General features: G+C 40.5%; 1 protein-coding gene across 1 annotated transcript; it reads left to right on the top strand.

Annotated features, from left to right (window-relative positions):
• Positions 1-4,992: 4,992 nt before the first annotated feature.
• PTGFR (prostaglandin F receptor) lies at positions 4,993-56,132 on the top strand (the record flags this gene model as incomplete). The annotated part of the gene is made up of 6 exons (XM_080691449.1): positions 4,993-5,790; positions 33,935-33,988; positions 36,956-37,243; positions 41,170-41,389; positions 49,040-49,115; positions 55,976-56,132. 6 exons carry the CDS (start codon positions 4,993-4,995, stop codon positions 56,130-56,132), a joined length of 1,593 nt encoding a protein of 530 aa, XP_080547575.1.
• Positions 56,133-72,089: the final 15,957 nt, after the last annotated feature.

Raw genomic sequence — 72,089 nt, forward strand, 5'->3', positions numbered from 1 at the left:
TGAGTTAAGATCAGGTCTCTAAGTGTTGAAGGCTGTGTGAAGATGGTGATACAGAGAATGGCAGGTGAAAGTGAAGGTAGACATTGGCCTCTCCTAAGGCTACCAGCAAGTCACCAGACACAGGCAAATGGACTTGAACAGAGTCTCTTCCTTCAGTGCTCAGAAGAAACCAACCCAGCTGATACCTTCATCTTGGACTTCTAGCTTCCAAACGTGTAATATAATAAATTTCTGCTGCTTATGCCATTCTATTTGTGATACAGCAGCCCTAGGAAATTAATAAAGTCTTTAATTGGGTAGTAGGTTCGTGGGCTTATTTTATTTGTATAATTCACTACTTGCAAATATGTGGCATATATTACTTTTTATGTATCAAATAGTTGTATACTAAAAATGAAAAGACAGAAAGTTGTTTTTATCATTATGAAACGGGGGCATGCTTCCATTATTAATCTTGATGGCAAATTCCAAGAAAGCTTTGGTAGACAGTTTTATTAAAACTACAAAAATCAATTTCCAGTATTCCCCTTGATTTTTATGAAGTTTTATTTTAACTTCAGGGTCGCTAGTTTCTTGTTTCTCTGACTTTAATCACAGTGTGCACATCTGAGCAAAGTGCCCGGCATTCAGTCCTGAAAGATGATTGCCAAGCGCACACTATTGTAAATTATGTCCTTGCAGACAGGTGATCATTTTTTTTGTCTTCATTGAACACAAATGTAGCTCTGGATAGCTAAAATCACACTGGGGTTTGGGCAGAGCAGGAACTTGTGTGCTTTGTCACACAGTAGCCTCCAAGAAACAGTACTGGCACAAAGCTAAGTTCTCAGAATGGACGTGCTGGAGTGTCCACTTCTCAGAAGCAGCAGTAAAACGGCTCCCTTCCTACTTCTTTTTGGTCTGTTAGTTTTCCTCATTTTCAGATTCACCAGTTCTCTAGGGCTATCTATGGGGACTAAGAATAAGGATCAGATTTGGGCAGCATGAGGCTAGATATAGCGTGTGTGTGTGTGTGTGTGTGTGTGTGTGTGTGTGTGTAGGGCACTAAGATTTGAATCCAGGGTATCTTACCTCTTAGGTATACCCCAGCTTTATTTTATTTTTTATTTTGAAACAGGATCTCACTAAGTTGCCAAGGGCCTGACAAGGTTCCTGAGGCTGGTCTCGAACATGTAACCCTCCTATTTCAGCCTCCTATGTATTTTATTTTTAAGGTGTGAATTGTATATTTTTCTTTACAAACTGGCAGCTTTCTCCACTAATAGTATTGCATTCTATCTTGAGGAAAAAAGTATAGATGTTTAGAATATTTTATTAATACTCAGGTGAAATAATCTTGGTTAGATGACAGATTCTGAAAGAGGAGTTTCAATAACAGATGCAAAGTAGATTTTAGCATGGTGTGGTGGTGCATACTTGTAATCCCCGCGCTTGGGAGGCGGAGACTGGAGGATCGTGCAGGTTTGAAGCCAGCCTTGCTGGCTTAAGAGACCCTGTTTCCAAATAAAAAATATAAAATAGGTCTAGGAGTGTAGCCCGGAGGTAGAAGGGTTTCCAGGAACCCCAGTACCACACACAAAAAAGTAGATTTTAAAATGTAATGTGATTTATGTAGTACTTTAAAAAAGAGAGTAATATTGTTTTGAATAGATTACATAGTTAATGTTATGAGTTGACACTGAATTAATGAGAACTTTCTTTTATTAGCTAGAGCAACTGATATTGGTAAGGTGCTCCAGAGAAAGCCAGTGCGTTTCAAGACGCAGAACTGTAATACTAGAAACACTCTCGGTAGCATTTATTAATTCAAATAACATATGGTGAGGGTGGAGAGTTGAACAAGACCTCTGTAGGAAGTCGTTTTAGCAGGAGAGACATAAGAAAGACATTAATTGCAATGGAATGTAATTAAGTGTTATTAATCATTAAAGGAAAGAACAGAACTCTGTGTCACACATTTTTAGTGTGGCTTATTTCATCATTGTTCTTTGAGTACTGGCCATCCAGGTATAATATTTATCTTTACTAACCAAATATATGATTAATCAAAACATTTGACTCTCTGGCCATACCTGTATAACAGTTTATTTTGCAAGTTATGATAATATCAATTAAAAAATCTCACCACCATGGGGGAAAACCATATTCATTCTTTTCTACAGTTAATGGCTAATTTATTTTATCTCACATTTGTGCTTTATGAACCTTTCCAGTTTCCAGGAATTCAGAGGTTCCTTCTGACTCTAGAATGGAGAAATGGAGTTTTTGTCCATTCAACACTGGTTTTTTATGTAGAGGGTGCCAACATTTTACTAAAGTCAAAAGAAAAAAGTTAGTAATAGATTTACATGAGAATTTAGCTCGAAAAAAATGGAACAACACCAATAAGTACGGATCAATGTGAGATTGGCAAAAACCAATTACGATTATAATTGGCTTGAATGATATTTTTAATGAAAAATAAATATCTCCTTATTTCATTTTAAACTCCTCCCCACAAATTTTTATCAGATGTTCATCTTTTGGGGTATTCTCTCATCAGTGAGTTTCACTTTTTTTTTTGTGGTACTGGGGATTGAACCTAGGGATAATCTACTTTTGAGCCACACCCTCAGTCCTATTTCATTTTTTAGTTTAAGCAGGGGCACACTAAGTTGCTGAGGCGGGCTTCGAACCTGCGATCCTCCTGTCTCAGCCTCCCACGTACTGGAATTACAAACCTGTGCCACTGCGCCCAGCTACCAGTGAGTTTTAATTAATCTCTAAAAGGTTACTAGTTTCTTATCTACGGGGTGCTCTTCAAAAATGTATCCCATCCATTTCCCCCCTCATTCCTTACACAACTGGCGAGAGCCCAGCACTCTGTGCAAGGGTGGACCCCCGTTCTGTGTCTCCATTTACAGCACGTGGCTGGAATACCCGTTCTTTATTCCGGGAGTAATAAAGTTCTCCCGCAAACACGAAGCCTCTTCCTACCTGCTTCCTTTACTCTTTAGGGGCTGGACTCAGAACGAGTTGTCTTTTAGCTACATCTAACAGCTCCAGACATGGTCCCTAGACTTTTCCTCAGCTCTCTGGTTTCCTAGCTGGAATCCTTAAAAATGGCCCCTTTCGCTTCAAAATGAGTTTCAAATAAAACTTTCCCGTAGCTGGTGTGGCTGCGGACAGGGCAGCCGGCTGCTGATGGGGTGGCCGCTGCATCCCGGTGCGCGCCTCGCCCCGGGCCCTTTCCGGGCTGGTGAGAAAGGGGCGGAGAGGAGAGGAAGGGGCGGAGGTCGCCGCGCTCCCCATCCATCCAGGCTGTCAGCGCCGCCGGGTGCCTTGGGATTGGAAGGGCCGCGCGGCCAGCAGGTTGGGCTTTAGGGATCCAGCGCGGAGGGGCGGGTGTAGCAGCCGAGGGACCGCGGCTCTCCGTGGGACCAGCGGGGCGGCTGCGCGGGGCTGGACGCGCCATGGAGCACCCAGAGGCGCGCTCAGCGGCTCCGCCGACAGCCCAGCCAGCGGCCGGGGACCACCAGGTAACCACCTCTCCAGTGTCTGGCGCCCCACGGGTGAGCCTCGGGATGGTCAGCCCCATCCAGGTTTAACCAACCCGTCCCCGGAGATGCCCTTGAGGGCATCTTAGGGTTGCGGTCTGGCAACAAGTTTGGACCAGATTCCCTAGGCTGCTGAGACCCGGTGGAGAGAGAAAGGTACTCCCTCGGGTACTGATTGGTCCCGATTGTGAGCTTGGGAGGATAGGGATAGGCGAAGGGGGGTCTCGAAGGAGGCAAAGGGAGAGGTTATTTCTCTCCCCCTGCCTGGAACCGGGTAAAGACCAGGCTGGAGCAAGCTTTTGGCGCCCCCCAGGGTGGGAAGAAAAACAACCTTGTGGTGTCTGAGTAACTGCAGAAAGTTTCAGCAAGTTAATAGGTTTGGGGAAGAAGTTACCAAAAGAGGACTGGAGGCTGCGGGGTTAGTAACCGGCTAAAGTCAAAATTGTAAGACTTAGAGGAGGCAGCTGCCCTCTGCCAGGCGGGTCCCATGAAAGGCTGCTTCGGAATTCCCTGCCTCCCAGAAAGTTGCTTTGGGAAATGACAATCAAATTAGTGCCAGGTAGGGTGGCTGTGTTCTTTGGTCCTCTGTGTCTGGTGTTTGTGATTTAGCTCTCAACCCTCCTAGGGAAAGAACAACCATTAAGTACTTTGCATTGGATGTTGCTATTTTGAAGCTGTAGTTTAAAAGCATTAAAGCAGATGATCCCAGAGTGAGCACAGACCACCCCCCTTTCCAGGAGAAACCAGGATTTCTGCGCAGTTGGTAACCAGAGCAGAAAAACCTCCCGGAGACTCACTACTCTGTCCCTCCTCCTGGGGTCAACACATGTGTGGTTTGCTGTTATATGACTTAGCTTTTAGAAACACATTGAGAAACGCTCCATTTAACCTCAGTGAGCTTGCTAGTCCCCCTCCTAAGGTTTAGAGAAGATTAGTATGTGTGCCTGACAAACAGTGGTTCCCCTGGGGAATAATTTGCAGTTTAGGGGAAAAGCCCACGAAAGAAAAGAACAGTAATTGGAAGATCATTTAGCTTTAAGAATAGGTTGTTACGCTTTTAAAAACTTGATTGGATTTAAATCTAATCTTGCTAGTATTTTGTGAACCTTGAACGTTTTAAGGTGTCTGTGAACTGTCCGGAGGATATGTAGGAGGTGCCTATATGCAGAGGAAAGTGAACCAAGAGGTCTTGATTTTGACAGCTTCTTTACCTTGAAAAGAAAAAAGAACCACAGGCAGATGGAAGCTGCTTTCAGTATGATGCAACCTTGCTCATGATAGGTCAGACAAATCGGATCCCACTGCAGGGTGCTGGGGACTTTGCTTTTAAATGTCAGCTGATCAGTGATTTGGTCTTTATGATTCTTCTCTCTTTATGCTACAGATGTCTGGATTGCAAGCCTGCACACTTCTGAGAGGGAGATGACTTGAGTGGCCAGCTTTTATCTCCACGACAATGTCCATGAACAATTCCAAACAGCCAGTGTCTCCTGCAACTGGGCTCCTTTCAAATGCAACCTGCCAGACAGAAAACCGGCTTTCAGTATTTTTTTCAATAATCTTCATGACAGTGGGAATCTTGTCAAATAGTCTTGCCATTGCCATTCTCATGAAGGCATATCAGAGATTTAGACAGAAGTCCAAGGCGTCATTTCTGCTTCTGGCTAGTGGCCTGGTAATTATAGACTTCTTTGGCCACCTCATCAATGGAACTATAGCAGTTTTTGTATATGCATCCGATAAAGACTGGATCCGCTTTGATCAATCAAATGTCCTTTGCAGTATTTTTGGTATCTGCATGGTATTCTCTGGCTTGTGCCCACTTTTTCTAGGCAGTGTGATGGCCATTGAGCGGTGTATCGGAGTCACCAAACCAATATTTCATTCTACGAAAATTACATCCAAACATGTGAAAATGATGTTGAGTGGTGTGTGCTTATTTGCTGTTTTTATAGCTCTGCTGCCTATCCTTGGGCATCGAGACTATAAAATTCAAGCAACGAGGACCTGGTGTTTCTACAACACTGAACACATCGAAGACTGGGAAGACAGATTTCATCTTCTACTCTTTTCCTTTCTGGGCCTCTTAGCCCTTGGTGTTTCTTTCTTGTGCAACGCCATCACAGGAATTACACTTTTGAGAGTGAAATTTAGAAGTCATCAGCACAGACAAGGCAGGTCTCATCATTTTGAAATGGTCATCCAGCTCCTGGCCATAATGTGTGTCTCCTGCATCTGTTGGAGTCCATTTCTGGTAAGAGCCTCAAGTTATGACAATTTCTGTTTTCTTAGTGTTTATCCATGTTCAGGGTTGGCTGTCTTTCTGAAAGGTGTTGGTCTAATATGGCCATCTTTTAAATGTGGGCATTTTCTCTTACTCAAAATGATTTCAGCCCTTGAGTCTGGCTTAGACTTAAGCTGTGTATGACATACTTGGTCATTTTTCTATGGGCTCTGAACTGAAAAAAATGTGTAGCTAAACCGTTCTAACCATAGTGTTACCTGCTTGCATGCACTACAGAGTAAAGTAGTTTTCACAGATGTAACATTTTTAATATATGGAACACGGTTAGTTTCTAAATTGTAAAAACAAATGACTAATAATACAACATAGAATCAGGAGCCAGTAAGTTTTGTCAGAAAGTGATATAGACTTTTGAGTCTATATTTGTAGATAAAGCATAGTACTACTTGGCTCTTTTAACCATGTAGTAACTAGGTTTCAAGTGCAAAATGTGGTGATAAGGTGAGATTGTTGGATAGTTCAGGTGGGATACATGGATAATTGAAGTGAAAAAAAAATCACTAGTTCACTGACCCTGGGAATCATTAACAATGCTGATTGTGCAGGGCAAGTATGGTTGGCAGGAGGGCCAGAGATGCTTCTCTTTTTCTCTTATTCCTAAAGAAAATAGCCATCAGCTGTATGTAATAGTTTGCTATTTTAATTTGAAAAGGAAGGCTACAATTAAGGAATCAGCAACAAGCGCAAATCATATCCAGAAAGAAGACAAAAATCATATTCATGAGAGATGACCTTAATTTCTCCCAATATTTTAGTTTATGATGGAAAAAATGACTCCATGGCACCAAAGACAAAAAGGATCCTTCTGTAGGGACCAAATGATGACAAAGATTGTTGTCAGTACTTCCAGAGATTAGAAAACAGGCAGAAGTGAGGCAGAGGAGAGGTGAGATAAAGGTGGAGGCAAGACAAAGGCTGTGGTCCTGTGGCCCTACAAAGGTGCTCCTCAGTAACATGCTTTTCCTAGATCCACACAGGCCTATTGTCCAAGAAATGCTGGCAGTGCAGGCTTGATAAATGATCCAGATGATTTCGATACACCATAAAAGCTTATAAGGCTGCAGACAGATCCTAGAATAGAGTTGATTTCATTATATAAAAAAGGGGTCTACTTTTCTGACATATCTTTATAGCTAATCATTTTCTTGCTTTGCGATTTAAGTTTAGGGTTTTGAATTGTTAAATTATTATAAAACCTTTTCATGTTATTCCAGAGTTGGTCAGACTGTAAGGACCCACTCAAGAGACTGAGTCCAAGAGACTGAGACCATCTGAGGCCTGTTCATCATCAACTTAGGGAGTCTTAGGGCAATCAAGGCAAGGGTCTGATCTGTGCTGATAGTGGACTTGTTGGACATGAACGAGAGACCCCTTCTAAAATTTGGAACTTACATCCATGCTCATTTTTGAGGAGCTTCATCTATGCCACTTGAATTTTCTTTTTTTTCTAAGTTAAGTTTTATAATAAAATATCTTTTCAAATATAAAAAAGTGAGTTTAAGTGAATAGAAATTAATTTGGGATGTGTGAAGGAAATGTGAAAAATGTAAGAAAAGAAGTGGCCAAAAAGAAACTTTTAAAGAATGGTCACAGCTGGGAGTGGTGGCAAATGCTTTTAATCCCAGGACTTGAGAGGCTGAGACAAGAGGATTGCAGAGTTCTGGCCAGCCTCAGCTACTTAGTGAGACCCTGTTTCAAAATAAAGAATAAAAACTAGTGCTGGGGGTTAGCTCAGAGGTAGAATGCCCCTGGGTTCAATACCCAGTACTGGAAGGAAAAAAAAAAAAAGGTCACAGCATTGGAGGACACCTTGGAACAGGGAGGTAATGCATTAAATGAGAGACAAATAAACACTCTGGATAATTGAAGTAAAACCTTGTGCTTCATAGTATTTGTTCTGAGGCATCTTAAGCATTCTGTTTAGGTGTGGCTTTTAACTTTGAGAAATAAGAGTGATAGGCCAGAGTAGCAAAGTTTCAGACTCTTGCCATGGCTATTTGAATTTATATTATTTCTCTGATTTCCCCTGAATTTTTTATTTTTTACTGTTGTATAGATATTATAGTTTGATTCATGGTTTGAAAATATTTTCTGGTGGAAATAATCTCTCATGGAATGTTTTCTGAGCTCTGCTCACTCTTTGACTATGAGCTATTGCTATATCTATGACATCACTGTATCAATGCTTCTAAAATGCTCTTAAGTTTGAAAATTATTTCTGTGTTAGATGCACAGTAGGTGCACTACAAATAGTTCTGAATGGCTTGATGTTTTGAGTTGTTTCTTGAATTATTTGCATTTCTCACTCCTTTTGTGGTAAGTTGGGTCTTCATGGCAGTTATTGACCAAAAGATTAATATCTTTTGTATTTGGACACATTTTCTTTGGAAGTTCAGTGAAGATCATCAGACAGGAATAACTATTGCTGTAGTTAAAAATAAACAAATAAACAACAACAATAATAACAACAACAAAAACCCCTGAGGCTTAAAGATACAAAAATAATATCAACCATAAATATCTTAGTTGAAGCGCATTTTTTCTTTTTCCTCAAATATCTATGAGGATTTGCATTGATGTCAGTGACTAAGACATCATTCTCCTGGCCATCTTGTATTTTAAAAGCCTCTTGCTAGATGTACTATAATGGTCCTATAATGGTGACAGCTTCCAGTCCAATGAGCCATTGAAAGGCTCATGAAAAGGCTCACATCCTGTGCCTTTCCTCTATGATTGCTAAGTATGAATGATTTGATTTGTAATTTGAATCAACATCTGCCTAAATCTTTTCCCAGTGTTCATTGTCATTTTTAAGCCTCAGACTGAAAAGAATTTAGCAGTGCATCTGCTAAAAGCAGGATGCAAGGTGCAGGTGTTGTTTTTTGTGCCTCACCAGGTATATGTGTCAAAATTTATCAAGACTGGCATAATTTCTAGACCTATTTAAATTTATAACTGGATATTAATTTTGCAGGTTGAGGTGAGTTTTAACTAATACAAAGGTAAAATGATTGTGATGATTGGATTTTTTTTCTCTTTATAATAGGCTTTAATTTTTTTACTGGCTTATAGAAAAACCATGGGGAGCAGAGTTAACCTATGACCTCTCCTCCCAACCCAATTACCTTTACTATTAGCATTTTGTGCTGGTGGGACACATTTGATACAATTGGTGAGTCAAGTCTGCTACATCATTATTAACTAGTTTACCTTAAAGTTCTCTATGGGTTTTGACAAATGTATTTGGTCATCTGTCCACCATTGCATATAACATATTGCATATAACATCTGTCCACCATTGCATAAAACATATTTTCACTGGCTTCAAGAACCTCCTATGGCTTAAAAAATGTAATGTTTTATTTTCTTTCTTAATGGGGAAACTGTATTCCCCCCAGAAATTGAAATGTAATACAAACATTGAATTTGCTTAAAATATAACTCATTAATGACTCTTAAAAATTATAGTGTCTAGGTTTTATAGTTGTAAACTTGGTTAATTCCTATAAATTCATTTAGCTATAATCTCAACTGAAAAATGCAAGAAACTTTAATAGGCATTTACCTTATAGTTCCATTTAGAAGTAAGTTAAATTTAAAATTTAAAAATTTTTAAATTCTTTTAGAGTCAAGCAACAATTATAAAATTATCTGTATAGTTCCTAGGTAAATTACTTTTTCTTAATAAATGATTTTTTAAAAATATACTTTTATGGATAGATTGTAATCATACTACATAATGAACTTCATATGTGTTCTGATAGAGTCATACATGCACACAGTACTTGGAGAGTGACTACTGACCCCACCCTACACCCTCCTCTTCTCCAGACACAATACTGGGATTGGCATTAATAATTTTGTATGTATACACAGCATCATTTGAAGTGTTTCCTTCAACAAGTCTCCTCACCACCACCTTCCACCTCTAGACTACTTTCATGGCTCCACTGGGGTTTATCTTCCATTATTGGCAGTCCTTCTTGTATCCTGAGTTCTCCCTAGTCTCCACATATGAGAGAAAACATATCACTGTTCACTTTCTGTGACAGACTATTCTTGCTTAACATAAAATTCTCTAGTTCCATCTATTTTTCTGTAAATGAAATAATTTTGTGTTAATAAATCTTCTTGAAGACATTCTTTCAATGTTTCAATTGTGCCACGTGTATGGGGCATTTACCAGCACTTTCAAGGAACATTTTCTTAACATTCTTTGCTTCTGACTTTATATGTGTAATGATTCTTTTAAATGCTCCCTTTCTAGGATGAAAAACTCTAAAAGGAATTTATTATTATTGCCATGTGTATTTTACCAGTTTGGTAGAGCAATAAATACTTGTTGACTGACTGACTGTAACTTAAGGGTTATGAATGTCAAGAGATTGGAAATGATTGACCAGGAAATGAATTCTGCATTTTTTAGGTGAGAGTTAAGCACATACCGAAGCCAAAAGGCAAATTTTGAACTGATTCCTGTCAGCAACTCTAAACTTATGAACTATTAAACTTCAGCTGTCTTTTACTAGAAGGCCATTTGTCATTTGTTTGTTTTGTCATCTCTTTAGGAATAGAGGGTCATTTTGTATGTGGGGAAAAGTAAGGTATAATAAATAAATGATTTCTTAGGTAGTTGAGTTGACCCAAGAAATGGATTCTCTTGCATATGTAGAGTCTGAGTTTGATTTTTCAAAGGTAGTTAGTCTTATATAATATTTCTAATCAGTGTAGTTGAAGATCATTTGATTGCTAGGATGATTATCAGATACAGATCAAAGAAGTAGATAATAAGTTGAACTTTGACTGAAATTTCCATAGGTACTGGCATCCTAATGACCAGGTCTTAAAGACCTAATGACAATGGAGCAACATGCCACCATAGAACATTCCACTATCAGGTGGAGATTGTTCTTTTTGGAAGCTCGTTCTTGTCATTACATTTATTTATTTATTTATTTATTTATTTATTTATTTATTTTTGGTGGTACTGGGGTCCCTGGAAGCCCTTCTACCTCCGGGCTACACTCCCAAACCTATTTTCGCATTTTATATTTGGAAACAGGGTCTCCTAAGCCAGCGCCCGCGGCTGGCTTCGAACCTGCGCGATCCTCCTGTCTCCGCCTCCCAAGCGCGGGGATTACAAGCGTGCGCCACCACGCCCGGCTTGTCATTACATTTAAAAGTAATGTGATAGAAATCTGCATATGTATCTGTGTACTTACCTCAGCATCAAAAAGGTGGTGAATAGATGTACATCTCTATTTTAAGTGAAAAAAATGTGCAAAATCAATAAAAATTTACATAGATATGTATGCATTTATGAGTGTATTGTGTTTGTATATATAATTAATATGTACATACATTGTATGCACTTATGTACACACACAAGTGTATGCTTATATACACTTATGCACATACACAGTCATTAATTTGTTTTCCAAATTGGAAAAATGAGTTAATTAGTCCACTATTGGATATGATTACACCAAAAAAAAAAAAAAAAAGAGTTTCTAATGTGTTGCATTCTAATAGAAACAAAATGGACTCTTAGTAATTTTATATCAGGTCATGGAAAGGGGGTCTTTTTGGTTTGTTGCTGGGTTTCTGCTGAGTTTACAGGTAATGGTATGGCTGGTTTCCTTTGTGAAGCAGGAGCACCCTTTTATTTGGAATATGGAAGTAGCAATAATGTTACGTGGATACAGGACCAGATGGCTCCTGGCTTCCACTTCTCGGATGTTGTTTTTAAACAACTCAGACGCATACACATCAAAGCGCTTAGCAGAAGGAAAGGCATGTTTAAGGGGTACTGTTAATGCAGTGCAAGTTGTGGGAATTCCGGCTGCTTTTCCACATTTGGGTGTTCGTGCAGTAAGAGGCTTGGAGTCAATGACAGTAGCTGGCAAAGGAGACAGTAGCTGGCTGTGGGAGACTTGGGGGCACATTCCCACTCTGAGCCTTGGCGCTCTCTTGCCTGGCAGATTCTCCTTCTGACATGCCTGTGGTTTTCTCCCTCTTCTGGTCATTCAAACATCACCCCTCTACTTAGGCTATCCTTAAAAGTACCCTTTCCCTCATCTCTTCCCTTCCTCTGCTTTATTTCCCTTAAAGTACTTAGCAATATCTGGTAACACTGTCTACATTTCTTGTCTCATCTGGTTGTCATCTGGCTTTTGCTCTAGAATGTAAACTCCTTCTGGCAGGAGACCTTGTTGATTCTTTATCTGTTTCTAGACCAATTCTGAAAACAAAGACAGGCTTCATAGACATTTGTTAAATAAACCTCATGTGATGGAGGACTCATTCAGTGACTAAACGGGTTTCCATGTTGGGTCTGTTCCGTGGATGAGATCAAGTCCTGGTTGTTAGGCTTCAGATATATTTTTGGTATTTTCAATTTATGACTGGGATTGGAGAGGTCTGAAATGGGGAAAGTCTCTGTTCAGAGCTTCTCTGAGCAAATCAATAGAAAACAGAGTCAAAGAGAATCTAGAGCTAGGATTTAGGATTTTGTCAGTAGTTACTTTTCACAGAGAGAATAGACTTAGATTTTTTTTTAAAAAAATTTATGATATTCCATTAATTTTTTTCATGTGTCATCTCCTCTTTTGTCTCAAGGCCGTTGGTGGTGAGGTTCTAGGATATTTTTGTTTCTAAAGATAGTGGTCCATTAATCAGTGTTTGTTGAACCAATAAATGAACAAACCAAGTGCTGAATGGGAATTATTGAGGTAAAGGAAAATATTAGGCAAGAGAAATTGAGACTGATTTTGCCCCATGTTTCCCAGCACTGACCTTTTCTCTATAGCCACACATTTTCATAATGTATTTATTTTTATTGGTGTTTATCTCTGAGGGGATATTATCAGGGGACAAGAGGATACAATTACTTTGAATAAAGACTTCCAGATGTTGCGTGTTCATCGTCATAAAATAAAATCTCTGCACTAAATGTTGAAATTTGCCTAAACCATGGGCTTGCTAACATAGTGTCCTTAGCAATTGATTAAATTAATATATATACATATAGCAACATACATATATACATATAGCAACAATTTGTATTATTAAAGGGACTAAAACATTAGGTAGTTTTATATTCACAAATAATTAGAAAAATCTGAGGTGCTTTCCAGTTGGCATTGTGGTATCTCACCCACATTCCCCTTTTGGGGAATTTCTTTAAGCTCGCAGGAGCTGGCTTGCTCATGACGATTAGTGACAGGTGAATATGAGGATACAAAGTGTTTGCCCTTGGCCTCTTTGGGGGTGTTTTACCTCTGGGCTACACCTCAGCCCTTTTTATTTTTTATTTTGAAGCAGAGCCTTGCTAAGTTTCTGAGGGTCTCCTCACATTGCTGAGGCTGACCTCGAGGCTGTGATCCTCCTGTGTTAGACTCCCAAGAGCTGTGGTTACGACATTGTGCCTGGTATACCAGGATCCTTTGGGGCATTTCTAAAGGGTCATTCATGCTGCAGAGCTCTCCTGACGGTTTTCCTTGTGTCAGTTTGGCACCTTCATTTCAGTCTGATCCTGCTACTCACAGTTCTTCCCACTCTCAGGAAAGCTTCCTCCAGGTCCAGACCCATTTAAATGTCTTATTTCCTACAGTGTCTGCCTTAGGGCAGTGAGTCAGAAGTCCACTTGTCCATGTCTGATCTACATATAAAGTATATCACACATAAATTTTAAGTGTGATTATATAAATATGTTTAGCTCTGCATATGGAATTGAACTCATTTGATTAGATTATTAGCTCTCTCTGTAGAAATGTACTGTGTAAAATTGATGCAGCAAAGGTCAACAATGAAAAAAAGACACTGCTAGGTTGAGATATTACATGAAAATCCCTTCTTAAAATGAGCATGGTGGTCTGAAATATGTTGTTATTTTAAGTTTATTTACTCATAGCAAGACATGACTTCCTGTTTTTAAGGATAAAAACTTATAAAAATGCCCAAAGATGTCATAGACATGAAGACAACACTTACAAAACATCAGTTAAATGATTTAAGTGTAAATGAATCAGAAACATGTGGACTAAATTTATATCCTCATGGGCATAAGAACAAATCTTCTGGTTTAATGCGTTTGGGATTTTTTTTTATTAAGGCCCAGTACATTTGAGAAACAACTTTAGATGCTAATGTGCACCAAATCCCTGTGGGTTACCAGTTTTAATTTTATTTGCTTTGCCTGATCCTTACAGGAGGCATATGGAATTCACTCTATTTATTATAGGCTTTGGAAGGTTTACATAGCTGCATCAATTTGACCTGATAAAATCACTTATCAATGTCACTATATTCAGAGGGAACTTCATGAAATGGGAGGAATTCAACTTTTGATCTTTGTAAATATGTCTTTTAAAGCTTGTGTCAACTTGTCATTCTGTCTGTCTCCTGTCCTGGGCAGGAGGTGTTCATGCTGTAGAGGAGAGGGTACAGCTGTGGTTCAGACAGACAGGGTTGTGATTTTCCTCATTCCCCTCAGCTATCGAATCCCCAGACAAAACAAGACTGTGGAATGCTGAAGTGGAGTGTGGCTGTGGGGTGATGGGGAAGGAGACAGAGACAATTGGATTATATGAACGGAATTATTTTAGCTTTATGTGTACTGTCCCAAATCAAGCTTCCCCATGAGAATTGATGCAGCTATTCTGAGGACAGGCTGGGAACATGAATCTCAGCCTCGCTGCTGCTCAGCCATGACTTTGGAGTTACTCTAGGCTCATTTCTATAGCATATCATCAAGTAGTAGAAATTGTAAAAACCAAGGGGGAAAGAGATAACAATTCCTAGAGATAGAAAAGTCTACAGTATTTGGGCAAGCTTTGATGAGGTTAGGATAAAGCAAGTTGTAATTAATTAACATTAAAAACAAAAAAAACGATTTTTCAAGTAATGGAACACGAGTCGTAGACAAAATAAATCAGGTAGTAAATATTTAATAATCAAATTATTATTTTATATGAGTGTGTGTGTGTGTGTGTGTGTGTGTGTGTGTGTGTTTAATACTGGATCTGAACCCAGGGCATTCTAATTCTAAGCTATAACCCCAGCCCTTTTTGCTTATTTGTTTTTGAAAGAGAGTCTCACTAGGTTGCTGAAAGTCTAAATTGTTAAGGTTGTCCTCGAACCTGCGATCCTCTTGTCTCAGCTTATCAAGTACTGGGATTATAGGCATGTGTGTATACTGTCTTCTGATAAGTGAAGTGACTCAGGATATAAAAGAGAAATAAATTGTTGATGAAATGCAGCATTCTGCAAGCCACCGACCCTTTCTAAGAATGTAGGTTAGGCAAGTTTTAGAAAAGGCTAAAAATAGAAACAAATTCAATTGCTGCAAGCTGCCAATTTTAATAATAGAAATTATGTTTTCATTTAACGATCAATTTATTCATTGATCTGTTCTTTCCGTGAACTCTGCCAAGGAAAAGGCAGGTGGAGGGTAGAGGTGAAGCAGAAAGGATGGAGCCAGGACCTGGGACAGCATTTCTAGACACATTCTAATTCCTTTTTCTTCCCCCTTGACCTTTGCACTCTCTTCTCCAATCTCTGTTTGCATCTTTTCTCTCCTTCTCTTTCCATTTTTACTATGGGGTAAATATAATAATTTGTAATTTCCTGGCCCAGCTTGGGAGCAGGTGAGGGGCTAATTGCCCAGTGATAGTGAGAGCGCTCAGGAGGAGCACAAAGGTTTGAGGATAAGACCTAGTTGTAGCGCTGTGGCAGCAGCAGTAGCAACAGTGGTTGTCCTCGTTATCATTACCTTTTCCTTCATTCTGCTTCTTGCAAAATGGTAGAGGACCAGAAAACAGAAAATAAAAGTCACGTGATGTCTGAGAGACAGAACGCAAGAGTGGTGGTGAGTGGGTGAGGAGGGACGGGCAACGGAGGCCATAGAGAGCTGGCAGGTCCTTGTGGAGGAATATTAATTTCATGAATTGTATTTCCTCTACTACTTAAAACACAAAACACAAAAATTTAAAATTTAGCTAGAAAATTTCATTGTAGAAAACATAGAAAACTACATAGCCAGGTGCCGGGGTGCACCTCTGTAATTTCACTACTTGGGAGAATGAGATAGGAGGATTGCAGGTTTGAGGCCAACCTCACAGCTTAGCGAGACTGTGTTTCAGAGTAAAAAATAGTAAGAGTTGGGGTTGTAGCTTGGAGGTAGAATGCCTGAGCTCAATCCCCAGCACACCCTCAACAAACAAACAAACAAACAAACAAACAACAAACAGACAACAAACAGAAAACCCAAACAAGCAAACAAAAACCCCAAAGCTAAATTAAACAAAAATAATATAACAAACTATAAATTAAATTAAAAACAAATCTTCCAAATTCCCGTCTCCAGAGATTACCACTGTTAGTATTCTGGGTATCTTCTTTTACTCATCTAATAATGGAAATACATTATTAAATTCTTTGATTAACAGAGTAAGCCATTTTTCTCTCATGTTTTTTGGGTATCGCCTTCTTTCTTTGTGAATATGTGGGTGAAGAACTCTTTGGATAGCACAAAGCAGGTAATTCCAGTATTGTAAAATTAGTTACAAAATTAATTGTAAAAGTAATGGTTTTTCAAGTTTTCTTGTTTGCTTTTATTATTTTTATATTTTTGGTACTGGGGATTGAACCCAGGGGTGTTATACAGCTGAGCTACACACCCAGCCCTTTTTTATTTTTTATTTATTTATTTTTGTTTTCAAACATAGTCTCAGGAAAGTTGCTGAGGCTGGCCTTGAACTTATGATCCTCCTACCTTAGCCTTCCTGCTGGAGTAACAGATGTGGGCCACCACAACCATCCTGCCTTTTAATTGAATGCTTTCATTTATAGGTAGAAAATTAGTCGATATTTCATTTGTGGTTACTGTTTTGTTTAACGTTTAAGAAATGCTCTTCTCAAGTACGATGTCTCTCAGTTTTCTTCCAGTACTTCTGCTCTTTTACATATATAAATAAAAGACCCATTTCTGGATCTCTTATTTCCCAGAGAATTCTGTCTTCTGGTTCTTTTTTATGTATATATGATTTTAATACAATTTGCTGGGCGTGGTGGCACACGCTTGTAATCCCAAGCACTTGGGAGGCTGAGACAGGAGGAACATGGTTCACAGACAGCTTCGGCTACTTAGTGAGGCCATTTGGAACTCAGTAAAATTCTGTTTCAAAATAGAGAATGGAAAATAGGGAGGGCTGGGAGTAGAGCTTAAAGGCAGAATGTCCCTGGGTTCTATCCGCAGTACCATAAATAAATAAATAAATAAATAAATAAATAAATAAATAAATAAAATTAAAAATACATTTATAGTTTATTTATTATGGCTTAATTTGAAAGTTACTCATCTGAAATTGTTTTAAATAGTAGCCAGTTGTCTTGAACCAGAATTATTTATTTAGTGGTCTACCCCCAACTCTTAACTTTATACCTTTATTATATGTGAAATTCTCATGTAAGTGCTTGGACCTTTCTGGACCTTCCCTCCCATACTATTTATCTGTCTTTAGCTTTGTGTACAATTATCATCTTCACGTTTTATTTGAATGTGTAGTGGATTCCCTTTCTGGATCTCTTATTTCCCAGAGGATTCTGTCTTCTGGTTCTTCAGACTGGAAAGACTGAGTTTGGTATCAGAGTTTTATCCACAGACGAGGCCATCCTCCAGGCTAATCGCTATGAAGTGGGAAACGTTCCTTTTGTCTAAATATTGAATCCCCCACCCCAGAAGTTGGCTGTTTTTGGTTGCTCTCTAGTGGCTTCATGTGATTTTTCTTTTCTTTCCTGGAATTTGTAGCCATTATCTGAGTAAAATTTGGTTCCATAGGAATTTTTCTAGCCACACTGGAATGAAACATCCTCTTTGTATTTGGATTCAGATTGTTATTTTTATTTTATTTTTTGTGCTATTGAGGATCAAAAACCAGGGTGCTATACCACTGAGCTACATCCCCAGGCCTTTATATGTTTAATTTTAAAATAGGATCTTGTTAAATTGCCCAGGCTAGCCTTGAACCTATGGTCCTTCTGCTTCAGGCTCCTGAGTCACTGGGATTACAGGCATGTGCTACTGCACCTGGCCAGATTGCTGTTTTTATTAAAACCATGCCTTTCCATTTTCTAAAACTATTTCTGACATTTTCAGAAATTCCATGAGGATATGGTCTATGTCCAGCCTCCTAATCATTGTGATGAGATAAAATTTGTTATATGTTAAATTAAATATGTCATGACCATACTGTACTCAATGAATAATTATTTTGTTCTATTGGTTTGTTATTTCTGGATTTCTCTTTGATCATATTTTTCTCATTCTACTGTTTATTATTTTTATTGACTTCTAAATTTGCTGGTATATAAAGTTAGACTTTTAATGTGAAAAATAAAGAGAGGGCATGCTTTCAAAATTGTGAATTTGAAAATGTATTTTGGTCAAAAGTGTTTTTTTGGGTTATTGAATACTTGCATCAAAATTGTTTTCCCTTAAAGACTTTGTCAACCTTTCTCAACTTTGTGTTCTTCATGTAGCTTTATAAAGAAGTCTGAAATCAATTGAACTTTTTTCATTCCTGAATGGCTCCTTGTAGGATTATTCTTGAGATTTATTTCAGTGAGGGGACATTTTTTTGTTACTTTTTGCTTGTACTCAGGGTATTCTTTTAATCTAACTCAGTTTTTTTTTTTGCCTCAGATCACTTTTCTTTTGCTGTTTGTGCTTCTGCCTACTTTGTTCTCTCTTTATGAAATACTCATTTCAAGAATATCAGAGCTTCTTGTCTTATTATTCCTAAAGACAATCTGTCCATGCAGCATTCTGCCATTTTGGTTATTGCATCCTTTTATTCTTTTTTACAAAACATTTTAAATAATGGCCTAGAGAAATTCAGTATTGTTTTTATTGTATTCCTCATATTTTGAAATTTGACAATAGTTTTTTTCCAGTCCGTGGCTAGATACTTCATGGTTTTGCTAAGTAGACTCTTTCCATACGTACTGTCTCAGCCCAGAGTTACCAGGTGGCCCTCCCTAGGAGGAGTAATAGTCTGACTTCTTTTATTTGACCAAATACAGCCTGGTATGAGTCACTGGCCCCCACAATGCCAACTCCCACTCTACGCTCAGAGAACTTCATTGGTTCAATGTTCCCTTTTTTCCCCTATCTCTGACCTTCTCTCTATGCCCTTTCTTTGCCAAAGTTGACAGACATACATGGTGCTTCCAATCTGGTCATTCCCTTGAATTTGAATTGCTATTCAGATGTGAATCCTTTTTTTTTTTTTTTTTTGGCAGTACTTGGGATAGAACCCAGGGGCATTCTACCTCCAAGCTACACCCCAAGCCCTATTTTTTTAATTCTTTACTTTGAAACAGGGTGTTGCTGAGTTGCAAAGGGCCTCACTAAGTTACTGAGGCTGTCCTTGAACAACGATCCTCCGGTCTCAGCCTCCCAAATGCTGGGATTACAAGTGTGCACCCAGATAATGTGAGCACATGCACATTTTAATCTTAAATGTGCCACCTTCCTCTTGGACTTCTTGGTTCATTTTACTTGCTAAAAATAAATTCTTTCACAACTGAGAGATCATCTGCTTGACAGTATAAAGCAGAAGAGCAGCCATCAATTAGAAATCATGCTTGCAGGGATTTCTGAAGGATGCCTTGTGTTTTCAGGTTCTGACGAAATCCTAGAACCCAAGTCCTAAAGGATGTTTTTTATACCCCCCCACCCCCATCCCAGAAGGCCAAATCACTCTTCATGTGTTTCAGCTTTATGAATGAAAGTTTCACTTTTGCAATTATCCTCACTTTTCCTGTCCACTGAAGGCCACTGGGATCTGTGGGAAATAGATGTGTGGTGTGAGAGGGAGAAAGCCAGCTGTGAGCTCCCTTACTCAATGACAGATCCAGCCTGAAGAGAGTTAACATATTATCATGACTTTAAGAATAAGTAAATATTTCTTACTAAATAATGCATTTATAATTAAAATCAGAACATGCATCTATGAATGCTAAGTTACTAAACAGTTTTTCACCCAAAACAGCTTAAATTTTTCTTAAATCAAGTGCCAGAATTGCACGGCTTAACATGAACTGTGGTCTAATGTGTATGTGGTGTAGTCTAATGTGTATGTGGCTGGTGGCTAAAAAAAATCATCCTTTTAAGAAAAACATGTTATTGTAGCATATTGTACTGATTTAGATTTGTTCTTTTTTATTTAGAGGAACTATAATTCTGAAATTCTTGATATGGCTTTATCTACATTTGGTGTATTGTCCATGAAACCTGCTCAGATTATTCTAGGCTACATTTTTATTTCTTTCTGTGGGTGAAATAAAGCACTAGTTCTGTCTACTCAGAGATTGTACTGTTTGTTCGGTGACTGTCTCGTGTCTCGAGTGAATAGGGCGTGCCTTAGTGACAGAGCCACTGTCATATGTTTCTATTCTGTTTTCTGCACTGCCTAGTACACTGCTTGGAAAGGCTCAAGGAAAGTACAGCTCATCCTGTAGAATCCTTTAATCACAAAGGAAATTAGTGAATGAAACAATATGGTTGTGGTTATTAAATGCATATGAACGTCAAGGATTTTATTTTTTAAATGTTATTTTTAAAAAAGGTGTAAAAAGTTTAATATAATTATAAAACTGTAATTGTTACTATTTTAAATTTAAAGTTCCTTTTTAGTTTTGTGGTGTAAGAATTCATTAATTAACTCCCCCACATGTATATCTCTTACTGTTTTCAGATAGGACTCAAAGTGCTTTATAGACACCAGCCCACTGAAGCCTTATAGCATGTTTTTTGTATATGTCCTCAGACCCAGAAAATATTTATGATTACATATTATCAGGGCTTTGTTTACCCAAAGGATATAGTCATATAGCACTTTGATCTTGACATTATTTGCATTTAGCATTATTACAAATTGCACATTAGGCCGGGCGTGGTGGCTCACTCTTGTATTCCTCATGCTTGGGAGGCTGAGACAGGAGGATTGTGCAGGTTTGAAGCTAGCCTCTGCTGGCTTAAGAGACCCTGTTTCCAAATAAAAAATATAAAATAGGTCTGGGAGTGTAGCCCAGAGGTAGAAGACCTCTGGGTTCCATCCCTAGTACCACCAAAAAAAAAAAAAAAAAGAAATTGTACATTATAGACCATATATTTTTCTGAAATTTTAAAGTTAAAATATCTTCATCTATAAGCCACAATTCTTCTAACCTGATATTAAGCTGGCTGTGATTTATGAAAAAGACAAACATGAGTAAAAGAAGATTGTTTTGTACTCTGTTGTTATGCTTATAGTTGCCCCCTTGAGGGTAAATTTTTTTTTTGTGTGTGTGTGGGTCTGGGGATGGAACCCAGGAGCATTCGACCTCTGAGCTATACCTCCAGCCCTATTTTTTTTTTTTGTGTGTGTGTGGTACTGGGAGTGGAACCCAGGGGCATGCAATGTCTGAGCTACACCCCCTGCCCTATTTTTTATTCTTTATTTTGAAACAGTGTCTCACTAAGTAGCTGAGGCTGTCCTTGAACCAAGATCCTCTGGTCTCAGCCTACCAAATGCTGGGATTATAAGTGTGCGCCACCATGCCCTGCTCTTGATGGTAATGTTTGAACAAATTTGCTAAAAAGGCTGTCTTCAATGATTTTTAGACAACATAGTTTTTGCATTTTCTCCAGAGCATTGTCAGTTTCCTTGGTTCTTCCTTTCCCTGTTCCCAACCTAAATTTGTCCTAATTTATCTGGGTAAATGGAAAGCTTCAAAACATTAGGCAGCTTTTGTTGGTTGTCAGTGAGTATTAAAATTAAACTATTGAGTTTATTGCACAGAATTTTCTTTACCCGTTGAGAAGTGTTTGAATACATCTTTTCTGTCACTAGGAGGGTAAAGCCACACCCAGAGGAGAGAAGCCATTGCCAAGTGTTTTGAGAGAAGTCCAGACAGACTTTGATTAATGCCAGAATGTGCCATGATTATAGCAAAGCAAACTTTTGTCTCAAAAATGTGTTCCTCTTTTACTAAACAGCCTGTTTATTATCCCAAGTGTCTTGCAAAATCTGGTGGTTTTGATATCAGAAATGATATGGTTTTGACTACTGTTTGCAATCTTATCAAGCCATAATTGTGCCTGGAGATCACCCTTTTTCTTGATTTTAAAAACAAGGCCCTGCACTGTCTTATAAGTACCGCGCGCTAACCGATTGCGCCAGATAATGGAGGGGAAATGTCAGCAAAGTTTGAATGGAAAGATAGGAGAGGAGGAAGGCTGATCTTGATTAATGAGGGTCTACATCTGAATATGTGTAAAATTATGAGTATTACATGGTTACCCTGGACAACCATTGGTGGGAGGGGGGAAGAGAAAACGGGGGTGGGGGGGGAGGACACCAAATATAGTTTAAATGTATACCATTTATGTTCAATAAAAAATTTGTTAAAATAATAAAAATAAAAAATGAAAACAAGCCAAAGATATAGTCTTAGAATTAACTATAAAAGATAACTAAAGCACATGCAAAAATATATTATGTTTAGTCATTCATTCATTCAGCAAATATTTTTCTTAGTGCGTTCCATGTGTCAGCCAGTGCTCAAGGTGCCAGAACTGTGGTCCTGGACAAGGCAGGTGATATCCTTGCCTAGTGGTGGTTACATTCCTCTGCAGGAGGTGGCTAAAAAGTTCTGAGAGGATAGTTAATAACACATTAAATGAACAAGTTAACAGGATTTCAAAGAAGGGTAAGAGTGGGGATGAGACTATTTAAAATGGAATATCAAAGGCAGCCTCATGATGTGCTTAGCTCTGCATGTCCAAAAGGAGAAAGCCATGAGAAGATACTGGGGCAGGATGGCTGGGCAGAGGGCAGAACCAGCACACAACTCAAGGACAGGGATGAGCTTCCTGCAATGAGGGGCAAAGCAAAGGCCATTTAGTGAAGCAAGGAGATGCTGGTGAAGGTGGTAGGATTTAATGGTCCAGAGGAAGGTAGGAGTCATGTGTTTAGACCTTGCAAGCCATAGTGAGTATGGATTAATTGTTTGGAAGCCATTGAAGAGTTTCTTAAGAAGGGATAGCTGTGATCTGATGCATGATTAAAAAGATCACTTTGATTGCCAATAGAGAATGGATTCTAACAGAGACGGGTATAGCAGGAAGTTATTTTGCTGTTTTGTTTTCTCTTGCTGGAAATCTCATTTGATGCATGAGTAGTAAATAATTTTTCTAGAACCTATATTGGGAAATAAGGCAAATAGTAAATCATTGTTAAATAAAGATTCTCTTGTGAGTAATAAAGGAAAAAAAATTCAGTATTTCTTTGGAAGGTTTAGAATATTTAACTGCACTTTGTGGGAAAACATTTAAAAGAAACATTAGTTACATTTCTTGGTTCATAATCTCAGTATGGCTTCTCTGCTGGCTTAGCAAAGGGCATTGTGAATGGCATTCATTTGTTTGAGATTATGTTGTTATTTGTATATATTTTTATTTTATTTGAGATAAAGATATTTGGATCTTTTTATTACTCTTCATTTTCTTTACAATGTGCTTTTATTGGTACATTATAGTCTCAGATCATAATGTAAATCATGTTGACAGCGACATACATGCATACAGAACTTGGTGCCCCATCCACCTCCCCATTTCTCCCCTTCCCAATAGAGAATACTGAGGCTGACCTTGCTATATTCACATATGTACACATAGTCAATTGGCTTATTCCCATTAAAAAAAATGACCTCAGTCTTCCCTTGTGCCTTCCCTTAGACCACCTCCCTGGCTCTACCGAGGTTTCTCCTCCATTGTATGGAGTCCCTTTGGTATCCCAGTTACTCCCTAGCTTGTGCATATTAAAAGAAAGATGACCCTTCACTTTCTGTGATCGGCTAATCTCACTTATCATAATATTCTCCAGGTCTTTCCATTTTCTTTCAAATAACATAATTTTATTCTTCATTATTGCTGAGTAAAATTCCATCATGTGTATTTCCCACAATTTTTTGATCCATTCATCTGTTGATGGACACCTAGGTTGGTTCTATAGTTTGTCTACTGTGAATTGTGCTGCTATAAACATGGGTATGCATATATTGCTGTAGTTTTTTAAAATTTAAGTCCCTCTGGAAAGATAGTCAGGAGTGGTATAGCCAGATAATATGGTGGAATAATTCCCAGATTTCTGAGGAATCTCCACATTGATCTCCATAGTAGCTGAACTAATTTGCAATTCCACCAACAGCATAGAAGAGTTCTTATTTCCCCACATCCCGGCCAACATTTATTGTTATTTGACTTCTTGATGATTGTCATTCTGAGTGAGGTTAGATTGAATCTCAGTGTAGTTTGGATTTGCATCTCCCTGATTGCTGATGATGTTGAACATTTTTCATGAATCTGTTGGCCATTTGTATCTCTTCTTTTGTGAAATGTCTATTGGGTTATTTTGTTTGTTTGTTTTTTAGTATAAAGTCTTTTAGGTTCTTTGTATAGTCTATATATCGCTCTTCTCTGAGAGGGATAGCTGGCAAAGATCTCCCATTCTGTAGGCTCTATTTAGACTCTTTATGGTTTCCTTTGATGTGCAAAAACATTTTATTTTAATTTAGTGTCATCTCACTTATTAATTCTTCTTTTAATTTCCTTTGGCAGTTTTGTTGAGGAAATGCCTATATGTTGAAGAGTTGAACTTATGCCCTCCCCTAATAGCTTCACAGTCTGGTCTAACTTCCAGGTCTTTGATTCAGCTTGAATTGACTCTTGTGCAGGTTGAAAGGTAAGGATTTAGTTCCATTTTTCTACAAAAGGATAACTGGTTTTCCCAACACTATTTGTTGAAGAGGCTTTCTTCTCCAATGTATGTGTCTGGCACCTTTGCCAAAAAACAATTGATTATGAATGTGTAGATTTATTTATATATCTTTATTACTCTATCTTTATTAGTATATTATAATCATTTTGGTTTTGGCTTTGCACAGTTTTATGTACATAAAAATTAGGTAAGTTTAGGTTTTAGTTACAAATGGTTTTTCTATTACTTGTCCATAGAGGAACCAGCGTTGAAGTTCCTTAGTAATTATTTTAATGCAAAAGAGAAATGTTATTCCATTACTACATTTGTAGTTTGACATAGGAGAACATGTTCATCAGTAAGGCACAGGTTACATTACATCCATCCACACTATACAGTCTTTTAAAAAAAAAGCCAGGAGTGGTGGCATACACTTGTAATCCCAGCATTCAGGAGGCTGAGACAGGAGGATCACAGTTCTATGACAGCTTCAGCTACTTAGGCCCCTTACAACTTAGTGAGGGTCTGTTTCAAAACAATAAAGACCAAAAAATAGGGATGAGAGTGTAGCTCAGAGGTACAGTGCCCCTAGTTTCCATTCCCAGTACTGAAAAAAAAATAAAGAGAAAAGATTTTATATATTGATATAAAATAATCTTTAGTTTGTTCAAGTGGAATTATCAACAACAAAATGCAGACCAGTAGGCTTAGCATACTATAATTTGAGTCCCCTGTAGAATTGCATTTTTTTGTCAGAAAAAAAGAGAGAGGCTCAGTATTATCAGTGTCAGCAAGTTCTTACTTGAGAAAAAGCTGTGCTTTTGGAGTCAAGAAAGGATCAGTATTCATTCCCAGTTGGAACTGAATGGGATTCCTTGACTTTTAAAACCAGTTGGGTTTTCTACTTTGGTTCTGTATTCACCTACCCAATATTTATCAGGTACCTGCTACATGCAAATATATGTTGATTTATGTCATTTTTATCCCTGGACATCCTCATCAGTGATGACTCCACAACATAGAACTATTGAAACCACCTCTAGGAGAGGAGAGATCTAATGTCCTTAGTTCATGTTCTAATTCTTACTTCTAATGAAGTGAGTTCCTATTGTATTATGCAAATATTTATCATTACCTGAGTCTAAACATACTAGCCACCTGTTCTTTGGCATTTTATTAAGAATCTATATGAACTTTAGTTTTAAGTTCTATGAAATATAGGCAGTATTTGACTATACCACTGATTTAATCAGTCAATAGGAGTTTTCATACAATATATGGTATGGTAGGTATCCAATAAAAAGTGCTTTTTATTATAGTTATTACCATGATTCTGTTTGGCACTTTAGTAAAATCAAGTGGTAACTTGCAAAACATTCAATAAATGTCTATCATGAGCATTTGTATAATAAATATGACTAAAATGGGACTCTAACCTCAAAGGAATTTGAGTCTATTTGAGGATGTATGGATAGAACTAGCTCTTTTACAAAAGAGCCTGTGAATGAGTGGCCATGGCCTTCCAAAGAACACCTATGCTAAGAAATTTTTAAGAGTTATCTGATGCCAAGTTCTTGACCAAAGCTGTGACTATGGGTCCATGGCGGTCTCTTGTGGTCTCTGGGTTTAGTGGAATGAGTTCTTACCTACCAATTATTAGACCGAATTCTCTTAAAAATGCAATTCTTGTCTTTTGATTTTCTTGTTGATTAACACACTTTTTTTTTATTCCTTGGTCAAATGACTTCATCTTTTCCTCAGATTTAACTTCTTTTCTATAAATATGTCATAAATGCCATTAGAAGTGTATACCATCTCCCCTTTCTTTAAATGAATGTGTTTAATAAGGTCAGTTCTTCTCTAAAGAAGCCAAGCAGACATTGTCAACTTTGGGGATTCTGAAGGTCTGTAGTTTAGGATTAGAGGGTTTTTGATCTGGTTTTCCCACTGGTCAACACAATCAGAGAGATCCAGAAATTAGTCCAGCTCATCTTCTTTACTAAATAATTTACTTGAATGTAAAACCTCATTTCTATCTCTCTCTCTTGTTTATTTCTGGGAAAAGTCATATTCTTTCAAGTGAGACCATTTTTTTGTGGCATTATTTACAAAACCTATAAAGAATATAATGTCTTCCACATAACTACAGAGGAAGGGCTTGGCTTTCTGGTGTTGCAAATAATACCACAAAACTTGGTGAATTGATGGAAAAATAACATAAAATTAATATTCTGGGAAAGGGGGAGTAGAATTGCAGCTGCAGTTTTACAGTCATGCAAGAAAGAAATTTTCTGAGCATTTGCTGACAGTCTCTTCAAGGCAGGAAGAGTGGTTGTCCTTTCAGGCCTATTTCTTGGGTTACTTCGACCTTTCTCAGTTATATGAGTAAATGGTTAGTTTACCTTGGTGACGATTTGCCTTCAGTCTGGAATTGATCATAAAGTACATACAGAGGGTGTTCCCACTGCCTATTATGACTATTTTATTGTCATAAAGTATATACAGAGGGTGTTCCCACTGCCGATTATGACTATTTTATTGTCATAAAGTATATACAGAGGGTGTTCCCACTGCCGATTATGACTATTTTGTTCACACAACAAAAATAATTTGGTATCTTAAGCTTCTTGTTACTTAAAAACGATGCTGGTACTTTGTTAAGGTACTTATTACCTATGTCAGTGTGCTTTAATTGTTATTTTCGACTACCTCTTGGGGTCTGATAATCAAGTTCTATGAAGTGTTATTAACATTGTAATTTAATAATTTGAAGGCAGATAATGGCAAAGTCCCCAGCATTCACATTCTTGTAATGACTCTGAGTTCATGCAAGGAGAGGCAATCTGAGCTACACTTTTGACAGAGTGCTGAGCTCCCGTGTCTACGAGGAAGTCAATGCCCTGGCCCTGCTGGCATCTGGACTGTGGGCGTCCTGGGAGCCACAGAACCTGGCCGGCCCCCAGAAATCTCACTAACTTTTTGAAGCACATTTTGTATTACGGAGTAATATCTTCAGAGAGTGAGTGGTCAGCATTTTATGACAATGGAATAAAAAGTAGAAATGGTTTAATCCAAAGCTCCTGGGGAAGTGGTCATTATGAAAAGTCCAAGTTGGAGAATAGTTTCTGGGGAGGAAGGAAAATGTGAAAAACAAGTCCGCATGCCTTGGAGCTAACCAGACTTACCACAGGCTACAGACTTTAGGCACAGTGGTAACAGATATAATCCATGTTACCCGCTATGAAATTTAGATAAGACAAAATGTGTCATAAAAGATGATTAAACAGAAATTTAGCAATTGATACTTTCTCTGAAGGATATCAACCTAATAACTGAAAACTGCATTGTGAAATTTCAGTTTTTATTTGAAAGTTCAATTCTCAGGATTAAAAAATACTGAGGGAATCTTCATTTAAAAGTTTAAATGGCATGAAGAAAGCAAGTTTTCACATCATCATAAAACTGTTTGATTTTTAGACAATAATTGGTGGCTTCTCTGTCTTAACTGAATCTGCAAATAATGAAAAATTTATTATAGTTTTTATTCTCATTATTATGCAAACACATTAGTAAATGACAGACTTGAGTTCTTAGTGAAGTAATCATTAACAGAATTAAAAAATACCATTATAATTGCACCCCCAAAAATTATACCAAACACATTAGTGACACGTTTCTTCTTATGTGTTCCAGCTTAACTCTTTAATAACCTACTCTATTACAAAAATGACAGGTAAAGACCCTCCTGAAAGAAAACCCCTTTAATTCTTTAGATCTTTTATTGGGTTTTAGATCTTTTATCTTGTACTTTAACAGGATAATATTAGGAACTTGATAAATATTGGTTATTCATTTAGTTATAATGATGCTGAACCACTGAATCAAGGAAGAATACTTTTGTAAACTACAAAGTTTTATGTCAGTTAATAATTAGACACCTATGCTTTCCCAGGCACAGTGTCAAATAAAAATCATGGTTTATTGTTTCCGTGGACTCTAAAATGTCTTCTCATTCATTTATTCATCCTTTTGGCATTTATTATTTTATGTATTTAGTATTTGTTTTATGCCAAGTATTGAGCATGTGTACATTGTCTCAGGTATCCATAAGACAAAGTTGTTGTTCCTTTCTTAATTGAGTTGGTGGCTTAAAGAAACCATGGGATATGCTTCTGAAACCCTTGGAGAATGAATGATACCTAACAATGAGACAACTTGAGAGGAGACAGAACCACACGTCAGGTAGGGTCATTGCACTGATTGTTTCAAAGAGGAAATGGATGCTGCACTGAACTTTGTGGCTAGTATTTTAGGCCATGAGATAGGTTGTGTATTCAAAGTTCTGAATATTATATACAAGAGGGTGACTTTGATCAAAGATTTAAATCAGTAGGTTATCCTACTATAAATATGTACAGTTATAAACATATATTTACTTACATTTATTTATAAAATATACATATATATTTATAACTAAGGAAGATACATTTATTTATATAAATATACATATATATTTATAACTAAGGAAGATAAAATTTAGTTTGCTACTTAGTTAGCTGAATAAAAATTTAGAGTATTACTATATGACTCCAGAAACATTAGTTTGGAAAGTAAAAATATGTGAAAAAAAAACAAAAACCCCTCAAATTTTTTTTACCATTTTGACAAGACAAATCGACTCAAGGAGAACAAAACAGAATTCTTTTGTAATTAAAATGACTAGATGGGGGAAGGGCGCCAAGCAGTCTGAACGTATGCCATTTTCAATATGTTCCACATAAAAATTTTAAAAATATAAAAAATGACTAGATAATCAGCAAGGACTGATTTTTCTTTTTCTGATTTCTTTTTCAGAATGTATGTTGTTTTTATTTTTAACATTACTAGCATTTTGCTTTGGAATTAACACTGGATGTAATCCTGGCCCCGCCCCTTCCTATCTATGAACTGTCTTGTTTCATTTATTCAACTGTAAAGTGAACATAATAATACCCATAAAGTCTCATAAAGTTGCTGGGAGCTATTGCATTTGTCTGTGCACTTTGGCTACTTTTTTTTTATACCTATCCAGAATCTTGCTATTATCCCTTAAGCTCAGGCTTGTCTTGAACTCCTGAACTTAAGTGATCCTCTCACCTCTGCCTCCCAAGTGCTGGAATTATAGGTGCATGCTAACACATCTGGATTAGGTTATTTTGTGTGTGTGTGTGTGTGTGTGTGTGTGTGTGTGTGTGTACAGGGGATTGAGCCCAGGAGCATTCTACCTCTGAGTTATACTCCCAGCCCTTTTTAATTTTACTTTTAAAACAGTATCACTAAGTTGCTTAGAGTCTTGCTTTATTGCTGAGGCTGGTCTCAAACCTGTGACTCTCCTGTTTTAGCCTCCCAAATACTGAGATTAAGGCATCTACCACTATGACTGGCTCAGGTTCGCTTTTTAAAAGACTTATTTTCTCTAAAATTTATGTGTGTCTTTTGTTTTTAAAGGGGTACCCATGTCATTAAAAGTTCCCATTAAATGTTGAATTATTGTACTAGAGCTTAGAAAATGCTTTAGTAAATCTTTCCAAACGACTATAATAATAAACCGATTTTCCAGTTGAAAATTTCTATCTGGAAAAAATAATGTGTTTTAGAACAGATGTTTTACTGAAATACTTACTGTTACAGTCTGCATTTGTTTTAAAGTGTTGAAAGTAAATTAAATAGTCCTTTGCTCTTGAAACGATTGATTTTCAATAATACAATTAATTGCAATTAGTATAAAGATGAGATGCTAATAATTACCTTGGTTTTAATATTTTAGATAAACAATTATTTTTGTGGTACTAGGGATGGAACCCAGGGGCATTCAATCTCCCAGCTATAGCTCCAGCCCTATTTTTTAAGTCGTTTTATTATTTGAAACAGGGTCTCACTGAGTTGCGAAGGGTCTCACTGAGTAGCTGAGGCCATCCACGAACTAGGATCCTCTGTTTTCCACCTCCTGAATGCTGGGAATACAAGCATGTGCCACCACGCCTGGTCTTAGATAAATAATTCTTGGTTAGAATGATTGTTATTCATCTGTCATCATTGCCAATATTTAGAGTGTAATAAATATTGTTTTAGCAAAATTTACAATGCCATTAAAATCATAAAACAAAATACCTCAAATTTCTTTTGTAACAAGTCAGGATATATAAAAATAAATATGTATTAATGTGTATGTTTCTTTTTCCTCTTTGTAGGACTTAAAAATTTTGCCTACTGATTTTTAATTTTCATCATTACCAAAACACAGAAGTGATGGACTAGAGTAACAATCAGAATAATATATGATTCTGGATTAGAAAATAATTTAAAAATAAGGTCCAAAAGCACATTCGAAGACCAATCTAAAGGTTGATAGCAAAGAAAATACTGGAATGAAAATCATGCCATCCATCAGAGACAATGCAGAGAAAGAAAAGATACTGAGCATTATTGTATTATTCTGTCAGTTTATATCTGTTAGTTAATACTTTTTAAAATTTATCTTTTCATTCAGGGATAGCTCTTATCTGCCATAGCATCATTTTGACACCCCAGTTATATGACGCTCAGTGTACTGGACTTATTATCAGCTATGTCTGTTACTGTGAGCACAAGATTTGGAGAAAAAAAGTATTAGCATTGGCTCTTGATTAAAAAAGAATACTAATAAAAGCATATTAATAAAAATACTTCTCAGGTGAGTGTTACAGTCACCTGGAAATACAGTTATACATAGGCAAACAGAAAGAGAAATGTAGAGAATTCAAAACACGCCCCACTAATGCTAAGGAGGCCAGTAAGTGAATTCACACGCACCAGCTTTCACTGTTTGAATCCTCACTCTATTGCATGGTAGTTGGGAACCTGGGACAAGTTATCCTCTTCATATCTTGACTTCAGTCTTTTGTTTGTTTGTTAGAGTACTGGGGATTGAACCCGGGTCTCACCCATGCTAGGCAAGTGCTATACCACTGAGCTACATACCAGCCCTCAACATTTTAAAATAGGGGTAATTTCTTTCACAGCTGGCAACAGGATTAATTGAGGTAATAGATGTGAATATGGCAAGTACTCAGTGTTATTATTTTTTATCCTCCTGTTCATAGATATGCTATTACTCATCTCATTATTGGGAATACTGTAGTGAGAAATCAAAAGCTTTGGAGGCAGATAGTGTTGGGTTTAAATTTTTCCTGTGCCATTTTATAGTAGTGTAACCATGGACATGTAAGCATCTCTGTGATTTCATAGACCATATCAGAAAAATAGCAACTACCACTGGAAGTTCTGCGAGGATGAAATGGGTTTAAATATATAAAGTTCCAACATGACCTTTCCTTTCCTTTTCTCCTTCCTTGAGTACACATTTGGGTAAAAATTTCCCCTCTGTTCATTTTATACATCTTTTCCTCAGCTGAAATAAAGAAGTTAAGATATGTATAAACTGTTAAGATTTGGGATCATCTTATTCAGTGGGAGCAGTAGCGCTCTATTGTGTCTTGTTTTCGCATTTTTTTGTAACTCTGAAAGCCTTTAGATGGGAATGTATCATTTGGGCCCTCAGTTAATCCTCTACGAACAAATCAAGAAGAAAAAAACCCAAATCTTTACAAATGTTTATATTTTGCAATATTAATATATGATGACAGTGCAGTGTTCATAGACATTCTTCAACTGAAAATAGGTAAAATTCAAAAATTTGGTATCTAAGAAGTTAGACATTTCATCATAAATGGCTGTGGTCATGTAGTCACTTACATTTACTTAAACATATGTAATGTCAAGGAAAATTCAAACTACTAGAGTTACTCTACATTCAATTAGACAAGTCTGAATAACTAAAGTTTTGATGTACTAGAAAATTTGCAAAAAGTTATGCTTTTAAATAATTATATATATGGCCAGGCGTGGTGGCGCACGCTTGTAATCCCTGAACTTGGGAGGCGGAGACATGAGGATTGTGCAGGTTCAAAGCCAGCCGCAGTGCTGGCTTAGGAGACCCTGTTTCCAAATAAAAATGTAAAAATAGGCCTGGGAGTGTAGCCCGGAGATAGAAGGGCTTCCAGGAACCCCAGTACCACCAAAAATAAATAAATAAATAAATAAATAAATAATAAATAAATAAATATATATATATATTGATATATATATATATATGATATATCAGTATAGTCCTGACTGCATCATCATCATCATCATCATCATCATCATCATCATCATCATCATCATCATCAATTTAATGTATAGGGTCTCTCCTTGTTGCCCAGACTGGTTTTGATTCTGTGGGCTCAAGTGATTCTCTTGCCTTGGCTGAGTAGTAGCTGGGACTACAGGCATGTGCCACCATGTCTGTCTTAGCAGCTTTTATGTATCTTTATTATATCACATAGGATATTGTATCTGTTTTCTTATTGGTCTCTCTTCCTGGGGGCTTCATTATCTAGTTCACTCAACATATACTGACTCCCCTACTATGTGCCAGCTGCTTGGGATATAGCAGAGAATCAGATAAAAATACTTGTTCTCAAGGAAATTATATTTTAGTGTTAGAGACATAAATAAAAATTGTCAGGATTTATCAAAATATTTTTCTGTGTATCATTGGCATTTTCCAAGATGTAGTAGACACTTGAAAACCACTCACTTCTAGACTGGTGTAGTGTTATGAATACTCATGAGACCAGAAGCATAATTCTTGAATTTGCCATTGATTTTAATTGTAAACAGCCATTGGAGTCCTGATTCTAGCCAACGGATATACAGGCATAGGGCACAGGATGCTGGGATAACTTCCAGAGTAAAACTGCAGTGAACCTGGATTCTGTAATATATGAATGTAGTAGCCTGGCAGATTGATTAATTTTGAAATCTGTTGCATACAAACTTTTTCTAATATATTTTTCACTTAATTGTTTATTCCTTAGTGTTGAGTGTCTTAGAGATAGTAGGCTAATTTTTTTTTTCATAGACTATCCACACACTTGTCCTGCGCATTTCTCAGGATCCTAGTCATTAATAGAGATGAACAATTTTAACATGCCAAGGCCCATAAAAGGTATTTTATAAAGTAATATATATTTTTCTAGTTTTGTGTGCTGGAGAGCTCTTGGGAATGAGATGAAAGGCTGTGTGTTTGATGAGAATCTGTACACAACTGTCTGGTATGCAAGTCTGGGTGGGCTGTCAGCGAAGAATGCTCTCAAGACTTGAGAAGTGACTGTCAACAGAGTCCAGGGAAAATGACTATACACTGTGTTCATCTGCCCAGCTTGCAGACATTCCTCATCCAGACCTCAGTTATCACACATCCCCTGCCAGATTTATCAGAGCTGAGTTTTTCAGGCAATTCTATGACACTTTCAGTACCACCTTACTCACATATGCATAGACATGCATGAATAATTCACACAGATTCTAATTGCTTAGTAAAATAGTATATTTCCTCAAATTACTTTGGGGGAAAAAAAGCACAACTTGAAAACATGACATGATTTGTCTAAAATATTGGTAACCTAGACATAAACCAAAGGAGAAAATCAAAATCCTAGTACTTCTACTCTCTAGAGTAGAAGTACATTGAAAACATTAATACATATTTCAGTCTTTTTTTTTCTCATCTACCCAAAATAGTGTTTGTTTTTTTAAAACCAGAATCATATATGCAATACAGTTTGGTGATTTACTTTTTGAAATCTTAACATTGAATCACAGACATAAGCTTCTATATAAATTTTCATGATGTGAAATTGCCATAATTTATTTTTAGTTGAATACTAAGATTTTCCTGAATTACCAATGACATACTGTTATCAATAATATACTAATGATATTTCTTTTACAGAAATACTCTACCTTCAGTTTTATTGGTAGCTAAATAATTAGATTTTCTCTCAAGCCAGGCTCTGGAACAATCTCTTCATGGCTGAGGCTAGTGGGTAAAGGAGGGAGGGAGGGATTAGGAATTCTTTGGCATTGCCCCAGTGTTCTGGAGAGAAGCCTAAACTCTGGGCTCCTTTGGTATAGGACTCAATGTCCTTTCACAGCTGGTGGCCACACTACTGTTTGCAGGGGAGAAAGGAAAGTCAAAAAAGTGCATGCCATGTAAATGAGGTGCTTTAAATGTGCACATCTCTAGAGCATGGCCAGCTGTCCCTTGCAATTATGCTGTTCCCTACCACCACACACATACATAGAGCAGTGTCTTGGCTGGGCTATGTGATATCCAGGAATATACCTAGTAATGAATAGAAATGCATAATTTAATACTTGTGAGGTGAGAGAAATATTTTTTATTCATCCTCAAATCAAAAAGGAAGTCTATAAAAGAGATTTTAAGTTCCTTAGTATCTGCTTTGTTCACCATTGAACATACAATGTGCTTTCCTAGCACACTGCCTGGCACATATAAGCAATAAATAGTGAGTGAACAAAAAATATCTCAGTTCAGCTGGAAATCAGATCCTGGCCTTGCTTTCTTCCAAGAAGATTGGGGGCCATATAGATAGGTGCATTTCTTTAGTTCTATTGCATAATTTGGGGGCACAATGGTACAAGAGTTGTGCAGGAAATTCTGTTTTTCTTTTAATTTTATTTAGCTATAGAATATTTAGGCCTAAAGTTTGATGAATCATTACCCTGGGAAAAGAACTATTTCCCAAAGGACCTGCATGAACTGCAAGATCCATTTTTTTTTAAGTGCTAACAAACCGTCCTAGAATTCTTCACTGATGGCTTCCAATGCATTAAAAGTTTTAGAAATATTTATTTAGTGTCTCAGGGTACTAGACCCTTGTAATGAATGGTCAGAGGTTCCTTTGATAATTAGTTGTTGTGCTTTCTAGAAATAGCTTCAAGGAATAAGAATAACAACTGAATTCATCCCAACACTGAGTGAGTACATTTTAAGTGTTAACTTCATCCTGGATATTAGAGATAGAAAAGGAAAAATTCTCATTGGTATTCAGATATATGCATAATTATTATGCATTGTTTTAAGTGCTATAACTGGGCCTGGTCAGTGTGATGTGGGAGAATAGAGGAGGAAAAGATTTATAATTCATATTGATGAACATGAAGAAAGTTACATGGAGGTGAATTTATTTTTATGTGGGACTTGAAGGCTGGATAGGAGTTTCTTTGGCAGAGAAAAGAGAAATAGGATTTCAAAACAAAGGGAGTAACACAAACTGAAGCTCAGAAAGCACATAGAATTGGTAAAGCCTTTACCAGTGGTTAGAATATAGGGAACCGGGAGATAAGATGGTAGAGATGGCATTTCAGATGTGTTGTCAAGGCACCAACTGAAGGAGTTTGTATTTTTTTGTATAGGCAATGAAAATTTTGATAAGGGACATTTATCTTCCAGCCACTGATATCAGCAGTACAAATAAATATACTTTTTTCTGACACTGGTCTTGATTTTCTTTTCATTTGGGATTTTACATTTTGTTATACCACCTCTTAATCCTCATGGCACAGTGATCCAGACATCACTTCTGTTTCATATTCTGTTCATTTACTTTTTTACTTGTTTTTATAGCCAAGATTTTTACAAAGCCTTTAGGTTTGTCTGTTCTTGTACTGTGGATTTTTTTAAAATCAAAGTTATACGCAGTTATTTGCATACGCCTATGTAGCTAGTATCCTTTATGGAGCCAATTCCACAAAATGGTCCTACAATCATGAGTACTGAGGAGACCAAAATATACATCGTTATTATTAAGTCACACTAGTAAAACAGAGGTGAACTTATTTCCATGAAGCCCTAAGAAAGTTCCACTGTGTACTTCTGGGAATATTTTGGCCAAGTTAAGTTTAGGGTGAGAGGTGAGAAATGCAGAAGAGAGAATATAAAATTTGAAGACATTGGTATCATTGCAGTTACCATGCAGAAAATTCTTAGAGTAAGTAACATCTCTGAACAGTGTTAGATACCATGTACAGATTGACATCATATATTCTAAATTTACTTTAAAATATCTGTTAGTTTATAATTTACTTAAATATATCTTATTTTGTATTAAAATAAACATATGTTAGTTCTCTTCTGAGTCATCCTATCATAGAAGGCATCCTTTCTGTGGTTTGAATGTCAATTTGGATTCAAATGATTCAATGCCTGTACCAGTGATTCTATTATCCTTCATTTATTTCTTTGAGTATTTTGAATCACCTCAGTTTGAGGAAAGTGGAATGAATGCCATGCAGAGTAGCTAATTAAATTTCAGAAAAGATCTAAGACTGAATGAAAAAAATGCCTGTAATCAACCGATTTCCTTGTTTTGCTTGTTTTCTAGGTGACCATGGCCAACATTGGAATAAATGGAAATTCCCCGGAGACCTGTGAAACAACACTTTTTGCTCTCCGAATGGCAACATGGAATCAAATCTTAGATCCCTGGGTATATATTCTTCTCCGGAAGGCCGTCCTTAAGAATCTCTACAAGCTTGCCAGTCGCTGCTGTGGAGTGCAAGTCATCGGCTTACATATTTGGGAACTTAGCTCTATTAAAAATTCCTTAAAGGTTGCTGCTATTTCTGAGTCACAAGTTGCAGAGAAAATAAATCAGCAAGCACCTAGTTTAGTAGGGCTAGAGCAAAACTGAGAAACGTTTTGGCAGTATTTCAGTTAATTAGATGAATATATGTAGCCTAACTGGAAAATTCAGACCTCAGCATGTTGTCAGGGGTACTTTTGTCAGAGTCAGCTTTTGAAATTTGTTAAATTAGCTGTACCAATTGGCACCTTTTCACTTGTTTTTGTCAACTGGAGGCAGAATGAAATAGCACTTTGGGAGTCAGATAGAAACAACTTTAAATTTATTTGTATGATTCACACCTTTGGAATAAAGGAATCTGTTGAGGCCAAATGCATTGGCCTATTTGCCAGAGAATACCTTAGTGCTACTTGCACAGTGAAACAGATATTTCAGAATCTCTGCTCTGCAGTTTTTCCTTATAGACTAGGCTTAATGGAAGATAGCACCCTCATATTTTTGTCTGGTTTGTTATGCCAGTCATTATGTATCCTTGGTCAATAAATGCATGACCATGACACCTGGGATACAGTAAGGCCTGGTCTGGCTGGCAGCTTGTATGATCTTGTTTGCCTGTTTAGAGTGAGCCAATTCTTGTCATATTTGACATATGTGACCACTTGCATTTATTATTATGAAGGTCATTTTTTGTTTGGAGAGTTTTATTTGGCAAGTCATAGATTTGCAATTTTAAAATACCCTCCTGAAATTTTAGTGTATTGATATACAATTTTTAGAGAAAACAAAGACTTTAACTTAGCACAGATTTAGGAAACTTGCATGATAACAGATCCTAAAAAGCATTACCATAGATAAGGCTAACAACAGACACCTCAGTGATAGGCCATTATTTCTGTGTCATAGAATAAAAGAAACACAATAAATATGTAATATTCAGAGACTATTTGAGCTAATGTGTTTCTGCTTTAAACATACATATGTGCAAACACATTTGCACACACAGACATTGGGGAAATTGTTGGTATAAGGTATGCTGAATCTGTAAGAAGACATCTTTTAAAGTCAGGCTACCTGTACTGAGAGGTAAGATTGGAAATTAGCCAGGCATTTGAGAATCACTTCAATAACTAGAGATCAAGGATAATAATCTCTCCCCCAATTTTTCAATAATAATTCAGACTTTTCTTTCTATCATCGGTATACTTAAACCCAAAGAATTATTGTACTCATTCAAAATGTCCTAGTTCCATCAAAGAATAGGGTAGGTAGATCTGATTTGTAATAGCAAAACAAATTTCTAGGAAAAAAGTTTGCTTTGATTAATTTGGGTCTATTTAAAAATTAATTTTCAAGCTGGGCATTGTGGAGCACATCTATAATCCCAGTACTTGGGAGGCCGAGACAAAAGAATTGCACATTTGAAGACGGCCTCAGCAAGTAGTGAAAGTTTGTTTCCAAATAAAAATTAAAATCAGGCTGGGGGTGTAGCTTGAAGGTATAATTTCTCTGGGTTCAATCTCCAGTACCACAAAAAAATTAAAAATTAAAAAAATTACAAAAAGTAATTTTCTTTGTGAGACTGGTTTTAGACTCCCTAAGAAATCTCTTTAATCCAATGAGATTTAAATGATTATGTTCATAAATTTGTGCTTTGGGTTGATTATTTACATTGAAAGTGATTGTTAACTTTTGTGAATTTTGGCAAATTCTCATGAATAAATTAAGAGAAGTTAAGCAAATAAACTCATTTAAGATTTAAAGGCAATCATTTTTCAATGAGTGTAAAGAAGAAACACATGCACACTGGCATATAGTAGTTTTAATTTAAGACCAGTAAATGATTAGTAATCTCATAAATTTAGTTTATTTACATATATAGAGCACATAATAGATGCTAGATAAATACTTACCAAATTAAATTACAGACAATACTTTCTTGATGCAAATTGGATGTAGAATTGCAGTTTTTGCACATTTTAATTTAAATGAGCAGTTACACAATGACTATTGTGTGTGATATATATGTGTGTGTGCATGTATGTGTGTGTATACACTGCATGTCTTTTTAAAAGCAATTGCAAATTATTGCTGTTACATTGCATAAATATTCTCATATGTTTCAAGACCACTTAAAGCCAAGAAGAACTTTTAGATGGTTCATTTGCTTTCAGAGCAGATGCTTATTTCCTACAGTTACTTAAGAGTGTTGGTGCCCTGTGAACTGAGACTCAAGGAACCAAATTTCCATGTTGGGTAAGACCTGCAGTGAACATTTCCCTGTATTTCAAGTGGGGAGAGACCTGTGAAAAGGAACTCAGAGCCTCAGGCCTCTTCTTCAAGAGTTTTCTAATAAATGGAAGAATCACTGGTGTGTTGCCACCATGCCACGCTGGCAATGGGTGTCTGTATCAAGAAGAGCTTGTGACATGGACATGTGTGGATGCGAGGCTTTGAGGCATGACAGAAGAGACACTCTGCATATTCTGAAAGAGTTATTTATATTATATGAACATAGCTTTATAGTAAGCTAATTGGTCTTAAGATGGTATTAAACTCATGATACAGACATCGAAAATTGAAAGAATTAGAAGAGTATGGGTTTGCATTGATTTAGACTTTTCTTCCAAGAAAAAAATTAAAAAATCAAATGCAACAGTGTGATTATCTGACTTCAGAATTTTTTTTAATATGTTACTGTAAAGAAACATCCTCCAATAACATTCATTAATGTTCCAAGTGGAAGTGTATTTGTTCTGATTTCTGGAATTAAATGGTCCAAATAGTTTCAAGAGTTTCACCAGTTTGAATATTTAAGATCCATTTTAAAATTCACAAATAGGCTTTCAGAGTAACTACATTTTTCTTTGTGAGTAGTATCCATGCATTTTCACAAACTATTTGAGCATATGATCTTTGGAAAATCATAGTATTTTAGGCAAATGCTGAACATATTAGACATTTAATGTTTGTGATTTTTTTAAAAAAAGACAAAATGTTTATGGGCTTTTATGATTTTAGATACAAAGACAGGATGCTAACTCATAATTAGCTGTGGATACATGAAAAGCATTAGACATTTTACCGAGGAATTTAACTTGGACATAAAAATATGCCTTTTAATTTTTTTTTAGAGATGGAAAGTTGCTTCAAGTTATTTGTATGGCTAAAATAAAAAAAATCCTGTTACCATACACACACCTAGATGTATCTGTGTTATGTAACAACTGGACTGGTTTGCTTACTTTTAGACATAAAAAGAGCAACCTGCTTTAGTTTTGTGTCTAATTTGAATTTAGAACCTAAATGAGATCACTTGTTAAGTGCACAGTTGTACTTCTTGTGAAAACTTGAGAACTTCACTTGTGTACCACTACTACTTTGATGAACTGTTCAAGGTCAGAATGTAAAGGTTGGGAATATACAATATTTTGCCCCTTGGTTTGGGTGTCAGGAGAATTTATCACCCGGTGCATAATGTGGAACTTCAGCTTGTTACTGAAACATTTTAATAGTAGATGAAATGTGTGTTTCTTCCTTATGTGAATTAATGTATTTTGTGCTCTTCATACTTGTTGGATTGTATAAGAGATGAAATAGTGATGCATATGTATATGTTGTTGCTTGCTTCCGTGGTATGCAACTCATGTAATTCTATTGCTTTGACTGGCTTGAAACTTCAAATGATTTTATAATAAACTTGGATTAATCTTTATCAAGAGTGGTGATTTTTACAAAAGTCATATAAACCTTGGGACTCTGGAACCTGAACTTCCTTTTCTATTTGCTCTTAGAAGAGAAGAATTTCAACGTCCTTTCCGTTGTTACCTTTTGTTATCCCTTCTCTACCTGTTCTCCTGTGATATATATTTCTTTTCTGTTGCACCTCACTTTGCCCGGAGAAGTCAAAATTCAGATCACATTAGCCTGGACATGTCAGTGATGGCAAAGCAGCTTTAAGCTCAGTGGCATCTCTCATAAAGTTCTTTGTGTTATCCTGGCTCCTGTGCATGCAGAAGGGATCTCAGGTCATTGTAACCACTTCACAGGACTCAAGTGATACAACAAAACCATTATATGCTACTGGTTTTAATGCTAGGGAAAAAAAGAGCACAGTGAATCACACACAGACTGTTAGAGCTTTCATCTGGAGGGAATACACATTTATTCACACATTTCTGGCCAAAGCAAATAAGGACCTCATTGACTTCAGTGGGCGAGGTGAGTACATACCAGGTGAGTATATATACCAGGAGGAAAACTGAAAATAATGCGTACAGAACAGCAATGGTTTCAATATCTGTAAAAAATTTCATTCTTGCTTTCCAAATAGTATTTAAACAGAAGCCGCTTTAAAAAGATTTTTTTAATTTAAAAATACCATGATATAAAAACATTAAGGATTCAATATAACTACTGAGAAACATGTTCTTGTAATCTATAAAGATAAGACAGAAATAATGCCACTATGCTGTTTATTAGGAACAAATTTTAGTTTATATGCACATAAAATAAAAATAGAACTTAGTTATTTTAAAAATACAGAAAATAAGACATTTCTATACAATGCCCGAGTTTTGTTTACTTGCAGTTGTGCATGAAAATGATTACTTTTCTAAAAAGTAAGAATAACTGAAGTATACTTTTGCCCTTGCACATTTAATTTCCTTATCATAGAATGTGTTCACCTTGATATGACTCATGTCATAGAATTCTATCAAACTGTCAGAGAACCCACAGTAGTGTAATAGTACTGGAGCAAGATTAAACTATATATTTTTCTTTTCCTTTTTTTACGAGTGGAAATGCTCCTTTAATTTTGAACTAAAAGTGACAGAACATGGAGTAAATCAGAAACTCAGCTAAAATGAATGTGAGCAATCCTGAGATGTAAGTTCATTTATGCCATTTATTTTGTTTTAAGCAGCTATAAAGATTTATTTTACGGAATCTCAGGCAGAGCTGACTTTCTGCTCTGCCTAAATATCTACTGGAAGAACATGATAAGGATGTGATTTGCAATTAATCAAAGGTATCTTGAAGGTTTTTATGTGGTCAAACTATCAAATTTGCTAAAGTACATCTTCAGTTTGATAGGTTATGAAAATATATTGAAAATTCAGTTATAGTTTTTGATCTATTTGTAATAAAACAAAGGCAAAATCATTGAAATCTAAAGAAACAATACCTTGGATTAGAAGTGTATTTTAAATTTCTACTTTGAAAAGGGGGGTATAGATAATCTCAAGGTTTTATATTTAATTTCAACTAATTATTCTCAACATCTGATATGCACAAGCCCAAATTAACAAAATGTATTCAGTTGTGGTATTAACTTTCACATGTTAAATGAAACAAGTCTATACCAGTACTCACTATTATATTTTATTTTATTTTTTTGTGATACTAGGGATTGAATCCAGAGGCTTTCTACCTTTGAGCTACAGCCCCAGACCTATTTTTTATTTTTTGTTTTGAAACAGGGTCTCACTAAATTGCAGAGGGCCTCACTAGGTAGTGAGGCTGACCAGGAACCTGCAATCCTCCTGCTTCAGCCTCCCAAGTACTGGGATTACAAGCCTGCACTGCCATGCCAAGCTCAGCTTTTTACTTTTAATGAGTGAAATTGTATTAGCCATACTGTTTTGTTCTGCAACTTTTTTTTGATAGTCCATGCACATATAGAATATTCCTTTTATAGTTTTATATATATATGTTTTATTTTATAAAATTCCTTTTATAGTTTTATTTATATATATAGCATATATATATATATATATGCTATAGTTTTATATAGCATAGATGTGTCATAATTAAAATAATTTTCTTATTGATGGAGAATTGTTTTTGTTTCCAGTCATTTTCCTTTTTTACACAATGCTATTTAAATATGTATATATTTATACTTCTATCACTGTGGTTTGTGTAATTTGCTGGATTAAAGCATGCTCACTTTCAATGTCAACATGTACTGCTGGAACAGGAAATATGCACTGCCATATTCTTCTAAAAGAAAGTGCTCAGTTTCTGAGATGACATATGCAGGAGCTTAGCAATCTATTTGAACCAATCTGATTAACAAAAATAATTAATATTTAAACCATGCTTTATGTAATTGCATTTCTCACTGCTAATGAAGTTAAACATTGGTTTGTACATTTGTTAATTATTTGTTCTTCCTCACCTTTGTCCACATTAATATGTTATTTTTTTATTGACTTGTAGGCAGACTGACTATATTAAGATATTAACCCTTTGTTTTTATGTTTTTATTGGTGCATTATATTTGCATATCATAATTTAGTTCACAGTGATAGTGGCATATATGCACACAGACTTGGTGAGCTTTTCCCCAGCTCCCTCCCCACTAACCCCTTCCCTATACAGGGTACTGAGATTGACATTGGTGTTCACATGTAGATACATAAAGTTACTGGAAGTGCTTTCTTCTTTGATGCTCCCTCTCCCACCTCCCCTAGGCCACCTCTCTTACTTCACTGGAGTTTCTTCTGCATCATCTCAAGTCCTCTGGTATCCCAATTACTCTCTAGCTTCTGCATATGAGAAAAAACACATGACCCTTTATTATCTATGATCAATATGATGTTGGTCTTGGGCTTATTGTATTTTGCCTTTGCCTTTGTGATATTGAGGTAAGTTCCTTCTATTCAAAATTTTTGCAGTTTTTTTTTTCTCGGTACTGTGGGTGGAACCCAGGGGCATTCTACCTCTGAGCTACACCCCCAGTCCCATTTTTAAAATTCTTTATTTTGAAACCGGGTCTCGCTGAGTTGCAAAGGGCCTCACTAAGTAGCTGAGGCTGTCCATGAATCGCGATCCTTTGGTCTTAGCCTCCCAAATGCTGGGATTACATGCAGTTTTTAAAAAAATTTAAACATGAAGGGGTGTTGGATTTTGTCAAATGCCTTTTCAGCATCTGTTGAAATGATCATATAATTTTTGTCCTTCTTTCTATTTATGTGGTAAATGACATGAATTAATTTGCATATGTTGAACTAGCCTTCTATCCCTGGAATAAAACCAATTTGGTGTTGGTATACAATTTTCTTGATATGGTTTTGAGTTCATATCACTAGTAGTTTTTAAAAAAATTTTTGTAACTTTGTTTATCAAGGATATTGGTCTGGACTTTTCTTGAGATAGCTTTATTCAATTATAGTATTAATGTGATACTGACCTCATAGTAAGAGTGCAGAAGAATTCCATGTCTTTCAATTTCAAGAGATACTTATGAAGGACTAGGTTTAATTCTTTTGTAAAGGTTTGGTCGAATTCAATTGGGGATCCATCTTTTTGCTTACTACTCTTTGGATTTTTTTTTAGCTTCATGGTTCAATTTAGGTAGGTTGTATGTGTCTAGAAATCTGTTGATTTCACCTGTATTTTCCAGTTTATTGGAATGTACATTTTCAAAATAGTTTCTGATGATCTGGATTTCTACACTGTGGTGATGTCTCCTTTTTTGTTTTTTATTTTATTTTATTTTTATTTTTATTTTTATTTATTTATTTTTTTTGCAGGTTTGGGGATGGAACCCAGGGGCATTCGACCTCCAAGTTACACCCCCTACCTTATTTTTTATTATTTATTTTGAAACAGGGTCTCACTAAGTTGCAGAGGGCCTCACTAAGTAGCTGAGGCTGTCTGCAAACTGCGATCCTCTGGTTTCGCATGCCCAGCTGTTTTTTTATTTTAATAATTTATTTATTTTAATTATCTTTCTTTTGGTTAGTTTAGTTGAGGGTTTATCAATTTTGTTAATCTTTTCAAAGAACCAGGTTTTGTTTCGTTATATATATATTATTCTCTATTTCATTGATTTATGCCCTGATTTTAATTATTTACTGCCTTATATTGCCTTTGGGATTAGTCTGTTCTACATCTGAGCTACACCCCCAGCCCTAATTTTTATTCTGATGTGTGAGAGTCCTACATTTATTTGTTAGCTGGTGGTACATATTTTCCTAAATGAATCTGTCTCATATAATCAGACTTTCAAGTTTGTCTACCAGAGTCTCTTTAACAGGATATAGTTATTAGTCAGTATAGTCAAGGAGAAGTCTCTGATTGGCTTCAGGCCCAGACTCAGCAGGCCAAAGATTATGATGTTCTATTCACAGCATGTGGCCTGTTGGCTAGGATTTAATGCCCCAAGGGCAACATCACTGCTCTGCTGGTTGTGAATATGTGAAACATTGTAGAACACTGCTTTCTGGCCTCTGTGTTCACTAAGCCTAAACTCAGCAAAGCCAAAGATTCCTATGTTCTGAGCTTTTGTTCAAACTAGCTGAGTTTTTATATCCCAGGTACACCACCAATGATTAGCTGGTTCTGATCACAAGAGTCACCAGTATTACTGATCACCAGGCACAAACTCTGCTGGCAGAGTGTTTCATTCCAAATCTGTAGCTGTGATCATGAGAACCCCTGCTGGCCTCTGGTCTTCCTGCTTTCAGGACTCAAAATCAGGCAAGGAGAGGTTGTACAATTCTAATCCTGGGGTTGGGTGGCTGGGTTAATCACATGAGATCTTGTTGGCCATCCATGAACCTTGGTATTTATGGTGTCCAAAAATCACTGAGTACTTTTGAAATCCTTCTGAGCTTGTAGCATGGTTGCCTGAGTTAGTTTACCCTGCAAACTCCACTGCTGGAAGTCCTGTGGTGATTGCTGGGGATACTGCAGTGGCGGTGCAAACCCTAAGTCCCACCTGCCTGAGTGTCTTTAGGTACCATCTGCCAATTCACATTTCTGCTGTGTTCAACTGAAGCCTCTGTATCCACCTCTGCAGAAATTATTTGCAAACTCACAGAACCTGTGAATCTGTTTTTTGCCACAAAAGTTCCTGTGGCTATGTAGGCTTCTACTGGGAAGGTTGAAAACTCAGTCTTTTTTTAATTTTTAATTTTTTAATTTTTTTATTGGTGCACTGTATTCATACATAATATTGGGATTTAAAAAAAAAACTTTTGTAGGCATACATGCACACATCACCCAGTTAGCCCCTACCCGATCATCCCCACCCCGTTCCCTCCCCATCCCTCCTTCCCATGCTTGGCTTAGTGGTTGACATCTAGTATTATAGCAATTTATCCAAAAGTAACAATGGGAATCTCACATAACAGTTTCATTTGTCTGATACCAAGATTTTGATGACTTTAAGATAGCTTTTCAATATTTCTTTTTGCTTTCTTTCTTACCAGAGAATATTTTTTTTTCTTTTTTTTAGGTGAAACTATCATACATTTATCTATTTATTTTTTAGAAAAAAATCTATCCTAATATGGAATATGGACTCTAGATACCCAAAACAATCTCGAAAAAGAACAAAGCTAGAAGGTATATATTTTCTGATTTCAAACCTTATAAAGCTACAATAATTGAAGCAGTGTAGTACTGTTATAAAGGCAGATACATAAACCATTGGAGTTAAATAAAAGCCTAGAGATAAATTCTTCCATATATTGTCAAGTTATTTTTGACAAGGTTTCCACGAACATTTGGTGGTGGAAATAATAATCCTTTAACTAAATATTGTTGAAACATAATAATTACATAAAAAAGAATAAAATTGGACCCTTACCTAACACCATATACAAATAATAACTCAAAATAGATTAAATACCTAAATATAAATCTTAAGACTATAAACTTTTAGAAGAAAATCTGGGTCATAAAACCTCACAACATTGAAATTGGCAGTGATTTCTTGGATATGATTTCAATGGCACAGGCAACAGAAGGGTAAACAAACTCCCTAAAAATAAAAAAAAATATTGTATATCCAAAGACAATGTAAACAAAAATGTAAGACAATGTAAGACAAAAATGACTGATAGAATGGGATAAAATGTTTCCAAATGCTATATCTGAAGGTATATTAATATTCCAACTAGAAATCCTAAAAATTAGCAACAATAAAAGCAAGCAATACAATTTAGAGATAGATAGTAAAAGACTAGCATAAATAATGAATCTCCAAAGGTAGCCAATTTAGTTGTCTGTTGGATAGAAAATCTTTTTTTCTCTGGTTCTGGTGTGTGTTACCTATTTCTTCTTTGTAGTTAATCTCTTTGAGTATTTTCTCTAGCGCTGGTTTTGAAGACATAAATTCCTTCAGTTTCTGTTTGTCATGGAAGCTTCTTATTTCCCAATCTAATTTGATAGAAAGTTTTGCTGGGTAGGAAATTTTTGGCTGGAAGTTGTTTTCTTTCAGAGTTTGGGATATGTTACTCCAAGCCCTTCTGGCTCTCATGACTTGGTTTGGGAAGTCTGGAGTGATTCTAATTGGTTTGCCTCTGAATGTCACTTGGCCCTTTGTTTTTGTTGCCTTTAAGATTCTCTGCTTGGCTTCCACATTGGTCATTTTGACAATTATGTGGCATGGGGATCCTCTTCTCCGATCCTGTCTAAAGGGAGTTCTGTAAGTTTCCTTGACCTGTGTATCGACCTCTTGCTCTATGTTTGGAAAATTTTCTGCTATTATTTCCTAGAAGAGATTTCTGATCCCTTTGGTATCACCTTCTTTTCCCTCCTCTATTCCAATTATTGTTAGGTTAGCTCTCTTAAAATGGGCCCATATTTCTTCAATGTCAGATTCCTGCTGTTGGATTTTTTTTTCTAAGTTAGAAACTATGCGTTCATTTTTGGATTGATCATCTTCTAAGAGCGAGATTCTATTCTCCATGTGGTCTAATTGGTTGTTTGTGCTTTGAATTGAGGACTTTACTTCATTAATTGCATCCTTTATCTCTTTTTGGCTCTCTCTGAATTCTTTTCAAAACACCTCTATTATTCCTACAGTTATTTTCCTGATCTGATCTTCTAGAAATCTCTGAGTTTCTGTTTTATCAGGTTCTGATCTTGTGGGGTTGTGGGCATTCATTGCTCCATTGTTATTCCTCTTTCCCATGATTTCAGAAGTTTGTGCCTTCTCTGGGTTCTTCCCTGGGTCAATACAACTTCAGTTTAAGGTGCTCTGGATCTCGAGTCTGTGGTATCTCAGTCACCACTACTCCTTTACTGGGTTGTATTGCAAAGTCTCAGATCCAGGTAGTCACTCGAGGCTACTTTAGACCATGGGGGGTGCCAGGCTGGGCATTCTCCTGCGGGGAGTTTTGACTATGGTGTGATATCTCTGCCACCGCCACTCCCCCACTGGGTCAAGTCCCTGGGAGTGCAGTAATGGGATTCTCCTCTAGGGGCCGCAATTTGACTCACTGTTATTGAGTGTGCTGATGGAGCTGTAGTGGACTTAGTGAATTCGCTGCTGTTGCCGCCGGTGGCAATATGGCGCCATTGTCATGTCCTCGGCTGTGAGGCTGGCATATTTCTTTTCTGTTTTTGAGCTCCGCTCTGAGTCCCTGCAGGGTGTGCTGAGCCCAGCCCCTGGGAGCTTTAGACAATCCCTGTGCTGAGAAATCTGCCGAATTCCACCCAGCTGATCTGCAGCCGCTCACCTCGGCTCGATGTCTGCCGCTCCTCTCTGCAGCTTGGTGGGCTGTTGAGTGCGTTGGTCTGGTGCCATCCAGTGAGCTTGCTGCTGCCATCAGCAGTAAGTCACTGCTGCCACGTCCTTGGCCGTGAGGCTGGCGTATCTCCTCTGTGGCTCTGAGCTCCGTTCTGAGTTCCCCTCCTCTCTGGCGCCTGGTGCTGCAAGGGAAGATGGCTCCCATGCCAAAAACTCAGTCTTGAAGAATGCTTCTTGGGGCCCTGCAGGAAGGGTCTGTAGTTTCTCGATCCCTATGAGTTAATCCCTATAAGTTTTGCTGCAGCTACAGGAGTTTGCTGGGCAGTTTGGCTGGTTGTCCTGGAAATTCCCAATGCTTTTAACAATGCAGATTTTAGCCACTGGATTTCTTACAGGAAAGGCCTATCATTCAGATGAGTTCATCTGCTGCCATAGCAGTTTCCTGGGCAGTTTGACTGGTCAGTTGCCATTGTAAGGTATTAGAGCAAGAAAAAAAGAATGCAATTGCTCTTAATGTTGGTTCTCTATAATCAATTGCTGGGCAAGATTCTGCCTTTTTGTTGGAGTTGGTCTCTAAGAGCTGCCAGATTCCAGGAGCTGCCCACTTCCCTGTGGGCTCACCAAGATGGCTTGCTTGCTTCCCCTAGTTCGATGAGGCCAGCGAAACCTGGACTCAACAGGACACCTGGCTTCTAAGAGGCTCTCCCATGTAAGCAGCTGTATGAAAATAATAACTGTATTACTTCCAGGAAGATGGCGATGGAGAAAAGCGGGGCTTATGAGCCCCGCTAACAACCAATCTCTATTACCACAAAATCAGCACCTTTCATAGCCAGAAAACACCATCAGCAGAGAAACAAAAAATGTAATTACAAGGGACAGAGAAAAAGAGGGCTGGAAAAACTCTCTATTTACTAGATGATACCTAACGCTTTGTTTTTAAAATACATGTTACAAATGCTTCTCCTCCTCCCCAGCATGTTGTTTTATTTTGCAGTGAGGGTATATATCATCATAAAGAAACCTTAATTTTTGTATAGGCAGAGTAATCTTTATAGATTTTAGATTTGTTTCTTGTTAGAAACATTGTCCTTTCCTAAAAATAATAAACATACCTTCCTTGTCTCTTTCTACAATTAGAGTTCTGTTTTTTATCCTTAGGTCTTCTGATTTTCATAAAATTTATATTTTTGTGTCTCATGCTATCAGTATCTAACTACTTTATTTGCCCTCAAATCTACAGCCAGTATTACTTTTTCTTTCCTTTATTTCCCTTTTTACTTCCTTCTTTCTTTTCTTTCTCTATCTTCTTCAGTTATATTTTTGAAACCTTGTCCTTTAGGCTTTTAGAACTTAGCTCATGTGTGTAGCCTCTATTATTAATTCATCCTGGGAAAGCTTAGTTTAGACTAGAAAGTAATAAAAATAACTGGAATGTTGAAATTGAACTGGGGAGTCGCAAAAGAGGTAAACAACAGCCAAGTTATCAAAAGTGGCTTTCATCAGCCTCATAATTCGGCACCTTTGGGCAAAGTCTGCAGGCCATAGGGAAAAGGACCGATGAGCCACACATGGCCAGCAGAGACAGCCAGTAGTCCTGGTCAGCCATATTATAAACCCAGTTCTTGGGGTGGGGCTAGTATCCTGGTCCTATCATGTAGTCTCGCAACCTCTGGAGTCTGTCTCATGATATTTAGAGTCTCCTTACACCTGGAGTCTTGTGATATCTCTGCTTCTGGTTTCCAAGGTTCTTCCTCCTGTCCCCGCTGTAGGGAAGGGAGGGACCCAACCTATCATCCTGTCGCGTCCCTCGACCAGCGATTAAGACACGACACGAAGCTCTTCTTGCAAGCTGTTTATTCAGGATACTCGTAATAACGGAAATGGCGAAGATCTGCCTCGCACAGGGCATTATAAACATTAACTCCCCCAATCACTTCTTGCCACATCTCACTCACTCACTGGCTCACGCTCGTCAGGTCACCACCATGTCATGTGTTACGCAACCCTAGCCTCCAAATATGGAGTTGCTTCCTGCACAGCCATGTGCCTAATCAAGCTCAGAGGCAGGAAGCCGGCGCCATCTTTCAATGGCGGCTCACCACAATTCCCCCTTTTTGTTTTTATAGGCAACAGGTAAGAGCAGAGGTTTGACCCCTATTAATCACTGGCACCTTTTTCTAGGGACGGGTACTTGGGTGCCAGACCCGTGTGCAGTCAAGCGTACTCTTCCTGAGGACCAAACTTGTGCCCTCAGCTGCAGTGCTTTGCCTTGCAACCTGAGCCATTATGCCTTAGCTGCCGCGAGCCAGGCTTGGGGTGATTGTCCTGCCTCGATAGCCACACAGGCCTGTATAAACATGGCTGTATTATGATTAAAACTTTGGCGAAGACGAACAATGCACCAGACACAAAACAACACAGCCACAACCAATAATCCCATCAAGGCCCCCAATCCAGCCCATTCCTTTAGATGATTCATGGCACGAGTTATCCAAGATGACAGTCCTTCAGCCAAACTGATGTCCACACGAGTCGAGTTGACAGTGACCACGGCAGTGCGTAATCTCTCTAGTTGGGCTTCAAATTCTCCCGTCCAGTTGCCTAAAAGATAAATTGACAACTCCCGAGACAGGTTAGCGGCTTTTGTAAAATTTTGGACCAAACTTGAGGGTAAAAGGAATTATGAGATCCCTGAGTGGAGGATGGCGGTGGCCCAGGAGGAGGATCTTGTAAATCTGAGGGCATAGGAAAGTCCGGATCTAATTTAGGCAAACGAGATTTTTTTGAGGCTGAATGAATTGACACACAGGCCATTTGTTTCTTTAACGAACCCTTTTCTTCATCAGAAGAATCAGAAGAGGAGTCTGGCCCTTTAAATTCAGACAAATTCGGATAGAGTGAGGTACGGACAGGTTCCTTTGCTTCACTAACTGCCCGTTCTGACTTATGCTTTTCAGATTTCTGTTCTTTGAGTAACTTGAGGGCGGTTTGCCCTTCCTTAACAGCATCATCATATTTTTGATCTTCTAAACAACCTCTGACCAATTTCCAAATAGGTAGAACACAGGGATTAAGGCTTCCCTGTTGCTTGGCATATTCAAGATCTCCACCAAGCTTTTCCCAACAAGGAACTGTCAGGTTACCTGAGACAGCAAACCATGGAGCGGCTCTGTCACAATCATTTAAAAATTTCTCTAAAGTAGACTCTCTAAATTCTAAACTTCTAGAATAAAGTAGCTCCTGGAGAGCCAAAAAAATTGGATGAGACTGCGAAGCCCCCATCCCAAAACTAAGCTCAAAATGAAATTCAAAAATGGTCCGCCTTAATCGCAGCTTTACCTTCGCGTTCCGGCGTCTGCTTTGACCTCAACTCCACTTTCACTTTCCCGCGTCTGCTTGACCGCGGCTCTACTTCCACTTTCCCGCGTCTGCTTTGATCGCAGCTCTACTGTCACTTTCCCGCGTCTGCTTTGATCGCAGCTCTACTGTCACTTTCCCGTCTGCTTTGATCGCAGCTCTACTGTCACTTTCCCGTCTGCTTTGATCGCAGCTCTACTGGATTTGCTCTCCCCTTATCCACAGGTGAGAGCGGTTACCCGCATTTTTCGCGGACCCCCCAACTTACCAGGGGACTTACCGGTGCACCTTCCCTGACGACAGCAAGTTCTGAGCTTCACGCACGGGAGCTGTTTTTTCCCCGTATGGGCCACCAGTTGTCGCGTCCCTCGACCAGCGATTAAGACACGACACGAAGCTCTTCTTGCAAGCCGTTTATTCAGGATACTCGTAATAACGGAAATGGCGAAGATCTGCCTCGCGCAGGGCATTATAAACATTAACTCCCCCAATCACTTCTTGCCACATCTCACTCACTCACTGGCTCACGCTCGTCAGGTCACCACCACGTCATGTGTTACGCAACCCTAACCTCCAAATATGGAGTTGCTTCCTGCACAGCCATGTGCCTAATCAAGCTCAGAGGCAGGAAGCCGGCGCCATCTTTCAATGGCGGCTCACCACATCATCCCGGCCTTTTGCTGATATTGGGTGATGACTGAGTGCATAACTACTTCCTGTTGTCAGTGGACATTGTAGGGGGCCCCTTGTCTGGGAGAGGTTGAGTCCTTCAGAAGTGGACAGATGGGAGTATGGCTGCAGCAGGAGTAATAGATTACCCTGGACAGCTTGATAATGCATGTTTGAATAAACTTTAACAGACGAGGAGCTATCAAAAGAAAAGGCAAATCATGAGAGCAGGTCCCGGGAAAGGCAGGAGCCCATCAGCTACTGGCCCTTGCCTGGAAGGGAAGGAGCCTAGCACCTACTGGTGCTTGGAACCCTTACAGATATGAGGTAGATTGTAACTACTATGTTTTTTAGATTTTTGCTTAACCTGGCCAGAGTTTAAATGTAGGAGCCACTTGAAGAGGCAATATGGGTCAGTCTGGTTAAATGGAAAACATGCTATTGGGCCATCAGTAATGGATTTTAGAGAGTTTAATACTTATGGCCGTCTGGCTTCCAGAGAGGGAGAGCACTGTACTATGTAAACAAGTGGACCTGCTGAAATAAAACATTAAAGAGAATTATGCCAAGAAAAATGGAGCTTAGTGGGCCCTAACACTGTAAAAGAGAATTATCATGAGGATGTTGTAACGGAGCCCTTTAGCGGAGTAAGGTGATGCCAGTTGGGGGTCCCCCAGCAGTTTAGCTGCAGTAGGTATGGTGAGAATCACTGTAAAAGGCCTAGTCCACCGTGGTTGGAATGTTTTGGTTGAAGCGACTTGAGGAGGACTTGATCCCCTGGCTTAAGGGCCTTGACTGCTGGGTGTGGAGCTGCTTCTTCAGTCCCAGGTTGGGGAAGATATCGGTCAGCATGTTCCCTAAGGAGGTGCCTGAGAAAAGACAAGTAAGGGAGACAGGAAGACAAGGGAGGGAGATCCAAAGGGATAGAAGCACTGAGTAGGCAACCAAAAAGGAGATTGGCTTACACACTACCCTGAGAGTGACCCTGGGCTCAGCAAGGAGGATCAAAGTTGAGTCCAGGTGCCGTCAATCGTCAGCCAGTCCGAGCGGGGGCAGCAGCAGCGCCTGGTCTGGAAGGGTGGTCCCCCCTGTGTTGAGGCACCTGAGACTCACCACTTTTCCAAGGGCACTCACTTTTTCAGTTTCCCTCCTGGCCACATGCTGGGCATGGTCTGATTGGTGGACGTGGCTGAGTTACATAGAATTTTATATATATAGAATATATATTATTTATGTATATTATTATATATATATAGAATATGTAGAATTTTAATATACCTCCGAGCTATACCCTAACCCTAGTTTTAACTATTTATTTTGAAACAGAGTTTCACTGAGTTGCAAAGGGCCTCACTAAATAGCTGAGGCTGTCCACAAACCACAATCCTCCTGTCTCAGCCTCCTGAATGCTGGGATTACAAGAGTGAGCCACCAAGCCCAGCTTCACATGCATATATTTTAATTCTCATGTTGTTGCTGTACTGTATACATCAGGGAGGTGCCAAAATGGTACCTCGTAGTACCTCTGAGTGGCACCCTGGGGTTGTACAACATGCAATATACTTAAATTTTGTTGTTTTTGTGGTACCGGGGACTGAACTCAGGAGCATTCTACTTCTGAGCTACTCTCCCAGCCCTGTTTGTTTGTTTGTTTTTGTTTGTTTTGCTGTACTGCAAATGGAACCCAAGGGCATTCTACCTCTCAGCTATACCCCTAGCCCTATTTTATTTATATTTTTTGCAGTACTGGAGATGGAAGGGGCATTCTACCTCTGAACTACACTCCCAGCCCTACTTTTTATTCTTTATTTTTATTTATTTATTTTTGGTGGTACTGGGGTTCCTGGAAACCCTTCTACCTTCGGGTTACACTCCCAAACCTATTTTTGTACCTTTTTATTTGGAAACAGGGTCTCTTAAGCCAGCACGGCTGGCTTTGAACCTATGCGATCCTCCTGTCTCCGCCTCCCAAGTGTGGGGATTACAAGCGTGCGCCACCACGCCCGGCTATTCTTTTTTTTTTAAACAGGGTCTTACTGAGTTGCAAAGGGCCTCACTAAGTAGCTGAAGCTGGCCACAAACCTGGATCTTTCTGTCTCAGCTTGCCAAATGTTGGGATTACAAGTGTGCCCCACCAGGCCTGGCTTTTTTTTTTGTTGTTGTTTATTTGTTTGTTTTGAAACAGGGTCTCACTAAGTTGTAGAGGTCGCCTGAGGTTGCTGAGACTCTTCAATTGTCTAAAGTCCCCTTTCCCCCCCACTTTCTCTCTAGCCTCCAAGAATGAGCGAAAGCACATGGCCCTTGACTTTCTGAGACCGGCTGACCTCACTTGGCATAATACTCACTAGTTCTCTTCATTTTCCTGTAAATGACATAATTTTGTCCTTAAAATTCCTTGTGTTTGTATACATGTTTTATCCGTTCATCTGATGATGGCCACCTAGGGTGGTTCCATAATTTGGATATTGTGAATTGTGCTGCTATAAGCACAGATGTCTGTGTGTCGCTCTAGTATTCTGACTTTAAGTATTTTGGGAAGATGCTGAGGAGTGGGATGGCGAGGTCATAGGTGCCTCCATTCCTAGTCTTCTGAGGAGCCTTCATGCTTATCTCCTCCGCAGCAGTTGTACTAATTTACAATCCCACCAACAGTACATAAGAGTTTCTACATATGAACCTGTATAAGGGTTCAGATACCAAATGCTGTGTGTGTGTGAGTGTGTGGGGGGGTACTGGGGCTTAAATCCAGGCGAATTCTATCTCTGAGCTACACCCTGGCCCTTTTTATTTTATATTTTGAAACAGGATTTGGCTGCATTGCTCAGGCTGGCCTCAAACTTAGAAACCTCCTACCTCAAAGTCACTGGGATCACAAGCGTGCACCATCCTACCTGCCAGCCAATGCTTTGAGTGAGAGAGTTTATGATTTTGTTTTTCTGCTTATAACCAAACTAGCCCAGCGTGGTGGCACAGACCTGTAATCCCAGTACTTAGAGGCTGAGACAGGAGGACTGCAGGTTCGAGGCCAGCCTCAGCAACTTAGTGAGACTCTATTTCAAAACAAAGAGTAAGAAGGGCTGTGAGTTTCACTAGGAGGTAAAGTGCCTCTGGGTTTAATCTCTAGTATCAAATCAATCAGTGAATAATAAAACCAAAAAATATCAAGTATAAAGATCTCTTCCTGTTTCCCCACGTAATGTACATGTATGGTTTTTATAACCAGATAGGGAAAAACTCTCAAACCTATAATTTCTTGGTGAGAGGTTGAGTCTACAGTTGGTTTCCACTGAATTTATAACTAGCTGGTCCCAGCACCTGTGGTCCCCCCACTTAACACCCAACCCCTCCTACATCCCCAGTTTCCGCCAGCACCTGAAAACATGCATCAGTCTTAACCATCCGGCAAAGCTGGGGTCCCCTAACACCACGGCCCTTCTCTTTGCTCCAATGGCTGCCTAGCCTCTGACCCCCCTTCTGCATCCCAGAGCCTTGGTCAGGGACACAGGGACCACTCTAGTGTTTTAGGCAGAAGGAAATATGGCTGAGGGACTGGGTGCTGACATCACAGAGCAGAGCATAAACTTGGGGCCACTGCCGCCCAGGTTTATGACTAGAGCTGTGGTCAGAAAGCCAGGAAGTGCCATGTCCATTGCTGCTGACACTGCAGCTGCCCAAGCCGCCACAGGCTGCCTCCCTTGCACAGCTCCCAGAGGCTTCTAGACCCCACTCAGACTCAGCAAAACCGTCCCTGGAACCCAGGTGCAAAGGAGTCTGTGAAGTGTGCTTCCAGCTGTCCAGCATCATGGACAATGAGGAGAGACAGCAGGGATAGAAATGTGTACTGCATGCTACAGGCATAGATGTACGTGCTCACGGTTTTCTGAAGATCTCGGAGTTTCAGTCCATGGCGGGCCTGGTTGCCTGTGCAGGGCTCAAGCCATGGCGTACGAAGGCAGATGGAGGATGAGAACAGGGCTCTGATCTCACATCATGGAGACTAGGAGCAAGACAGCAAGCAAGGGGATTCAAAGACAAAAGTCCCCAGGTCACGCCCTCCTGCCTAGGTTGCCGCCCAGTAAACCATCACAATGGATGCCACATCCTCATAGCTTAATTACACCAACTCTGAATCAACAAAGGAGCTCTTCAGGGGACTGTCTATATCTAAGCACAGAATATTGTTGGCACCTATCACAGGGACTCCTTGTATGAGACTCCTCATCCTCCTGGACACTCAGCCATCCCGAGCTGGTCTCTCCTGTTCTTCCCATCACCCTCTGAGTAGCCACATTCATTTGTCCCCTGACACATCCCTCCCCTCCCATGTCTCTTGCTATCATCAGTGTGTGAGAGCTGGGTATTTCCCTGAAAACATTTCAACAGATCACCAGACCTTATCCTTTAACATTTTCAGAAATTTCTCCCACACCCAGTTTTTATTTAATATAGGGAATTGAACCCAGAGGCATTCTACCAAAGATACACCACCAGCCCATTTTATTTTGAAACAAGGTCTCGCTAAGTTGCTGAGTCTGGCTTCAAACCTGTGATCCTCCCTCAGCCTCCCAAGTACTAGTGTTACGGGTGTGGACCACCATACCTGGCTCAGCCTCTGTTTTTGTTCAGTGACTTTCTGTTCTACCCCTGGTTTGAAACCTTACAGCTTCAACATTCCTTCAGCGCTGCCACTGTGAATTGTTCTACTAAAAATTTACTCCATTACCTGAAACTTAAAATGAAGAAGGCATAATATATTTTACCTGTTTCCCACCCCAAAGGAGTTGAGAATTTAAATTTAAACTTAAAAGAGTTTTTTCTTTTTTCTTTTTTTTTTTTTTTTGTATGTGTGTGTGTGGAGCTGGGAATTGAACGCAGGCACAGTCTACCTCTGAGCTACACTCCCAGCCCAATTTTTTTCTTTATTTTGAAGCAGGGTTTTACTAAGTTAGTTTCTAATGATCGTCATTCAGGGGCCACTCTTATTGTAAGATTCATGTGAAACACAAATAAAGAAGCATCACATTATTATATAATTCACATGAAACTATTAATAATTTCGGGAAAAGTGTTGTTTCCTGGGGAAGGTCTGGTTCCTCCCAGGCGGGGCCTCTCATCCGGGATCTGTGTGGAGAAGCCTGGGGCAGTGGGCAGTTGGCAGTTGGAGCGCGTAGTCCTGCAGCTGAGTCCTCTCTGGGCGAAGTCCTGATCCTGGGTGCTGGTTTATCCACCTGGTGTTCCTGGAACGACTTTCTTCTTGAAGAGTCTGCCCCCTCCCTCTGGACCGACTCTGTTTCTGAAGAGTCTGGGCCGCCTCTGGCCCCCTGTCTCTCTGGAGCCACTCTGTTGGCTCCGGGGGCCAGGACGCAGTAGCAGCAAGCTTGGACAAAGCGGGTCACAGTCCTGATGACCCGCCTCCAGCCCTGGGAGTGGGGGCTGCGCTGGGAGCGGGGGGGAGGGGGCTCCTGGGCGGGCAGCTGAGGGCAATGGCAGACAGGCTGTGTGTTCTGCCCTCTGGCCTCCACTGTGAGTCCTGGGAGGCAGGGGACCGGGGTTTGCGGAGTTCTGGCTGGCTGGCTGTCCTCTTGGGCAGTAACGGGAAGGCTGAGGGATCTGCTGGGGATGGGGGTGGCGCCACACACTGAGCCTCAGGCTGGACGTGGACATTGCACCCTGCCCCGTGGCGCCCATGGTGGAGGATCATCAGGTAGGTCCCCATCGTAGCATTAAATGTCCTGTTCTCCACGGCCAGCCAGGTATCTTGCGGGTGACAGCCAAAGCAGTGCATGAGTCTGAGGACTGTCAGTTTGGGGCGTTTGGGGAGCAGGTCCCTGGGGGGAGATGAGTACTCCTTACCCGATTGGAGCCATGGGTGTTCCAGGACTTCGTCCATGGTGGCCCTCAACCTGGGGTTTTCGGCCAGTAGATGGAAAAGGAGGCTTCTTGACCAGCCGGTCACATGAGCGGGCAGGTAGTACTTTTCCCACACCATCCGGTTCCCTTCGAATGGGCTGGAGCCTCTGAGCATGAAGTAGAGGATCGCCCCCAGGCTCCATAGGTCTGCACCTGTGCCATAGTCTTCGTGCAGGCAGACCTCTGGAGCACTGTAGCCCCTAGTGCCACAGAAGTAGGTCTCGGGCCTGAAGTGGCAGGCCAGCCCAAAGTCGATGACCTCAGCGTTTGTTTGCCAGTCCAGGAGGATGTTGGGCGGGTTCATGTCCCTGTGTAAGATGTGCCTCTGGTGCAGATAGTTCATCGCACCTACCACCTGTAGGAACAACCTCCTGGCCTCCTCTCCCCACCGTCCACTGCTCTCCTCAGTGATCTAGAGTCCCCTGTGTTTCCTATTTTCTCCCTAGCTTCCACATATGAGAGAAAACATAGGGCACGACTCTGAGACCTGCCAATCTCACTTGGCACAATATTCTCTAATTCTATCCGTTTTCCTGAAAATGACATATTTTTGTTCTTCCTTATGTCTGAGTAAAACTCCATTGTGTGTATATAATGCATTTTCTTTATCCATCCATCTGTTGATGGACACCTAGGCTCTTTCCACAATTTAGCTATTCTGAATTGTACTGTTATAGACGTGGATATACATGTATCACTACAGTATTCCAAATTTAATTCTTGTGGAAAGATACCAAGGTGTGGTATAGCTGGGACATATGGTGCTTCCATGCCTAATAGTCTTTTATTTTCTTTTTAAGTACCAAAGATTGAGCTTCGAGCTACACCCCCAGCCCTATTTTTTCTTTTAACTTGAAATAGTCTAGCCAGGTGTGGTGGCACATGCTTGTAATCCCAGCATTTGGGAGTCTGAGGCAGGAGGATCGCGGGACTCAGCCAGCCTCAGCTACTTAGTGAGGCCCTTTGCAACTCAGTGAGACCTTGTTTAAAAATAAAGAATAAAAAATAGGGCTGGGGGTGTAGCTCAGAGGTAGAATGCTCCTGGGTTCCATCCCCGGTACCTCAAAAAGAAGAAAGAAAAATGAAAGAAGAAAGAAAGAAAGAAAGAAAGAAAGAAAGAAAGAAAGAAAGAAAGAAAGAAAGAAAGAGACTAAGTTGCGGAGGGTCTCGCAAAATTGCCGAGGCTGGCCACAAACCTGTGATCCTCCTGTCTCAGCCTCCCAAGTATTGGAATTACAAGTGGGCATCACCACAACAGAGGGTTAGATTGTATTTATTTATTTACTTATTTGTTTGTTTATTGTGGTATTGGGGATAGAACACAGGGGTCCTCAACTTTTGAGTTATACCTTAGCCCTATTTTTTACATTTTTATTTTGAAACATGGTCTGGCTAGTTGTTGAGACTGTCTAGGACCCTGTGATCTTCTAGTCTCAGCCTCCCAAGTAATGGGATAACAGGCATGCTCCATCACACCCAGCTCACTGCAGTCATTTTGAAGGCAATTTTGTTTCTCATTTGCCATCACCACCACCTTTATAATATATTTCCCCCCTTGCTCAGACAACAGGACCCTAGGATGTTTCGGGCAGATGGGCTCACTGCAGGGCCCTCTCTTCTGAGGCCCAGAAGGGAGCAGCCCTGAGGGCATGGAGAGGGGATGATGCTGGAGTGGCTGCCTCCACCACCTCCCCTGGCCTCACCCAGTCCCATGGAGGCTCTGCTGCCTCTGGCTACAGAGAGACAGTGAACCCAGGGGGCCGGCTGGGGAGGCCAGCAGCATAGGGGTATTTGTGCTCTGAAACTTCCACCGCCACTGGACCTGGTCAATCCCTTGGTGGGGAGAGTGACTGTGGGAAGTGGGGGAATTCGGGGTGAGAACCCCAGAATTGTATCTAAGTCCTTCTCTGCATGTCCTCTCCTCATTCTGCTCCTCTGGGTCCCAGCCGCAGCCTGTGGCTGGCCTTGCTCATCTGTGACCTTGCTCATTAACTGCCCTGGTCTCACCAAGTCGGCTCCGCCTCGGCTGCCATTTCTGATCTTTGAACAGGATGTTTGCCAGGTAAGCCTCAGTCAGAAATGTACAGTGCTCCCCTAGGGCCACGAATCATCCTTCCACCAGGCTTTGATGTCCTAAAATATTTAGACTCCAATGAACCTTTCCCATTTTGATGGGATTTACAGTGGCTGACTTATAGAAATATGGTATCATCCCCAAACAACTCTCACAGATGTAGAGAATGCTAGGAAACCAATCCATTTGCTTATAAGTGTAAATAAGGCAAAAGAATTGAACATTTACATCTTGATTAAACATATTCCTCTGGGAGGAAGCTTCACAGAGATGGCAATATGGAAACATTGCTGATTTGTAACCCCGTCTAAGAAGTAGCAGATCTAGGTGACAACTGTAAACACTCTTAACACTCTTAGCAGAGATCATCTGACATTACGTGTGTGTGCGTGTGTGTGCGTGTGTGTGTGTGCATGTGTGTGTGTGTGTGGGGGGGGGTTTGTACTGGACATTGAACACAGGGGGATTCTACCTCAAAGCTATACCCTCAGAACTTTCAGCTTTTATTTTGAAACATGGTGTCTAAGTTGCCGAGGGGCTCAGGGGCTCCCTAAGTTACTGAGGTCCTGGTGCTCCTCAGTCCTGACTCTATCTATTTGGTTGAATGAAGGGCAACTTATTCCCATTCCTAGGCAGGATTTTCATGCCACCTCTGTCCCAGTGAGGATATGGAGGGCCCATGGAGCTGGGCAAAGCTGCCCTGGCCGATGTCCCTCAGGACCAGGTCAGGATCCTGGAGGGCATCCTCACAGGAGAGCTGGCCGAGGGGCCTGGCCTCTACTACTACTCTCCCTCCTAGCACTGTCCATTGAGAGCCGCAACAGCAACCAACGATGCTACAAAGACATAACAACAACACTCAAAGAATATACAACAAAAGAACAAACCCAACTCACACACACACACACACACACACACACACACACACACACACCCCAACACCAACAGCAACAAAGCCCAAAACCCAAACCAACAAATCCTTTCCGAAGCCTACAACCACCCAGTTCTGTAGCTGGTGCAGGAGACGCCTTCACAAATGGCTCCTTGTGAGTTCAGAGCCCTCCCTTTCATCAATATAAAACTTTTTTGAGGTATGAGAGGTACTGGAGATTGAACTAAGGGGCCTTCTACCTCCAACTTTCATATGAATGCCTTTTTTATCTTGAAACAAGGTTTTTCTAAGGTGCTGTGTATGCTGCTAAATTGCTGAAGCGGACCTTGAGATTGCAATCCTCCATCTCAGCCTACCAAGTACTGGGATTATAGTTGTGGGCCACCATGCCCTACTAGTATTAAGCTTATTTTTAAACATTTTATCTTTTTGACCCTGTCGACAGCCTTTCTTTGTTTTTTTGTCCATATCTGCAATGATTTGAACAGTCCTGTGTTTCACAGTAACTTCAAGAATAAGGCAAAGGCTCTCTCAGAGACATTCTTCCACCTGAAGACACTGAGCTAGGCTAGTCTACTGACCTCCAGCCTGTGATTCTTCCTTAGACTTCAAATGAATTCCAGGATCATCTCTCAGGATTCACTGAGATTGTTTTTTTTTAATCTACTTTTTATTCTTTTTATTTTTTGTGGTATGAGGAATTGAACCTGGAGGCATTCTATCTCCAAGATATACCCCAGCCTATATTTTTTATTCTTTATTTTGAAACAGCATCTCACTAAGTTGATGAAGTTGGCTACAAACCTGCTAGCCTTTGGGATTACAAGCATGCATCACCACACCTACTTTGTTTTTTTATTTATTTATTTACATTATTGTCATTATTATCATTATTATTATTACTATTTGTGCTACTGAGGTTGGATCTCAGCTCAGGGTCATTGTACCTTTACTCCGCTCCTGCATCATTCTGTGAAATTTATCTAATAAAGCTTTTCATGGCTATGTATTACCATTCGTCTGAATGAAGTCTTTCTTTTGGCAGACAAGAACCGTGCTGCTCATGGGCCTATAGCTTTAGTGGCTGCTGAGACTCGGATCTATAATTCAAGGTCAGATGGTATGCCCCTGCTCCTCCTCACTCTCTCACTCTGGGGGCACAGTTGCCCTGCACCTGGCTCTGCCCCTGTTGTCCCTGGTTCTTTTGGATTTTTGCTGCTAACTTTGCCTACCATTTCTGAGCTAGCAGCCTGAGCCTGTTTTGAACTCCTGGATGGTTTTGATTTGACAAGCAGGCATTGTCCACCTGGCTCCTCCATTCCCGAGTCCCTATTCACTCCTTTTAGGGGCTTCTGTGAACTGCTCTCACTCCAGGACTTACTTGGCGGGAAAGGAGATGCAGGCAAATCCAACTCTGCAGCTGCAGGGTTCTCAAACCCGCACCTCCAAGGCTGGAGGCCCTCAAGGGCTTCTAAGCTGACTCTACTGAGCATGGCCTGGTGCCATTTTTAGCATCCAGGTAGGCAGTCCTGATGGAAGGGAAGCTTCCTTGCCCTGGCCCCTTGATGACATTTTCACCCAATCTCCCATTCTCTACATGGACAGCCTGTTTCTTTTTTTTTTTTTCTTTCTTTCTTTTTCTATACTCTGGGGAATTCTACACCCAAGATATACCTCAGCCTTATTTTATTTTTGTAGTACCAGGTATGAAACCCAAGGGCATTGTATTCTGAGTTACACCCCCAGTTCTATTTTTAATCATTTTATTTTTGAAACAGGGTCTTACTGAGTTGCAAAGGGCCTCGCTAAGTAGCTGAGGCTGTCTGCAAACCGTGATCCTCTGGTCTCTGCCTCCCAAATGCTCGGATTACAACCATGAGCCACCATGCCCGGCCAAAATCCAAATGCTTTTTAGCTCATGTAATTTATTTATTTATTTATTTTTAATTTTTAATTAATTAATTAATTTTTTAAATTGGTGCATTGTAGTCATATATCAATCACATTGGAGTACAAGACTTGAGAGGATATACAAGCACACATCATCCAATTAGTCCTCATCCAGCCCCCATCCCATTCCCTCCCCCTCCCTCGATCCCTTCTTTGGTGATTAACTTTGGTACATTTATTTATGTACCTCCTGCTTTAAAGAGGCTCCATCCTCCACTATTCCATACCCTCTGATTGGTCACATTAGTTGCTTCACTATAGGGCCCTTTCTATAGCTCAACCTCTTCCTGTTGCCCCTTTCCTCCTAGTTATTGCTGATTAGGGGAAGCATCTGATTTATATTTTCTGTGATATTTCTCTGTGTATGCTGCGTTGCAAGTACCGATCTAACTCTTGACGGCCCCAGTAGTGGCCTGGCTACTCAGTGGACTGATCCAGACCTCACTGGCTCAAGCAGCGGCTTTGCCTCATGGGAGGGCCTGGTTCTGGTCTCACTGGCCCCCACATCGGCCTAACCCCTCAGCTGGCTTCGATCCCAGCCTCGGAGGCCGCAGTAGTGGCCTTGCCTCACGGTAGGCTCCGATGCTGGCCATTGGCCCTGGCACCAACCTAACCCCTCGGCAGGATTCCAATCCTGGCCTCGGAGGCCCCAACACCGGCCTTGCCTCATGGCAGGCTCCGATGCCGGCCTCGCTGGCCCCAGCACCGGCCTAACCCCTTGGCAGGCTCTTATCCTGGCCTCGGAGGCCCCAGTACCAGCCTTGCCTCACAGCAGGCTCCAATGCTGGCCTCGCTGGCTCCAGCAATGGCCTAACTCCTCGGCAGGCTCTGATCCCGGCCTCGGAGGCCCCAGCACTGGCCATGCCTCACGGCAGGCTCCGATGCCGGCTTCGCTGGCCCCAGCACCGGCCTAACCCCTCGGCAGGCTCCGATCCTGGCCTCGGAGGCCCCAGCACCAGCCTTGCCTCACAGTAGGCTCCGATGCTGGCCTCGCTGGCCCCAGCGCCGGCCTAACTCCTCGGCAGGCTCAGATCCCGGTCTCGGAGACCCCAGCACCAGCCTTGCCTTATGGCAGGCTCCGATGCCGGCCTCGCTGGCCCCAGCACCGGCCTAACCCCTCGGCAGGCTCAGATCCCAGCTTCGGAGGCCTCAGTACAGGCCTTGCCTCACGGCAGGCTCCAGTGCCGGCCTCGCTGGCCCCAGCACCGGCCTAATCCCTTGGCAAGCTCTTCTCCTGGCCTCGGAGGCCCCAGTACCGGCCTTGCCTCATGGCAGGCTCCGATGCCGGCCTCGCTGGCCCCAGCACTGGCCTAACCCCTCAGCAGGCTCCGATCCCGGCCTTGGAGGCCCCAGCACCAGCCTTGCCTCACTGCAGGCTCCGATGCTGGCCTTGCTGGCCCCAGCATTGGTCTAAACCCTCGGCAGGCTCCAGTCCCGGCATCGGAGGCCTTAGTAGTGGCCTTGCCTCACGGCAAGCTCCAATGTCAGCCATTGGCCCCGGCACCCGCCTAACCCCTCAGCAGGCTCCGATCACTGTCTCTGGGGTTATTATTTCAAAGGTTCCAGGTGTAATGTATGAGATCTCTTCCTCCCCTGAGTACTGGCCACTGCCATTGCCACTGTCTCCACCATTTCAAATCCTTCCCAGGCTCTTTTTCCACTCTGAATGTTGTCCAGTGTTCCTAAGCATGCGTGATGGTAGCATTCGACATTTGGTGTAATTTCTCCAAAAAAATAAGGTTGGTAGGATCTGGTTTCTGCTTCTCCTGAATACAAGTCTCCACCGCCATTGCGGAGACCTGTTTCAACACCGCCTTTCTCCTTGGTCTCCGCTAAACTCTCTCCTTACAGGTTATGTCCAAGATTCTTAACAATATAGAGAAACAGCAGTCCTCCTTCACGGGGAATTTTTCCATAAGTTCCATTGCATTTAGATAAGTTTTGTCTGCATCTCCTGGCATCCACAACGGCTTTCTTAACTCCTCTCTGATATTTTTCTTTTTCTTTTCCTTTTTTTTTTTTTTAAATAAGAGAAGACAGTATATGTGGTTTGAGGAGGTAGTGGGATTAGGCACTCACTCAGTAGCACTGTAACCCAGTCGGTTTCTCCATGGGTCCAGAGTGCTCCGCACTACTCCGCCTGGGGCCCAGGGTCCCATGACCCAGATCCCGGCTGGCGTGCCCTGCGCGACCCCCGCCCGGAACCCAGGATACTGAGCCACGTTTCTCCAGGGGTCTGGCATGCTACGCGCAGTTCGGCCCGGGGCCCAGAGTCCCGTGACCCTGGCCCCTGGCTGGTGTGCCCCATGCGACCCCTGCCCGGAACCCAGGGTACTGAGCCTGGTTTCTCCAGGGGTCTGGCATGCTACGCGTGTTCTAGCCTGGGGCCCAGAATCCCGCGACCCGGGCCCCGGCTGGCATGCCCCATGCGACCCCCAACCGGGACCCAGCGTCTTACTGGGCCCGGTTTCTCCAGGGGTCTGGCGTGCTACGCGCAGTTCGGCCCGGGGCCCCGAGTCCTGCGACCTGGGCCCTGGCTGGCGTGCCCCACCTGACCCCCGCCTGGGTACCAGGGTACTGGGCCCGGTTTCTTCAGGGGTCTAGCTCAGGTAATTTAGACTCATAGAAAATAAGTGGCTTCAAATTTTTCACAAGATAAAAATCAAGACATACTTCAAATCATTATATATATTTTCTCTTCCTAAAAGTGTCTAGCTAATACAAGGTTCCATTTGCTTTTGTAAGATAATTTAAACTACAATATGCATTGCTTTGGGGGCATTGCTTTGATAAAAACTTGCTTAAGTATTAATATTGCTCATCCAGTATATTGATTTCAGAAGTAAACTGAAATAAATGTCTAAATTAGTTTAATTCATCAAAATAAATATTTTTCTGGGAAAATGAAAAGTTGTAACAAATTTATGCCTCTTCCCACAGCAAGGGAAAAACTTGAAAGGGCACAGCAAACAGGTTTTTGGGATCTGGAAGGCCAGCCAGTGCACCTGATCCCTGGTTTCTGGGTTCCAAAGGGGATGCCCTGAGGGCCTGATCAAGTTTATAGACTTGGGAGGAGGAAGCACTCCTCCCTACTCTTAAGTTTCTGTCTTCTCTTTTAGATGGCAAATTGGATATCCATAACCTTCAGATTCTTCATTGGGTGACACGGCCTCTTTAATCAACTGGCACCTTTGGGCGAGGTCTGCTGACTGTCGGGGAGAGACCAATGACTGGGTAGCAGAGTCATGGACGGCAGAGTCACGGACAGCAGAGTCATGCTGCAGAGAGGATGTGAAGGTACTTATGTAGCCGGGGCCTTGGGGTGGGGCTAGCGGCATGGAAATGCTGGTTCTCTCACGACATCTGAAGTCTCACAGCATCTGCAGTCTGTCCCACCATGTCTGGAGTCTCGTGATGTCTGGAGTCTCACATCTCCACTTTTGGCTCCTAGGGTTCTACCTCCTGTCCCATGAGGGTAGGGGAAAGGACCCAACCTATCATCCTGGCCTTTTGGTGATATTGGGTGATGGCCAAGTCCATAACTACTTCCTACTGTCAGAGAGGATGTTGTTATAGGGGCCCCTTGGCTAGGAGAGGTTGGGTCATTTGGAAGTAGGCAGGTGGGAGTATGGCTGCAGCAGGAGTTTATTGAAGGTTACCCTAGATAGCTTGGTAATGAGTGTTCAAATAAACGTTAATAGAGAAGGAGCTATTAAAAGAAAAGGTAAATCATGAGAATGGGTCTTGGGAAAGGAAGGAGCCCATTAGCTACTTGCCCTTGCCAGGAGGGGAAGGAGCCCAACAGCTACTGGCCCTTGGAATACTTCCAGATATGAGGTAGATTGTCAATATCATGCTTTTAGATTCTTGCTTAACTAACCTGGTCAGAGTTTAGATATTTTTCTTTGTTAGAACAGATTTATTAATATAATAGCAGCATTTTCCTAAGAAGAAGACATATATTACCCTTTTCAGTAGTTTTCTTCATTAGACCAGATTCATTAATGTAATAGCAGCACTTTCCCTGAGAAAGACACACATCACACTTTTCAGCAGTGAGTAAGTATGGGTCAGTCTGGTCAAATTGAAAACATGCTATTGGGTCAGGGGCATCAGTAATGGATTTTAGAGAGTTTAATACTTATGGCTGTCTGGCATCCAGAGAGGGAGAGCACTGTACTATCTAAACAAGTGGACCTGCTGAAATAAAAGCATTAAAGAGAATTATGCTGAGAAAAATGGGGCTTAGTGAGTCCCAACACTGTACAGGAGAATATGTCATGAGGCTGTTGTAATGGAGCCCTTTTTAGCCAAGTAAGGTGATGCCTGTTGGGGTGCCCCAGCAGTTTGGCTGCAGTAGGTGTGGTAAGGATCACTGTAAAAGACCCAGTCCACCGTGGTTATAAATGTTTTGGTTGAAGCGACTTGAGGAGGACTTGATACCCTGGTTTAAGGGCCTTGACTGCCGGGTGTGGAGCTGCTTTTTCAGTCCTAGGTTGGGGAAAATACCAGTCAGCATGTTCTCTAAGGAGGTGCCTGAGAAAAGACAAGTAAGGGAGATAGGAAGCCAAAGGAAGGGGATCTAAAGGAGACCATGATGAAGCAAAAAAAAAAAAAAAAAAAAAAAAAAAAAGGCGACCATACAGAAATTCAAAGGGGCTCATGAAGGTGGGGCTTTGAGGGGTAGCTCTTACAAGGGCCAGAGACAATGGTAGGAGTGCAGCTCCAATGCCAAGGGCTTGTGCCACCTGTTGAGTAACCTTAGAAATAAAATCTGGTCCATTATCAGACCGTAAGGAATTAGGAAGTCCAAACTGACGGATGATGTCTGAGCATAGAACATTGGCCACTGTGCTGACTTTCTTGTCCTTTGAGGGAAAAGCTTCTACCCAACCTGTTAGGGTGTTGACCATGCTAAAAAGTTTTTTTTTTTTGTGTGTGTGTGTGTGTGTGTGAGAAAGCGTATGGGTGAAGTCAATTTGCCAGTCCTGTCCTGGCAAGTGTCCTCTCATTTGGTGGGGAGGAAAAGAGAGGTGAAGTCCTACTTGAGGAGAAACAGCAGTGCAAGTAGAACAGGAGGCACTGACTTTACTAATCAGCTGTTTCAGGAGAGGAGAATAAAACAAGGGGCTTAGGAAATGCTAAAGCGCCAAAGGCCCAACATGTAGGGAATTATGTTTTAGGTTAATGATGCTTCTGCCTGAGCCTCAGGCCAGGCAATTTTGTTCTGTAAAAGAGAGCCTGAAGTATTTGGCAACTGGGTTATCCCCTACCTTGAGTGTTACCCTGGGCTGGCAAAGATGATCAAGTTTGAAAAATCCAGGAGCCTCAGTCTTCGGCCAGGTCGAGTAGGACCAGTGGCAGGGCCTGGTCTGGAAGGGTGGTCCCCCTGTGTTGAGACACCTGGGACTCACCACTTTTCCAAGGGCCCTCCTAGCCACACACTGGGCATGGTTTGATTGGTGGGTATGACCTTACTGCACTTGAAGCAGGCTCTTGGAGGTAGTTGTCATTGCTGTCCTCCACCCCTAGGTGGCACTTGAGAGGGCTGAGCCTCCACTGCCAGCTGCAGGGAAGCTACTAGGGCTCAGGCCTGCAAATCTGCCTTCTGGTGAAGTATACTCTCCATCTCCACCTGTTTTCTCTGGAATTAAAAACTTTAAATGCCATGTTCACCAAATCTCGGATAGGGGTTTGAGAACCATCCTCAGCCTTTTTAAATTCAAATGTCACAGGCTGATTGCCCGATAAAATTAGTTGCCAATACCACATATCCTGCCTCAATAGATGGATCTAAGCGGGTATAGAGGGTAAAAGCCTTCTGCAGCCAATTAAGATAAATAGCTGGGTTTTCATCTGGACCCTGGGTTATTTCCTTAAGTTTATCATAATTAACGGCTTTTTGGGAAGCAGCCCACATGCCATCAAGAAGGCATAGTATCATATGGTCTCTCATTTTTATTCCCTCACCCCTACCATTGGGGGCTGGCTGATAATCTCTGTGGGGATCCTCAGAAGGAATCGCAGCTGATACCATAGGGAGTGCTAGGTTGGTTAAATGAGCCCGGTTGGCCCGTTCCTGGGCAGCCTTTACAATATGATCACATTCATCCAAAATCAAGGTAGAAGGCAAAATAGCATGAGGATCCTGCCATGAGAGATCATATGCCTGCCCAATGTAAGGGAGGACGGTGGGAGGGAAAGGAGCAGGTTAGAGTGGGAGGCTGTCCTGGGATAGGATGATGGCCGGGTTGGTGAGGAGAGATCCTGTGGATCAGGGTCCTCAGAAAGCAATGCCTGCAACCCAGCTGCATCAGATGCTGGTAACCATGTGTTGCCACAAAATGGCGACTATGCCTGTGACTCAGCAAAATTCCAGGCTGGCATGGGCCAAGATGGTGACTTTGTAATGTCACAAGATGGTGACTGTGACGTCACCAGGTAGTGACTACGTGCCATCACAAAATGACGGCGTAAGGGTAAATGGAGGCTGATAGGGAGAGTGGTCGGAGAGACAGGAGTGCAGGAAAAAGAAAGCCTGGACATAAAGGACTTCCAACCATGTATCAGACTGCTTACAAAAGTTGCTAACAGCCGGGCGTGGTGACGCAGGCTTGTAGTCCCCGCACTTAGGAGGTGGAGACAAGAGGATCACACACGTTCAAAGCCAGTCTCGCTGGCTTAAGAGACCCTGTTTCCAAATAAAAATATAAAATAGGTCTGGGTGTGTAGCCCAGAGGTAAAAGGGTTTCCAGGAACCCCAGTACCACTACCAAAAAAAAAAAAAAAAAGTTGGTAACAGTTCTTGGGCCATCGCAACCCATTATTGTATTGAGGCCAGACAGGCGCTCAGGGCATAAGTCCTTCACTAGTTTGGAGGGTTGGCTTTCCATGTCTGGTTGGCAGGCAAGAACAAAGAACAGGGAACATGCGTCCCCACTTTCCTGACAAACCAGTTGGAAATGGGGGTTAAGAGATCTGGAAAGATGTCTCAATACCTTCTCAAAACCAAAGGATGACCTGGTTGTCCGGGGGGAGGTTCCAGTGGACCAGAGGACATGGGACACCAAATGCTTGGATTTTAGATCTCAGTGGACTGGCAGAGGACACAGGTCCGGAGAGGCAAAAAGCCAGAACCCGCTGGCTGAGGGAAGGCTAGGGAGAGCTTAACCAGTGCAGGAGCACAGAGCAGATCGGTGGTACCAGGCAGGTGAAGGTGCCAGCCAGAGCCTGCAGCTGTGGCCTCGGGCAGAAGTTCCGGTGGGGCAGGAACACTGAGCCGGACTGGTGACAGCAGGCCCATGGCTGGCGGGCCCGTGGTCAGGCCATGGGGCTCAAGCGGAGGTGCCTGCTGTGGCCATGGGTGAGGTTTTGGTGGCGGCTGCAGGGCATGGAGCTGGAATATGGCAGCAGCCTATGAACAACCCTAACAACTGTAAGAAGACTTAGGCAGAACAAAATCCTCTCTCTGTCTCTAAAGCTATCAACCAAGAGCTGCAGCCAGGATTGACCTTGGTCAGCTAAGAATTGGCTGTTAGCCCAGCTGAATACTTGACTGTTAAAACCCAAACACCATGCTTAAAAAGTTTAAGCTGATGTGGTCTGTATGGGCCAATCCCCTTGTGCCAGACCTACCTTGCTCAGAAGTCGCCCAATCATGTAGCTAAGTAGTTTCCCCACCCTACCCTAACCACCATAAAAGCTTTGTCTAGCTGCTGCTCAAGGCTCTCAGTATGGATTTGTTGTGTTGGTGAGGTCTGAGAGTCCTACCTTAAGCCTGAATAAAGGCTCTTTGCTTTTGCATATGGTGATGGTGTCCTAGTGGTCTTTGGGGACTTCTTGAACTGGGCATTACAGCCTGCATGCCGTGGCAGCCTACACATGATGGTGGCCTGCACATGGCGGTGGCAGTGAGCGGAGCCATGGCTGCAGGCTGAGTGCCATCCAGTGAGCCTGGCACGGGACTTTGCGGGCAAGCAGCTGGCAGGTTGGAGAGTCCGGAGCTCAAAAAAGAGAAAAAAACTAGAAAAGAATACAAAAATCCTCCCAGGTTTTGTGCACTAAATATAATGTTGAAATTGAACTGGGGAGTCGCGAAGGTGGTAAACACCAGCCAGGTTGTCAAAAGCGGCTTTAATCAGCCTAAAAAACTGGCACCTTCAGGTGAGGTCTGCCGGCCATGGGGGAAAGGACTGATGAGCCACACACAGTCAGCAAAGATGGCCAGTAGTCCTGGTTGGCCAGCTGAGTCATATGATAGAGAGGAAGTCAGGGTATTATATAGCCAGGTCTTGGGGTGGGGCTAGAATCCTTGTCCACTCATGACATCTGTAGTCTCACGACCTCTGGAGTCTGTCTCGTTATGTTTGGAGTCTCCTGACACCTGGAGTCTAGCAATATCTCTGCTTCTGGTCTTCAGGGTTCCGCCCTCTGTACTTGATGCCAGGAAGGGAGGGACCCGACATATCAATAACATTATTTTAACAATTAACAATGACAATGAGCACTACCACCAGTTTTTCTATAAAGAAGATAATTTTATGTAATTCTATCTTCCCTATTTGCCAGATGTCTGCTGTTGAGGCAGGAG

The sequence above is a fragment of the Muscardinus avellanarius genome (assembly GCF_963383645.1).
Source record: "Muscardinus avellanarius genome assembly, chromosome: 3".
Taxonomy (NCBI): domain Eukaryota; kingdom Metazoa; phylum Chordata; class Mammalia; order Rodentia; family Gliridae; genus Muscardinus; species Muscardinus avellanarius.